This window comes from Schistosoma haematobium, chromosome 6 (genome assembly GCF_000699445.3).
Source record: "Schistosoma haematobium chromosome 6, whole genome shotgun sequence".
Taxonomy (NCBI): domain Eukaryota; kingdom Metazoa; phylum Platyhelminthes; class Trematoda; order Strigeidida; family Schistosomatidae; genus Schistosoma; species Schistosoma haematobium.
Genome location: NC_067201.1, coordinates 17932001 through 17988584, shown reverse-complemented (window position 1 = coordinate 17988584; position 56584 = coordinate 17932001). Strand labels below are relative to the sequence as shown.

General features: G+C 36.3%; 2 protein-coding genes across 5 annotated transcripts; one reads left to right on the top strand and one right to left on the bottom strand.

Annotated features, from left to right (window-relative positions):
- Nucleotides 1-1910: 1910 nt before the first annotated feature.
- UCKL1 (Uridine-cytidine kinase-like 1) lies at nt 1911-32110 on the bottom strand. The gene is made up of 11 exons (XM_051219468.1): nt 32013-32110; nt 28625-28682; nt 24166-24402; nt 22810-22980; nt 18030-18101; nt 16761-16950; nt 16465-16526; nt 8759-9121; nt 7097-7318; nt 5359-5523; nt 1911-2734 (listed from the first exon to the last, which is right to left on the bottom strand). The coding sequence occupies exons 1-11, from the start codon at nt 32045-32047 to the stop codon at nt 2615-2617; spliced, it is 1695 nt and encodes a 564-aa protein (XP_051065659.1). The 5' UTR covers nt 32048-32110; the 3' UTR covers nt 1911-2614.
- A 6983-nt stretch (nt 32111-39093) lies between these two features.
- MS3_00008689 (uncharacterized protein) lies at nt 39094-54802 on the top strand (the record flags this gene model as incomplete). 4 transcript variants are annotated; one of them, XM_035731877.1, is made up of 6 exons in its annotated part: nt 39094-39319; nt 42825-42955; nt 43000-43068; nt 43108-43501; nt 51154-51239; nt 53228-53335. In XM_035731877.1, 6 exons carry the CDS (start codon nt 39094-39096, stop codon nt 53333-53335), a joined length of 1014 nt encoding a protein of 337 aa, XP_035589634.1. The 4 variants fall into 4 exon arrangements, with proteins under 4 accessions (XP_035589634.1, XP_051065656.1, XP_051065657.1 ...); XM_051217026.1 differs by lacking the exon at nt 39094-39319 and adding an exon at nt 39468-39507 and having other exon boundaries at nt 53228-54802; XM_051217027.1 differs by lacking the exon at nt 39094-39319 and adding an exon at nt 39468-39694 and having other exon boundaries at nt 53228-53562.
- Nucleotides 54803-56584: the final 1782 nt, after the last annotated feature.

Below are 56584 nucleotides of genomic sequence, written 5' to 3'. Positions count from 1 at the left end.
CTGCTAACCTTGATACAGTAAAACAAGAATTCTAGTATATCTTTAGTATTGTAATTAGACGGAGACTACTTAAATGCTCAAACAGTTTAAAATCAAGAAATTCTATGGGCAAAACACAGAAATCCACAATTTCCGAAAATAAAGATTTTCTGGGTTTACATATACGGCAAAAACAGATTTATATTTTTATTCAAACAGGGAGTTTATTAAATTTCGTACTTTACACCACTGGTTAACTTTAGCTAAACAATCAGTAAAATTCAAAAAGCACTGGATGTCTATTCCATCCTGTTATGGGACTACTCAGTAGTATGTATCTGGGACTCTTAGGCCTTGGAGTGAGCACTTAACTTTCAAAACTGACAGAGCGCCGAACTAGAACGATATAACTGTCCAGTGCTTTCTGATTTTCAATGATTAACCAACTATAGTGAACTCGCACTGTAAACTACAAGATTTTAACATAACTATGAGCTTCCTATTATTGAGAGTAATAATTTTCTTTGTTATTTATTTGGACACATAAATATTGTAAAAAAGGCACTAAATACATATGCGCCACACAACAACAAATGAGGATGCGAAGAGAGAGAATGTGAAGCGTTTATAATAAGGAGAACAAAGAATAGACATTAGTGTATGAGAGTGAAATAATAATAATAATAACGACAATAATAATAGTAACGATAATAATATTACAATAATAATAACAGTAATAATAATGCCAATAATAACAATAGTAATGACAATACTAATCATAATGATAATAATAATAATAATAGCAACATAATAATAATATTAATAGGAGAAATAGTTCAGTTAGCAGAAATATAACCAAAAAGAATTCTTCCAGTTAAAGTTGCGTTCACTTTTATGAAGTAAAAGAAAATTATAGCGGAATAACCACTGGCTTCTATTCTGAGCCACGTCCCTAGTCAGTGTTGCACCATCTCTAGGAGCCCAACCAGGGAGTCGTGAAGGAACAACAGATGCCAGTTCTGTACAGCTTTCTTCCATACCACGATACCATAACATACATTGACCACCTCTCTGCTTTTCCAACCCTTCCCAGCGTTGGTAAGTAATGCATGACGTGGAATTCTCCGAAAAGACATTCGTAAGACACATTTAAGCCACCGAAGTCGATGTTTCAAGATAGTGATACCAATTGAATTATCGTCGCTCTGCCCAAACACACGATACCGAACCTCTGCATTACTAACATGGTGTTGCCACTGAATGTCGGCAATCCTTCGGTGACAACGACGACTAAACACAGAGTGGTCTAACATCCTCAATTCAGAGAGGTTAGATTTCATAGGCATAGACCAGAACTGTTCTTACAGACATGTTGTAGATCCGACCTTTTACAGCCAGACTAACATCACAAAGGCGCCAAAGATATGCTGGATTAGCATGAGTTACTCTGGCTCACTCACGCCACCAACAGCACTTATGCAGCTACCTAGATACACGAACTTCTTGACTACTTCTATCTGCTCACTACCTATTTCAAGAAGGAGAGTGACCTCTCCTCATCTTCGGTCGTCTCAAGACATTTAGGGGCTGATTGTGTTTCTTCCATGGTTATCGCTTTTTGATTGAAGTCACCTGATACGACGCCAATACATACGTTCCCCACCCAATCAAATCTAAATCATCATAAATGCATGCCACCACCTAATTATAGCTTCTTTACCAAGTACGGATTTATACACTTACCTCTGAGCGAAACTGATTGTATAGGGTCTAATATTGCTAGCAGCCAGCCCAAAACTCAAGTAAGCAATGAGTAGGGATTTGGAACCTTCAAACTATTTCGAGCATTCTAACAAGCAAGCTACCGCTTCATATATGCATATAGGACATAAAATGACATCTGAACACACTTTATATAGAAAAAGATGTTTCACATTAACTTTATCGTCATCGTCAACAGCAACAGTAGAAACTAAAATAGACGTATTTTTCTCTAAAGAAAAAAAGTGAAGTGGATGAATAAAGTAGGAAATTATCAGTGTATTAAAATAACAGAAATATTTGTAAAAGAAAATCAAGATTAAACAACAAAATATTGAAACCTTTAGTACACAATAAATAATTAGTATATTATTAAAGTAAATTCTCTGTAATACATACATATATTACAAAGAAAATAAACTTGCTTCTTCCTTGTCAATTGGGAAGAAAACAACTGTATAGTAAAAAAAAGACAAAAATAATCAATAAAGTACAAATATACATCAAAAAGATATCAGTGAATTCAATTAAATCGACACATATACATAAAGAAGAAAACACACTAACTATAAATCAATTTGTCAGACGGAATAACAAAACTACATGCAATAGAGTATAAGAAATTGCAATGAATGAAACAAGTTTAGAGATGCGGACTAGACAAGGATATCGAGCTAGTGTTGTAGATTTCCAGAAAAAATCTGTCAGAAAAAACAAAACAAAAACTCTTTAAAGAAAACAATTAATTAAAAATCAGACTAAAACCAACTAGAAAGGTTCCTGACTATATAAGTAGTAAACGACGAAAAGAAAGTTCACTCAAATTGGCAAAAGTGTTGCAGAATGTCATGAAGAAAAGAAACAATTAGATTCATTATCTTGTTTCTAGATCCAGAGTAGTACCAAAATAGCGATCACCGAAATTTCCAACACCTGGAACAATGTGATAACTATCATTCAAGCCTGAATCTACAGCAGTAGTTACAATGTGAGCCTAATATGAACAAAGAAACAATAAATAAAATGAAACAAGACAATGAAAAAGCACACAAAATTAATAACCCAGCATTTGTAGAACAAAAACAAATTTTGTATTATATATTACGTAATAACTGATCAGTTAGTAAGAATCAGTATTGATTTGACTGAAGTCTATCAGTCAGATTACAATGCAGCCAACAATTCATGTCGTTAAAGATTTCACTGTAGTCTAGAGGAAAATAATTCTCCAAACTTGAATTATTCCGCGTTAAATACAGAGACGTGAAGAATGATTTGTGAAAATAGACGCAACATATACACTACTACTTACTGGCGCTTTGATTTAAATATATGCCTCATGAGGTCAATATTGCCTCAAAAAATTCGGTAGTAATGTCTTTCGGTGGAATCACTAGATGACACAGATTCAGGTAACATGGTAAGCACGAGATTTTTAAAGACTGATGATATATCATGCTAACGACTGCTAATTAAAATGAAACCTAAATTCCAGATATTAATGTTGTTTTCTCACCACTACACAGCATTAAACTAACAGATTTTGACGATTTTATTCATATCGAATCTGCTTTTTAATCAGTGCAGAAATATGAGCCAACTGTATTTACATTACTCAGATTAGAGAGGCTACTTTACGAACCGATTGTTTGCTGGAACACACACGCTATAAATCACAGGTTTTATATGAATACTAGTAGTGTTACCACAGTTTGAACCGACTGCTCTAGACATACTTTAATTACGTCAGAACATCACTGGGAAACAAGTTATTAAACGTCATGAGTAACATCCTAACGATATGAAATCTAGTTGGAACGAGTCAAATGAAACAAGACTTGAATAAAAATAGGGAGAGTTCACTGACGAGAACTTTCTTTTTGAGGAAATCATTTGCTTAGGTTGTATATTCGTATTTATAGAATACGTATAGAGGATAGAAAAGACTGCATCATAAAGTGATTCGATCCGAAGGAGTTTTCCTTTAAACTAATCTACATAATTAAAGGAACTGGATCGAAGGAAGGTCGAATAAAAACGCTTTGTGACCCGTAATATGACTGCAATTCGATCTTTTATTGCTTGCTATCGAAATATACATGTTGCCAATCCTCGTACATTACCATCGACTTAAATCACGTTGGTGAACAACGGAACTAAGTAAGTCGAATACGAGAATGAATTAGGAATACGTATATTTCATACAATCGTTGATCCACACAAAAGATCGGAGAAGCGAAGAGAAAAGAGTGGAGCGAAATTACTCGCAATGGAGAAAGCGTGTGAACCGACTTAGTTTAATCAAGCGTTAATCGATATTTATAGTCACACAAAAAAGTTATAGACATGTGATGAGTGTGATAAGAAGTGCACACACATACACACATATAAAAACAGTCAAGGTTGATAAGTAATAATTAACAAGGTCGAAATGTGACTCAAGAAGAATGAGTAAATTGGCTTGTCCGGAAGCGAGAATAAGCTATATGCGTTGGCGATCCACCAATTTAAACCGGAACTTTGTGTGCAAAAACGATACGTCCAACCTCTTTTGTAATTTCAAATGCAATCAGTTATTAGTATCTATCACTAATTGTTCATGATAATTATTCAACTATTATTACGACCTTTATGTTTTTCGTTTTTCTTCACACCTGTCAAGCGGACAATTATCTTTCATAATTCTGACCCGTAAACTATTTCCATCCTTCTAAATAAGTAATTTTCAATTAGCCCCCTGATTGTTGCGTAACCTCATTTGATATTTAGACTATCGAATAACTTTATGACTCAATCTTTTACACCCTTCTATATACATATATTTACCATACAATTATAAACACGAATATATACAACCAAGTGATTACGTCGAAAAGCAAACTTCCTTCAGTGAATTCTCTTTATTTTTAGTCAATGACATAATGAGTTATTTTAATTATCCGAAACAAGACTTGATTTGAATTCGTAGACAAATTTTTAAAGACAAAACTATTGAAATACGTTGTGTAAATTAGTATATAGATGGTATACGTGACAATCCGACAAAAACAATTTCATGTTCAACGGGTTTGTTGTTGAATAATGAGTATCAATATGCTACATATATATTACATTAAAAACACCAATAATGCTACCTTAAATAACAGTGAAATATAAATATGAATTTTAATAAGGATTGTTTGGAGCTCATTTTCAACAAAATTTGACTATTACTAGCTTTGTAACCGTTTTGATACAAATACTCGTAAATTTGGAACTACAACGTGAGAACAATCATTCTCGCAGAGGAAGCTAATGAAACGATAAGATAGTGTCAAGTTGAACCAGGTATTACTTCTATCAGTTAAAACATAAGTGTCACTATCAATTTTCCTCGCCATACAAAACGTGTGACTTGAAGTTTAATGTAAAATTTGTGCTTCTATTTATAAATAAATAACTGTAGACTGATATCCAATAAATTAATAGCTTAACAGTTAAGTCCCACACAACAGTAGTAAATGATGTTAAGCTGAATGAAATCGAGCCCTATTAATTGAGTATGAAATGTTATGATGCCTATATAAATTTTGATAAATATTTAGTAAATATGTACAATATAAAGAAATAACAATTAACCTTTGGATATGTATAAGCAACGGAATGTACACCTTGACTAGCCATTATTAAGGAGATAAGGATAATTTTATCTTCTGGTACATCATGTTCCACTAATATACGCATAGCCATTATAGCAGCCGCTCCAGTAGCCACAGTGGCATCCATGAGTATAACAAAACAATCCTTTATAAAAAAAAGAACAGATTTAGATGAATACTACAAAAAAGGAACAATGAACTGCGAATTCACTGGTGAATTTTACTGAGTATGAGGTGAATGACAAGAATGAGATTAATTTTGTAATGCACATATGCCAATTCAATTTATAAGAAATTGAATGACGACAAAAAATAATACACACATAGAGATGATTTTCACTTTCAGCATTCTATACACACACGTATACAGGTCATTATATTTATAACTAAAATAAATTCTAGATGAAAGCACAGGGTTATTTCATTTACTTGACTGGTATTTATCAATACAAAATGTTTTAGTTTGTAGACAATGTTGTTGTTTTTCCTTTGAATAAATAGACGATGACGATCAATAATTAGCTTGAACATTTTTTTCATACACAAGCTTTTTTCGTTAGATAATGAAAGAATTATCTTTACGAATAAAAGTTAGACCGAATTGAATGAATTTGGTTGAAAATCACAATTTAATGGTCGGAACATGATTGCTATAATCACTTAGCCATTTTTCCAAACTACTGTGAATTCTGAAAATGTTTATAGCATTAGTATTGGAACACTATGAATTAATCACAGGCAAGTCCGATTACAAACTCTAAGGAATAATACTGATTCATATCACTGTAAATATTCAGCAATAATTATATGAGAGGTTTATATGCAAGTGAGTTATAAATGTATCTATAGTATATTTCTTATTTACAAACACAACACTAGCAGACCATGAAACTTGTTTTTGTCCCTTAATTTTGTGACAGAAGACTTGACTGCTTCTGGTATGGAAAGATCACAGTCACTTCCGCAAAAATAGGGTTAAACTCAGTTTACCAATCTTAAAAAAATTTATTCCTATGTAAAATAATACTCTGTAGAAACTACATTTTGCGTTTGAGAGAGACCATTTGAATAAAATCTTCAAATATATAAAATTATTTGAAGCGATGCAGTTTTTATGACAGACTAAAATTAGCTGAAGAACCAACAGTAGCCAACAAAAGACCAGACGGTTCTGTTTCTTGTTACTATGAGAATGATTCTTCAACAATACATGATGAAATTATCATCGAGGTACTCGAAATCTTTATATGACTCGTGTTTAAACAAAATAAATCGTATTACAAATGGCCAAAAAACAAAATAAGTGATCGTTTTTTTATTGAATACACAGGTCAGTTAGTTCAATTTATTCAGTAGTAGTAGTAGTGGTGATGGTGATAGTCCCAACCCCAATGTATATGATATACAACTTCATAACTATGATTACATAGATATTATACTCCCCTAGATTATATATTCATGGACCGAATTCCTACTTCAAACAAAATATCTTCAATAGTAAACATTTCAGGTTAGTATTAAATATTTAAAAATAGCCACAAGATACCTTCACAATCAATTAGTTAATTGTCCACTCTATTGAGCAGTTATTATTATTATTATTATTATTAATAAATATTTAAAAAAACTCAACGAAAAAATAGTGAACTGCATCTTACATAACTGAAATTAAGATAATTATATTTTAATGCACAAACAAAAAAGAAGTAAGCACTAACTTTAATGTCTCGAGGTAAACGAATGTAGTGTAATTCAGGTTCAGATGTGACTGGATTGGTTTGTATCAAAATTTTGCCCAAACGGATATCTTTACACACAGCGCATAAAGCCGGTTCAAGTACTTCACCTGCTCTTAGAATAGATACACCACATATTTGAGTACCAGTGGCTAATTTCCGACCACGATAAGTGATACCCTGAGGAGTCTCGATATCTATATCCTTGTGGAAAAAAAGTAAATAAATTTCGTAATATACATATGACTTGAAAATGAGATTATTTAGACGAGTGAACTGGAGGAATATAATTCAGCAGGTGAATAGCAAACTGCTTACTAGAAAACTCCAAGATCTCAGGATATCGTTCTATATAAAGCAAGTGGTGTACAAAAGAATACTGAGTTGTTCAGTGAACTTTGTTTTTGAATAATTCTCTAGATAATGCTTGTGAGGTCTTTTGAATTTATTTTCTAATCCATCGATTTCTCATAAATATAATTCCAAATAATAGGGATTACTAACTTCTTTCGTGAATGATGACGACACAACAGTATAATATTCAATTTCATGAGACAACAAATACACTATCAGTATCATAAGAATACAAGTAATCAATTAGGCATAAAATACGGTGGAGACGTAATTGCAAATGCACTCCGATCTAATTTGATACTCTCCATATTATATGAGAAAGGAAAGGTTAAAATGAGGAAATCTAAAAAATATTGACTCCATAAAGAGGTTAAAGAATACGGTGAGAAAGGGGAATTGAAAACAAAAAATAATACAATTTTTAACATTGAAAGAAGAATGAAAGCTGAATATATTTCTACGATCTACTCTTCAATTATTGATTACTGTTGCTTAAAACAGTATCCTGAAATAGGCAGCAGGTATATAGATGTGTAAAACGTAACAATTACCTCAATATAAACTAGTTCACAACAAAATTCATTAGATTGTCGCCGTTACCCTATATTTTATACTTAACATCATCATTGCTCTCCTACCTTAATGGTTTCATTCTACACGAGGAATGTTTTAAAAACACGTATGATCAAATATCTATGATGTACACCCTTCTAAGTGGTTATGATATGAACACATGAAGTTATGCAGCATAAAGTAAGGCATTCTTTATTAAACAATCAAATATTTTATCGATGCTATTAGTTGTATAGGATAAGGAAAAAGCCATGCAAAAAAAATCCAGCTTGCCATGATGAATCTTAGAAATTAACTAAAGTGTGAAACGTGCTACAACAGTTAGCTTTCTATCATTCGGATTGATATCGATGAGAACCAGCATTCCAAAATTGGAAAGCATGATATCCACGAAAGAATTCCCATACTTTCATTTACGCTGATCAGAAGCAGTTTTCGTCAAAGGTTTATGCTTTCATGGAACTCTGAACACTGTTCGTTATGACTGAATATATTGGAATAAAAACATCCAACATAAAAGTAATCGACAATTATTTATCCCAGTAGCCATCAAACACTGATCACAATTTTATGATTAAAAATATCTGGTCTCTAGGAATGAGCAAACCAAATATCAGCTCAAAAGTGCCTACTTAACAAATGGTATGGATATCCAAATATAGCTGTAAAACTTTATTAGAAATTCAGACATTTTATTTATCTATGAGCATTACTTACCATATGCGGAAGTAGATTCATTGCAGCTTCACATAAAGGACGCATCAAACGTTCGGCATAGAAAACAAATGCATCTTGATTGGTGCTCCGATCACGAATTAATGTATGCAGACCAAGTCTTTGAGGTGTGGAAGGTAATACATGAACTTGAGGTGGGAGACATACTTTATCAGATGTACCATTAGTAGTATATTGCTTGTTATGATACAGATGGTTGTTCATTGTAAAAACATCATCTACTGTATTATTTACACCAGTTGAATTATTGTTCTCCCAAGTTGTATCATTGGAATCTGTTGGTAATGCACCATTAGAAAGTATGAACGGGAATTTAGCGAATTCATGTCTGCTTCGTAGCCCACACTTGATATGAAAGATAAGCAATACCAAATTAATAATACAAACTACAAAGAGTTAATGCTACACTCATTTATTAAGTGCAAATTTACGTACTCATGGCTTTGAACCACATATCTGATGTGAGGGTTAACAATATTATCAAACAGAACAAAACAAAATAAATCGAACATGTGACCCTGTAATTTGTTATATCCGAGCGAAGATTAAATAACGAGTAACTGCTGAGACGTATTAATTGACTAATATTATCGATACATTCTTATGGTATAACTATTCAATAATTAGATTATGTATATTTATATTCCTCTTATTATAAGCTTCATTTTGACCTACAATTTATTATACGATTTACTGTCCCTAAATTATGCTCAGTTTATTAACTACTGCCTCCCACGTTCACAGCCACTTTTTGGCTTTATTGTGTGCAAATGTTATTTCCTGTTTTATGGTGCGTTGCGGTCTGTTTGTTTGATATATAAACGCAGTATGTTTGAAATACATGATTCGCATAGTGGGAGCTGGTATTGGTGTTCTGGACTCAATTGGATGGGCTAGGCGAACATAGGACCAATAAGGACGCTGGGCTGCTCATGCCGGTCGGACGTCATTGGTTTGGCACAGTGCTAAGATTGTATAAGTCGTATTTTGATTGGTGGATAAATCATGGGATAAAAAGTCGGACATAAAGTCACAGCAGAATTAAAGGTCGACTGATTTAACGATTAGAGTCAATAAGAAACAAAGAAATATTAAACGTTTCACTTAAACATGGTAAACAAGAATTGAGATGAATATTTGAGTTGAAATTAAGAGATTGCTAATAATTAATGAGATTCATTTGAAATTCCAAAAGAAAATAACAAAAAATCATCAGAATAAAGCACAAAGTACTATATATTTACACTATCAGACACTGGTGCTTATCTATATAAATAGATAATTCAATCTTATTAAGCAACTGACATAAATTTATAGCAATTGGCCTAATAAAATATCAATATTACAGGGTGACAGGTTAAGTGAAATTTTGTGTAATTCATAATGATATATGGTCTCAGTCAGTCAGCAATTCATTCACAGCGTAGAACGTTGTACGTGTGTACATCGGTTCAAGTTGCCATATCAATTTTTTCAGACGGCCGCCATTCTGCTCGTTGGGCAGCAATATCACAATATTTGTTTAAGTGCCTTTCGATTTGGTTTAGTCTACATACTTGAAAAGTAAAATCACCTGCCAATATTACTGAGTCAGAGCGTTTAGCTTTTTGAAGAAGGTTGAACAGCTCCCCATAAAATCCATCTTTGACTTCATTCAAATTGTAACCAGTGAGAACATAGGCAGAGATAACGCAGTGTGCCCTTACCTTTTTGAATTCTGATTGTCCTGTTTAGTCGGACAGTGCACAAGCAACTATATATTGGAATCAAGTCTAACAGAACCTGTTCTGCTTTAAAAATTAATGCTGTACATACACCACCGAGGCCACAGGACGTTGTAGTAAGGTCTTTAGAAGCTCGAAGGGTAAGTCGTCCCGGTTCTTTATGTTGACAAGGTGAGGTCAAATAAATGACCGTACTCACATCCTGTATGCACGTTTCGGAGAAAAAGATGTTGGGAAGATCCAGAAAATTCCTCAAAAAAGCCAAAAAGGCTCTAAAACGCTGATAAACATCCTGTTCGATCAGTATTCAATAGAAGTTTTGCCAGAAATACTAAGGAAGTCAAAAGTCACATGTCGCGTTTCTGATTGGGTAGTTACCTATACTGTTACTATATTTAGTAGCGTTCGAGAATTTTCCGGAAGCGCAAGGCCATCTAAAATGCTATAAATACCCTAGATTTTCTGTACATGAACGATCCACTAGAGTACAGCGTTTTCTTCCATATTTCGCGCCTTTTCTGTCGTATTCGAGTTGCTGTGTAGATTTAGCCCAGGGGTTACTAGAGAGTTTAGGAAACCGATTCTAGCTTTCAATAAGAAGACTTATCATCAACGCATTTATAGCGTAAGATTCTAGAGCCCTAGCAAAGAAGCCTGTTGTCCTATTTGACACAAGGTTTGAACATGTAGTTTAGAGAGTGGTCTCAGGAAAACAGGAATAATTTTCCGTGAACTCAAATTATTAGCATTAGTACCGCGTGGTGATAAATATATACCAGAAAGGTTAGTCGCACAGATATGAGAATTATTAAGGTGATGAAGGGATTTGATCGCCAAGAAGATAATCTCGGGTGCCAACACAGATAAGAGGGTGACTGTTACTTCCCAGTTGCTTATACTGTGGAAGGATATTTCTTCTTGAGGGAACTGGAAAACAAGCTGAATTGGTGGTGGTCTTGGAGATCTAGGAGCGTGACCGCAAAGACCAATGGACAACTGCTTGAGGCGAGTCGCGCACGACCTTTTTATGGGAATTTTTCAATGTATAAACTTCGCACTTCAAAAAGCCTTACCTCCGGAGACAGAAATCTGTGGGGGTAAGGTCAGGTGTGACATTTCTAGGATCAACCTTTTCAAACGCCTTCCTTCCGTTATGAGAAGACAGCATCACTGCAAATGCCGGTCGTCCGAAGGAAACACCTTACTACTTTCCTACCCCTCTACATTCAGCAGTACAACTTCGGGTCCTAAGTTGCTGCTTTTATTCTTACCGTTCTCCAAAAGACTTGGCTGGCATGGTGGTATTGTAAACGACAATATAGGTGGGGACAACCAAATGTATTTAAACACAAAATTACAGAGTTCTTTGATCAAATGTGAAAACCATACATTCAATACTTCATTTGCAAATCCTCCATCAATTGTTTCAAACTTCATCGTTCCTTCATTGCCATAACAATTACTCTTTGTTCCCGTTCTCTTCGATTCGATTTTCCCAACCTTCTGATGCCAGGCATTCCACTTCTGACTGGTGTTATATACTACTTATGTTGACATAAGCAGCATACACTCCAGTAGAAGTTAAAGGAAAGTATGTTCCAGCCAATATAGCCAGATTCAGTCATCAAAATATGCAAGTCAGACAACCAAGTTACGGCACTAGCTAAGGTTGGGTATATGTTCCAGATCCTACCGATAAAGTTATTATTTCGTTGGACGAATCAGCATAAATAGATTAACTTTTCGACAATTACAATCCTAAGTACATATGAACAGTTGTGTTTGTGTTAGACAATAATTGTTCGTAGTCATAAGTCAGGTGGTAATTTTCTTATATTGCTTCGATTCGATAAAACAACTAGGTACTGGCAGGGGATAATAACACGTCGTTAATCTGTTCAGTGCAAACCATCCCCAATTAATTGTATCGATATACTTGTCTCCGAAGAATATGCCTCAAATTGACTACAATGTTGCAAATGAATTCATCTTTTGTTTCTTAAATCTTGAAGATTGTTACGTTTTTTTGTTTAGTAAAATAACAATTTGAATAAGTGGAAACGTTTTAGAATACTGGATTACTTTAGACTACACAGCTTCAGTCAAGAGTTACGACAGTAAAACACCTAAGATATATTTTACGCGAACCTAAAACTAAGTAAACAGGAGTCGCTAAAAGACAAGTGAAGTCATGATATTATCAACTAATCATAAGACCGCTGGATCATATTTTTCGACTTTTACAAATCTAAAAAAATCATCTGTTTTTGTTAAAATATCGAAGAGACAATGAGAAGTTGAATTGTACAGGAAATTATTGTCTATATTTTCATTGTATGATTATCAGACACTTGCTTGGATTATGATATTTTATAATAAACTCCCATTCGTTAACTTTTTAATTCATGAACTACCTTTTGTCTGAGTTTCAGATTGGTCATTCACAAACTAATTAACTCCCAATTACTCCCATTTTGTAAAACTTATAACTGAGTTTTTTATACCTTGTAATTTCTTATTTTTGTTGTTGTATGGTTAGGTTATTCTGGTTGGTGTCTTTTAACAAGGTTGTTCTCTACGGGATGGGGTTGCTGACCCCATGCACAACTCTCCTCATTTGACTGAGCTTAAGACCAGAAGTAACCCTAGAAGAGCTAAAGGCGGAGTTGCTGTGATGCTGTCTAAATAAGCACGTAAAGCACTTGTACGATGGGAATCTCATAGACCCGGGATTATCAAAGCATCATTCAAAACAAGGAAGGATGGAATTACAGTGAATGTTATCCAGTGTTATGTACCAATCAATGATAGCAACGAAGACGATAAAGATCAGTTCTACTCGGGACTGTAATCGATCATAGCGAAATGTCCAGAAAAGGTCGTGAACGTCCTGACGGCAGACCTAAACGCCAAAGTCGGAATGGACAACACCGGATATGAAGATATCGTGGGACGACATGGACTAGGAGAAAGGAACGAGAATGATGAGAAATTTGCAAATCTGTGTGTCTTCAGAAAAAGTTATCAGTAGCTCAATATTCCCCCACAAATGTACAAACAAAGTCAGATGGGTCTCATTGGGGAACACTTTAGAGAACCAGATTGATCGAAATTTCTTCAACAAAAGATTTGGAAGGACAATGGAAGACGCGAGAACAAAGAGAGGAGCTGACATAGTTTCAAACTACTACCTGATAATGGCGTGTATCAAAGTGAAGCTAAAGAAACACTGGCAAATTGGAGAAGCAGCATTACAAAAGTTAAACACAGCCTTTCTTCGAGATACTGACAAACTCAACGAATTCAAGATGACTGTCAACAGGTTCCAAACCCTAAAAAATCTACTCAAAGAAGAAACTACTGTAGAGGATAACTAGAAAGGGATCAAAGAAGCACTAACTTCAACGTGTCTGGAGGTTCTGGCATGTAACAAGCATCATCATAATGAATGGATCTCCATTGCAACCCTGGACAGGATTCAAGAAAGGGTGGGCGAGAAGACAGCAATTAACAACAGTCGAACAAGAACAGAAAAAGTCAAGGCACATACCAAATACACTGAAGCAAACAAGCAAGTGAATAGGAGTATTAGAGCTGACAAGCAGAGATTTGTAGAAGACCTAGCAGCGATAGTGGAAAGAGCTGCAAGAGAAGGAAATCTAGGACAACTATATAATACAATGAAGAAACTGCTAAGAAGGTATGGGGAACCAGAATGACCAGCCAAGAAAAAAGGAGGCAAACCAATCACTAAGATTCAAGAATAAAGGAGGAAGTAGGTAGAGCACTTTGAAGAACTCTTGAATGGACCAGCTACACTGAATCTGCCGGACATCAAAACGGCACGCGACATCAAGAATCGAGGAGACCTGCGTGGCCGTCAGCTGAAAATTGGGAGAGTGATAAGACCAGACAATACGCCAGCCGAAGCACTGAAGTCAGACAGAGGTAACTGTAAACATGCTCAACGTTCTATTTAAAAGATTTGGGAGGAAGAACAAGTGTCGACTGACTGGAAAGAAGCTACCTCATCAATATACCAAAGGAAGGAGATCTGAGTAAATGTGAGAACATAAGAGGCATCACACTACTATCAGCACAAAGAAAACCTTTTAACTGTGTTGTTGGACCAAACGGAAGATTCAGTGGACACTCCACTTCAGAATCAACAGGCTGGACTCCGTAAGGACCGATCGTACACAGACCAAATCGCTACATTACGGATCATCGTTGAACAATCACTTGAATAGAACTCGTCACTATACATCAACTTTCTTGATTATGAGAAAGTATTTGACAGTGTGGATAGGAGAACATTATGGGAACTTCCTCGACACTATAGAGTACCTGATAAGATCGTAGACACCATCCGGAATTCATACGATGGACTACAGTCCAAAGTTGTGCATGGAGGACAGCTGACAGACGCATCCCATGTGAGGACCGGAGTCAGACAAGGCCGCCTACTCTCGTGTTTTCTCTTTCTTCTGATGGCTGACTGGATTATGAAGACCTCAACATCTGAGGGGAAGCACGGAATACAATTGATAGGCTGTATGTGGCTAGATGATTTCGACTTCGCAGATGACCTGGCCCTTCTATCCCATAACACGAGCAAATACATGTAAAGACGACTAGTGCAGCGGTAGTCTCTGCATCAGTAGGCCTCAACATACACAAGGGAAAAAGCAACATCCTCAAATACAACACAAAAAACACTAACCCAGTCACTCTTAGTGGGAAAGCTCTGGAAATTGTGAAAACTCACGTATCTGGATAGCATCATCGATGAACGTGGAGTATCGGATGCAGATGTAAGGGTGAGGATCGCCAGAGCAAGGACGACATTCCAACAGTTGAAGAGCATACGAAACTCAAAACAGCTGTCAACAAATATCAAAGTCACACTCTTCAATATGAGCATCAAGACAGTTCTACTGTACGGGGCTGAAACGTGGAGAGCTACTACAACAATCATCAAAAAGATACAAGTATTTATAAACAGTTGTTTACGCAAGATGTTCAATATCCGTCGGCCAGATACGACCAGCAACAGCCTACCGTGGGAAAGAACAAACCAGGTTCCAGCTGAGGAGGGAATTAGCAAAAGAAGTCTGAGGTGGATAGGATATACGTTGCGGAAATAACCAAACTGCACCATGAGGCAAGCCCCAACCTGGAATCCTGAAGAGAAAAGGAAGGCCAAAGAACACACTGTGCCGGGAATCTGAAGCAGACATTAAAAGGATGAATAGCAACTAGAAACAACTGGAAAGGGTTGCTCAGAACAGTGTTCGATAGAGAATGCTGGTGGGCGGCCTATGCTCCTCCATGGGGAGTGACAGGCGTAAGCAAGTAATGCTTAGGTATTTCAGATATATTACTTGATGAATTTTGAGTAATGACTGAATAGAGTACAAAAGATAATTAGTCTGCCTCCTATCCTCGTTTTCTGATTGGATACTGGATTGGAAGGATCTCGAGACCAAAAGGTGTTAGGGTCTTGGTTGTTGTCCGTTAGTCACTGTCATTTAGTAAATAGGTCGCCGGTCGTGTAAAGAATATAGAACGACTATTCGGCAATTGAGCTATATATTACAACTGCTCCCATAACAACACATTGAACACGCGAATTCCAGTACAATTTAAGAACCTGTTCTTTTTAGACAGCATAAGTCTTTACCGGAACTTTTCTATAAATCCAAAATGAAACTCATGTGATAATAAAGACAGATGATGATGCACGACTAAGAGCCACTAACGTAACTGAGCAACCTTTTCGACAGTAGAATTGTTTTGCTCAAATTATTCTACTCACTGTTCTCCTTTACATCTTTTCGTTCAACTTATCCCAACAGCGTGAATCTACGTATTACTGCCATATGATGAAACATTACCGTGTCAAAAATAGAAAACATCAACCATAAATGAGAAATATGCATGTTTTCCAATAATAGAAATTACCTGTCTTAAACGTTTATTGATGTGTTGAACGATAAGTTGCAGAGCGACAACATTTTGTCCACCTATATTTAGAAAAAATGATATGTAATGAATAAAAGTGATTCACTCGAAATGCTTTAGCATTAATTTTTAACTATGATTTCAGTCTTGTGAAGATAAATACATAAACAATTTTGATGAACATAATGACGGATACTTGAAAAATAAAATTGACAGTCATTTTATCGAATTCAAACTGAAAAATGGATGGCTAGGATATCCCTTACCAAAAATGTAAAATCCAGAAAAATACTTACCTCTTGGAACAATAATATCTGCTTGAGCCATACTTGGAGCAATAAATTGTTCATAGGAAGGTTTGACAAAACGCATATATTGTTCTAGTACGCTATTCAATTCTCTACCACGTTCACTAATATCACGACGAAGACGACGAGATAAGCGTTCATCTGCGTCTGTATCAACAAATACCTTCAAATCCATTAGCTAGTGAGATGTAGGAAAAATACCAGGGAAAAGACCTATTAAGTTAAATGGATCATGTAAACATTCGACTTAAATACTTAACAGTACTAATAAACTCGAAACGACAGAACTAAAGGTGGGTGCCATTTGTATGAAAAATTGTCTATCCCCCTTGCCTGTGCCCGTGCGGAGCACCCTACTACCGCAAGGATTTGGAATTCACAACCTAGTCATACCACTACTCAACCGACTATTCTGATACCTTAGGACCTAAAAAATAAGTTTTACAATCAGTATAACTCAGTTTGTTAAAAGAAACGAGCTCCATCCATTAGCTCCGATAGGGAAGGTATTTTATTTAATTAATTATTTATTTATTTAAACACATAAACATTGGTACAAGAAGGCACCAAAAAGATATACGCCACATAAATCATTCGATCTGTGTGAGGGCTGGGATAATGCCCGGGTCCCCAAGCCGAGGTAGGTGGTTTTCTTAGGGGGCCACACCCGGAGCCTTCGACCTGAAAGTCTGATCCACAAGGCAGTGGAGCAACGTCAGGAGATGCAGTCTCATGGTAGCCGGTGACAAACAATAGGTTTATACGCCATTTGTTTCCTTTAGGGTCCTGGAGCCCATGTACACCATTGGTTTTGAACCAGGGTTTTCCAACTCCCCTAGGTGGATCCTCCGTATCCACCAATCCGGTTAAAGCGCCGGACTTCCGCTTTTCGTCCTCTCAGTTTCGTAAAGAACGCCTCCGCCACGAGAAGGCAGTGAGTAGGACTTCGTTGGCAGTGGTTGTATGCATGTGGCCACTTGAGAGCATTTCGAGAGGGAGAGCTGGCTCTAACCACTCTCTGCCGTACCAGGGCGTTTGGGGGCGATAGGGAAGGTAAGATGAAACCAAATATAATCAGAATGAAAAGATGTAAAAGTACATTTTTGTGCTGTTAGGAGCACTAAATGATCATATCTTATAATTCTATACAAGATCTGAGGACAAAATAGTATTATAAGTATCAAAAAAAAAGAATAGGTGTTAATTTAGGCGCAAAAGAACCAACCAAGATCAACTTGGAAAATAGATTGAATTTACTTTGGCCACAGCTTGCGAATAGAATACCAAAATTCCTTCAATGATAATAATATTAGCTCCGTAGACAGTATTCTATTGAACACAAAGATAGAATAATATTGGAATTTAAAAGTAAAATGTACGTCAATTACCATATGATGATAAAATTCGATCATTTCAGAATTATTCTGTAAACTATTTGCTAGAATACTAGTGTTTACTTGTGTTTAAGTGTGTCGAGTTAAAAAAAAGCTACATTCATTATACTTTAAATTGGGTTCACCTTAAGTGCAACAAACGAAAGAATCCCGCTTACCAGATCTACAACATGAAAGATATTGAAAAACGACCATTACCTTCATTAATGCTACATAAGTCTCAACTATTTTACTTATCAATAAACTGCATTAACAAAAGTATTGGAATTGAAAGATAAAGAGCTTCAAGTAGAAAGAAGAAATGAGAGTTAAATTTGTGTTCTATATGCAGCATGATGTAATCTAACGAGTACATATGTCAATTTTCTGGATTTGGCTTGAAGCAAAACTTTTTGAGTAAGGACTGAGGGGAGGCAAACTTCTTCAGTTTCTGAGAGCGATAAACATCAGTATCAGGAATAAGAATTATTATGATTATTTGAATGCATAAACATCGATACAAGGGGGTATCAAATACGTATGCGCCACACAACAACAACGAGGATGAAAAGAGAGAGAATGTAAAGTGTTTATAATAAAAGAGAACAAAGAATAGAAATTAATGTGTGAGAGTGAAATAATAATAACAATAATAATAATAGAAATAGTTCAGTTAGCAGAAATATAGCCACAAAGAATTATTTCAGTTAAAGAAGTTACGTTCATTTTTATGAAGAAAGTAAAAAAATTATGGTTGAATAGCCACTGGCTTCGATTCTAAGCCACGTCCCTAATCACTGTGTTGCACCATCTTTGGGACCCCAATCAGAGGTCTTGGTCCGTCCTGTACAGCTTTCTTTCATACTACGATACCATGTCATACACTGACCAAATCTCCACTTTTTCCAACCCTTCCCAGCATCGGCAAATAATGCACGACGTGGAATTCTTTCAAACGACATTCGTAAGACATCTTTAAGCCACCAAAGTCGATGTTTCAAGATAGCGACACTAACTGAACTATCGTCGCCGTGGCCGAACACACGTTGCTCATATTCCAAGACCTAGGTAGATGTTATTGACTGGCATCCCGTCATCCTCACAGATTGTTTCACTCACATCAGACTTCTTACTGCCAGTGACTCGGATGAGTTGGAAGAGCTTCCGGCATTTACCAGATGCAGCTGCTGTTTCCAGCTCATTAGCACACTCCAACCACCAGGCTTCTCGATCCTTACGCAAGCTTTGCCCGATTTCATTACGTAATATCTTTCGTTTGTGGTCAAACTCACGGTCACCCGGAGTAGACCAACGAGCTTCGATGAGTTGTAAGAAGCCTGAAGAAACCCAGTGCTTATAAGCGGGACGTTTCACGAAGCCGCAAGCAGCTTTACCCGCCATTTTCATGGCGTCATACAGTTGCAACCAATGCTCATCTATGCTTTTCGGTGGAATGGTAGCTAGCCTAGAAGCTAGCTCGATTCGATACTTAGTTACAACAGAAGTTGCAACCAACTTGCTGGCATCAATCCTTTGGTGAAGATCACCTCGTTGGCCACTGAAAAGTAGAGTAAGATTGGCGCAGACCAGGACATGATCAGAGTCCAAATAGGTACTCCAAAAGGAGCGGCAATCTTGTACACAACCACACCAGCGGTAGCTAATCGCAATGTGATCAATCTGAATCCAGTCTTGAGATGAAGAGGGAGGACGCCAGGTGGCACATCGGCGATGACTGTGCTGAAAGTTAGTGCTAGCCAGAAACAGGTTGTTGTCTGTGCACAGTTTCAGTAGACGGTCTCCGTTATCTGTCCTGCGACCAACAAGTCCCCATCGACCACCTAAACAACTCTCTTTTGTGCCTAGACGCCCGCCCTGAGCATTCAAGTCTCCAGCTAGTACTACAATATCTGTCGAACGCACGTTCTGGAGAAGAACAGTTAACTGGTGGTAAAATTCATCCTTGATTGCATTCGGGCTGCAATCTGTCGGGGTATAGGCGGAGATGACGAAAAGACATCGTTTCTCACACCGATTTCTTCTCACTTTCATGGAACTTTCTAATCTAACAGCATATAACCAACTGTTAGTGATTTTTTATTTTAACACATAGATATTGGTACAAGGAGGCACCAAATACATATGCGCTACACAAATCTCATTCGATATGTGTGAGGGTTGTGATACTGCCCAAGTGCCCAAACCAAAGCAGGTGGTTTTCTTAGAGGGCCACACCCCGAGCCTTCGACATGAAGGTCTGATCCACAAGGCAGTGGAGCATCGTAAAGAGATGCAGTCCCGTGGAAGCCGGTGACCAACGATTGGTTCATACATCATTTGTTCCCTCAGGATACTGGAGCTCATATGCACCATTGGTTTGGGATCCGGTTGAAGCGCCCGACATTTGCTTTTCGTCCTCTTATTTTCATAAACAACACCCCGGTCACGAGAAGGCAGTGAGTTGGACTTCCCTGGCACAGGCTATATACGCGTTAGTGAGGACCCAGTCGATTAGTGTTGCCTCAGCTCTAGCACTTAGTGCGACACCAACGCCAGGAAAACCAGACAAAGATGCCACAGGGTCCTCGGATAAGCGCACGTAAAACAAGTCTTTTGAAGTAACAGATGAAGATCTAATTTGTAGTACTCCACTAGTTTTGAATACGGATCCCGGATAGACAACAGACATCGATGTTAAGACTTTCTAAAGACAAAGCCAACCCAATCTATTGTCCGACCCGAATTAGTGTGTGAACGTTGAAGGAAGCCAGTTTGAATGGTATATGTGGTTTCAGAAAAACTGGTCCAGTATCTGTAGTCGGTGGTAGCATTCAACATTCGACTAGTCAATGGCTCGAGATCGTTTAGATAGGACAGGGTTTTTACCATAGGCCAGCTGTTGTATAAGTTGAAAAATAAGAATACACTAAATGATAATAAAGGGAGTAGATAAGCGACGTAGTATAAAAATGAAAACGAATGTAATTAAATGATTGTGAATATGATTTGTCTGAATGAGAGTTAAGGCAAAAGTAATTTTTCCAGTAGTAATTATCATTTAATTTGTGTGTGGGCTGGAATACTGCTTAGGTGCCCAGATCGAAACAGGTGGTTTTCTTAGGGGGCCACACCCTAAAGTTTAATCCACAAAGCAGAGGAGCAACGTAAGGAGATGCAGTCTCATGGTAGCTGGTGGTTAACAATAGATTCATGTGCCATTTATCTCCTCAGGATTCCGGAACCCATGCGTACCATTGCTTTTGAATTAAGGTTTTCCAACTTCCCTACGTGGATCCTCCGTATCCACCAATCCGGTTAAAGCGCTGGACATTCAATTTTCATCCCCTCATTTTCGTAAACAACACCGCTGAGAGAAAGCAGTGAGTAGGACTTCAGGAAGAAAAAAACTGTAACTCGGTAATTTATCTTTGTTAATTAAGGGTTATTCTGTTGATACTGTAAATCTTATATATGCATTAAATTGTTGGTTAATTAATACCACATGCTTCCAGTTCGATGCATTCAGACTTGGTTGTTCACCAGTTAAATAGATCATATATAATGTTGTAATTTTGGTGAAGATTTTGGAATAAGTGGTTGGATCTGTAGAGGATTTGTGGTTGATGTGTAAATAAATCATCATGCGTGGTCTTGCCTTTCTTTTTACAGAGAGCTATCTGTCCTTTTTTAGGTATACAGTAGCAAGTAGCAGTTTTTTCGTAGTCATAACAAAACTCGATACCAAGATATTATTAAGATAAAACAATTAGTTACAAAAATAGTGTTCCTGACTCTATAAATTAATTCACAATCGATCTTCCAGTGTATAGCTATCAATTTGTCATCGATTTTTGTACACATACATATCAATTGTATACATTTACCTTGAATCATCAACAAACTAGATCTTCTGATTGGAAAAAGCTGAAGACATGAGCATATCAGTATTGCAAGTTTTGTTTACGTAAATTCAAACATTTCAATACGCGATTAGCAGAAACGTGATGTAAAATACTTTTAAATAGGTGATTCTAAAATACACGGATATACTTACAGTATCCATTTCTCTAAGAAAACAGTAAACTCTAACCGTGTCTAAAAATCGCTTCACATTTTTAATACATTCCTGTCTGAAGTACTTAGGTAGGTAAAAAGTTTTCAAACAATTAGAATAATGACAATAGACAAAAACATGTTCATTGTCTCTGAATAATTCATTCATTCGACAATAATTTTATTGGTTGTAGAGGCACATGTGTAAAATAACGCTACATAATCAATGACGTCATTCATTTTTAGTTATATCCGTAACTAATTAAATTAACTAGTCAAATTGCACATCCCGAAACTTTCGCTACACTAAATTAGCCTAAACTTGGCGCGACTTGTTATTACTCAAATACCGATCAACAAGCAACATTTCTATGAATATAACTATTATATACAGTTTATTCATTAAATATATCTGTCCGGTATGTTTTAATTTCCTTTCTAATGTGCATTTGCTTATTTCCTGTTCTTTACCAATAACAGGTATTAAATGTAACGTTTTACCTCCTTCAATGATAGATTCGCACACTTTGGGTTAGCTGTACTACAGGAAAATACTTGTAGGTAAAATAAATATTACATTTGTACTTGAAAATATCATCAATTCAATTTACCGTTTTAGAAGTACGAGAATGGGTTTTAAAATCATATTCAGGTACTTCAATAGTTTTACCGTCGCGTAACCTGCGTAAATGATTTTCCAATAAATCAAGATCAAAAGCGCTTGGATGATCGAAATTGTAATGACAAGCAATAGCTTGAAGTCTTTGCTCTGGTGTAAGAACCTAGAGTATATTAGCATGGGAAAAGAGAAAATAAAAAGAACAAATAATGGGGAAAAATATTTATCAAACAAAAGTACTTCATTTCTACACACAAATACCTGTACGTCACCAAGCAAAATGATAGATATTATGTAAAATTTTATATGAAAGCAAATCAAACTGAGACAGTAATTTGGTGGTTAAAGTACTTGACTTTCAACCACTAGGTTGTGGGATAAAACCTAGGTTCGTCTACTTCAGTGAGGGCTAATCACTAGTGTTACTAAACCTTACAAACCACAACTAAAAAGCCGACTACACGAATCTATACATAGCAAATGAGTTACATTAGTAAACTACAGGAAATCAAGGGAATAAAAACATATTCCGAGAGGTTGACATTCATATATTATTGATGTCCCTATAAAAGATTAAATCTGATAGTCAACTAACCCTTTTTGACTGTTAGTATGGTACAATAGCAATTCGACCTCATGAACAGTTATTAATCGACCACTTTGTGCTATTATCAAAATTATAAAAAAGCAATGATTACTGTTTCCCGTTTTCAAAGAAATAGTCAAATATGATTTTATAGAACGTCAACTCAACGAAAACGAGTTTAAATATAGTATCAGAGATAATGATTAGCTTTTATTGACTGGAACAAGTAACATAATATGAAAGATGACTTCAATTTACCTAATTAGCCTCCGCAACAACCAGAGTGGGACAACGCTATAACACAATTCAACATACCCAAACAGTCCTTGCTTATCAGGCCGATAAGCCTGGACAATCCAAAATTTCTGGGATGTAATCCTCAGAATAACATAACTTGCTGATTTGTGAAAGACAAACTTTCAACCTAAAAACTTGCTCATTATTTTCTGAATTTTATTAGTCTGTTACACTAATATGTAAAAGTTTACCCACTACAAACATTTTCAATTAATAAAATTATATTCTAACTTCTGATCCCTATGGTAAACAGAAATCTAGTGAGTTTGGGCAGCGTAGTGGTAAGAGCGTTCGACCTCTGGACACAAGGTCCCAGGTTCGAACCCCACCATAATCACTTTGGTTTGGGCAACCTAGTGATATCACCAGCCATTACAATTAGAATATGGCTCATTAGGAACTCCCTGTTAAATAAGTTAACCTAACTAATTACTGGAATTATGTAGAATTGAGGATTAGACTAACCTTGTAGTATGAGTCCAAACTTATTAAACTGACCCACTGTACATCCAAACTTTCAATAATTACGCGGGCAACAGATGTTTTACCGCTTGCACTACCTCCACATATGCCGATTACAAAAGGCTGTTGAGTTTGTCCTTCAGCATTATACCAAGGTGGACGTCCATGCGTAAAGATAGTACGATTTCCTACGCGAAGAACTGGTTCCGGCAATCCCCAAGCAGAAGAAACGGAAGCGACCTGGAATATGTTTTACATACAACCAACTTACAAACTACCAAAGATTAATTACGCCATTAAAAACAATAACTAAAAGCAACGAGCAATGTTACACTAAATATTTGTCAAATAAATAAGGGGTTTTACGGTGCCTGACAAATAGCACTGTTATTAAAAAATAAATGGTCGATTCAGTTTTGACAAAGGTTCGGCAGATAATTCGACGTGTTTCCTTTACGAGTTTCGAATAGAACTAAACGTGTATACTGGCGTTATTAATGGTCTACAAAAGCAACGCATATGGTACAACGAGTGGCCTTCATCTATATAACAAACATCTACATGTGATAAGTCAATAGTTGAGACGTTTTTGGAAACTGTAGAGTTTTTAGAAAACTAATACGGTGGTAATGAAGAAACGTATTACATATAAAAGACACCTAGTTTTATGGTGATAATATGATATGATATGGTGTTTAAGCTGAAGCATGCAGCGAGATAACGAACTAGTGAAACAAAGGGGATTGGAAGCTTAAAAAATATTGGTGAATGGGTAGAAGTTAGAGATTGTGATGTAACCTTGCGTGAAGAAAAGGAGCGGATGGGAGTGATTTTGTTAACCTCCTATAATATGAATCTTATTGTACCGCCCATTAATTTAATGGAGCCATGAGGTTCATGTCATGTATAAAAGCCCTTCTTAAAAATACGGATTGTGAAAATGTAAGCCGATACGTGGAAAAACCGCATCCGGATGGCATGGCTATGACTCAAAAGTTAAAGCAATTATACTTTAACGCTTAATCAAGAGTTAAAAGTTCATTTCCTTATTCTCTAATTTATTTATTTGAACACATAAATATTGATACAAGAGGGCACCAAATATATATGCGCCACACAAAACAATGAGAATTCGAATAGAGAAAAAAAGAACAATAACGAACAGATTAGTGTAAGGTAGTGTAACAATAATAATAATAGTAATAATGGGGGAAACGGAAAGGTACAACCAAAAGAATTCTTTCAGTTAAGGAAAATACAACCACTTTTTATGAAGAAAGTAAAAGAAGCCTACAACAGGATCGCCATTGGCTTCTATTCTGAGCCATATCTGATAACGTCTCTAGCCACTGTGTAGCACCATCTCTCGGACCCCAACCAGGGAGTCGTGAAGGATCGACAGAAGCCAGTCCTTTGCAGCTTTCTTTCACACCACGACACCATGTCATACACTGACCACCTCTCCGCGTTTTCCAACCAGTCCCGGCGTTGGCAAATAATGCATGACGTGGAATTCTCTGGGACGACATTCGTAGAACATGTCCAAGCCACCGAAGTCGGCGTTTCAAGATGGTGACACCGATTGCATTATCATCTCTGTGCCCGAACACGATGCCGAACCTCTGCATTACTGACATGGTGTTGCACTGGCTGTCAGCAATCCTTCGGAAACAGCGATGATCGAACACAGAGAGTCGTCTAACATCCTGAACTCGGAGAAGCCAGGTTTCACAAGCATAGAGCAAAACTGCTCTCACCGACGCGTTGTAGATCCGACCTCTTACAGCCAGACTAACATCACGAAGGCGCCAAAGGTGGCCCAGATTGGCATAAGCCGCTCTGGCTTTCGCTATACGTGCATTGATCTCATCACTCACGCCACCACCAGCACTTATACAGTTACCTAGATACACGGACTTCTCGACTATTTTTATCTGCTTACTACCCAGGTTGAGTGCAGGTTCAGGGTCCTGTCAGTCTTGTAAAAGTACTTTGCACTTCGAAGGTGCAAATCATATACCATGCCTACGAACACTAATTGCCAACCGACTTAGTGAGGGTTGTATGTCTCGAGTATCATTGCACAGTAAGACAATATCATCCGCATACTCAAGGTGGAAAAGTCTTTCTCCAGGCAACAAATCCACACTACCATTACTTACATCCATCAGAGCTGTTTCCAGAATTTCATCGATGGCAAAGTTCGAGAGGAATGATGAGATTGGGAAACCTTGTCCAACTCCAATACTTGAATGGAACAATGGAGAGAGGTGGTCGTATGCCCTCACTTTGCCTGAGGTGTTTGTATATAGGGCCTTTAGGATGTTAATAAACTTCTCAGGCACACCCTTCTTCAATAGACAATCAGAGAGAACAGTCCTGTCCAACGAATCGAAGGCAGCCCTGATGCCAAGAAACACTACGATTGTTGGCCTCTGATAAGTATGACGGTGTTCTAACATTTGGCGGAGGGTGAAGATATGATCAATACATCCTCGACCAGGGCGAAAACCAGCCTGCTCCTTGCGAACCAATCTTTCTCGGGTTTTGAACAACCTACGAAGTATGACGAAAGCCAATAGCTTGGACGCAATCGGAAGTAGACTTATCCCTCGATAGTTGTTACAGGAACGACGTGAACCCTTTTTAAAGATAGGGACAACTATCGACTCATTCCATGACGTTGGTACACTCTCTAGTTCCCAGACCTTTGTAGACAACGTTGTCAGTTCCTTAGCCAGAAAGTCACCACCATGTTTAAAAAGAGCCGGAGGTAAGTCATCTGGGCCCAGTGATTTGTTACGCTTCAAGAGTTGGAGTTCCTTGCGGACTTTCCACTCATTTGGTGGATCAGCCGTCACCGGCCATGAAGGGCAGGACAGTCTGACCGATGTTGCCGGAGCAGCAGGCCAGTTGAACTACTCTTCGAAGAATTCTGCCCATCGTCCAAGACGTCAAGGGATGTTATTGACTGGCATCCCGTCATCCTCACAGATTGTTTCACTCACATCAGACTTCTTACTGCCAGTGACTCGGATGAGTTGGAAGAGCTTCCGGCATTTACCAGATGCAGCTGCTGTTTCCAGCTCATTAGCACACTCCAACCACCAGGCTTCTCGATCCTTACGCAAGCTTTGCCCGATTTCATTACGTAATATCTTTCGTTTGTGGTCAAACTCACGGTCACCCGGAGTAGACCAACGAGCTTCGATGAGTTGTAAGAAGCCTGAAGAAACCCAGTGCTTATAAGCGGGACGTTTCACGAAGCCGCAAGCAGCTTTACCCGCCATTTTCATGGCGTCATACAGTTGCAACCAATGCTCATCTATGCTTTTCGGTGGAATGGTAGCTAGCCTAGAAGCTAGCTCGATTCGATACTTAGTTACAACAGAAGTTGCAACCAACTTGCTGGCATCAATCCTTTGGTGAAGATCACCTCGTTGGCCACTGAAAAGTAGAGTAAGATTGGCGCAGACCAGGACATGATCAGAGTCCAAATAGGTACTCCAAAAGGAGCGGCAATCTTGTACACAACCACACCAGCGGTAGCTAATCGCAATGTGATACTGCCCGGGTGCCCAAACCAAAGCAGGTGGTTTTCTTAGAGGGCCACACCCCGAGCCTTCGACCTGAAAGTCTGATCCACAAGGCAGTGGAGCATCGTAAGGAGATGCAGTCCCATGGTAGCCGGTGACCGAAAATCGGTTCATACATCATTTGTTCCCGCAGGATACTGGAGTTCATATGCACCATTGGTTTGGGATCTGGTTGAAGCGCCCGACATTCGTTTCTCGTCCTCATATTTTCGTAAACAACACCCGAGCCACGAGAAGGCAGTGAGTTGGACTTCCCTAGCATAGGCTGTATACGCGTGGTCGTATGAGAGCATTTCGAGAGGGAGGTGAGCCCACCCCATTCTCAGCCATACCAGGGCATTTGGGGGCTCTAATTTAGTGGCTGAGAAGTAACTACAACAACTAAACCATGTACAGTTGTCCAGAACTGTATTACCTAACACAGTGAACACATTGGTCTTTGATCACAACAGTTGCTATCACACGTAGATTGAATTACGTACATGGTTCTATGATGGATCATTCCCAGGACGAAATAAGTTAGTGATATTTTCGATGTTATCGTCAAAAAAAGCCGGTGAGTCCCAACGAGAAGGTGTATTCTGTTGACGAGTACTAACCAGTATGAAACCCTCGTTTGATCCTGGGTTGACTAAATACGAACACTAAACAAATATTTTCCTCAAACTTTTATGCTTAAGTTCAATTTTAAAATGCTAATCTAATTTGGACAGAAATATGCGCATCATTATTACATAGGATTATTGTCTTCATTTCACAACCCGAGATTAGAGAACAGAAGAATGTCCAACACCAAGCTTTCAAAACTGTTAGCTGACAGCATTAAAGTAAAAGAATTTCTAAGATAAACAATTAAAATCTTCTACCTTTGGACCCTTGTTAATCTTCGGTGTATCTGTGTGTGTAACTTCTTGATCACAGCAGCTGTAAAGGATAAAAGTAGTTAGATAAGTAAATAGTACTTTTAACTCATCCAAGACATTTCGGTAACCATCAATTCAACCATGTAATCTATTATTCCTTCCTGGACTAGTTCAACTGGTTGGACAACACTAGACTTAGCCAAAATAACAATATAAGCACCTTATTGGTATTTTCATAGCATATAGGTAAAGAACATAAGGTAGGTTAGTTGACGAGAAATGAAGTTCTCGACTGTCGTTTAAGGAGGATAGGTGAATAAGTGCATCTAAAGTTGGTCCAGTAATAACATTAGATTCTAGATACATGGATAATGAAAATCTAGTGAACTCATTAGAAGGCGAAAAAATTTCAATTCAAATCGAAATAGGGTTTGGATTTTCTTTACACTAGTAGTCTGTTTTTACAGACGAAAGATCGAAATAAAAACTCAGTAAGGAATAGTTACCGCAATAAAAAGTGTAAACCTTGGAAATACTCCGTTTATAATTTACGTACAGTTGTGTGGGCTGTACGGGTAAAAGCAGCCTATCCCTCAAAAGATTCCGAAAAAGTCAAGTATGACTCCTTGCTTTTAACTGAGAATGAAGTTATTTCTTTACAGACAGGTATGATAGGTAAGTCAAACCACTAATTCAACGTTTTTTACACATGACCCGCAAAAATTTGAATTGATCTACTGATTTTCCATAAATTCAAGCGTAATATATTTATGAATCATTTTCAGACTCAAATTAAAAACCCTGAAGCAATCTAGAGAGTTCAGTCGAGTAGTAAGGGTTATAAAAATTCCGAACGACTAAAGGACCTGAACATGATTATGTGTTTGAATACCCATCCAACAAAGGAAACATGTGCAACTTGTGAAAAGAAAAATAAGCTGGAAACGCTCGGGCAGAGAGTTAGTAAGTCTTCAGTTTGAAGTTAGTTGTTATGGTACATCAAACAAACCCGACTGGTTAAGCAGGTAAGATTTCCAGAATGCTTATATATATATATATATATATATATATATATATATATATGTAGATAGATAGATAGATAGATAGATAGATAGATAGATAGATAGATTAGATAGATAGATAGATAGATAGATAGATAGATAGATAGATAGATAGATAGATAGATAGATAGATAGATAGATAGATAGATAGATAGATAGATAGATAGATAGATAGATAGATAGATAGATAGATAGATAGATAGATAGATAGATAGATAGATAGATAGATAGATAGATAGATAGATAGATAGATAGATAGATAGATAGATAGATAGATAGATAGATAGATAGATAGATAGATAGATAGATAGATAGATAGATAGATAGATAGATAGATAGATAGATAGATAGATAGATAGATAGATAGATAGATAGATAGATAGATAGATAGATAGATAGATAGATAGATAGATAGATAGATAGATAGATAGATAGATAGATAGATAGATAGATAGATAGATAGATAGATAGATAGATAGATAGATAGATAGATAGATAGATAGATAGATAGATAGATAGATAGATAGATAGATAGATAGATAGATAGATAGATAGATAGATAGATAGATAGATAGATAGATAGATAGATAGATAGATAGATAGATAGATAGATAGATAGATAGATAGATAGATAGATAGATAGATAGATAGATAGATAGATAGATAGATAGATAGATAGATAGATAGATAGATAGATAGATAGATAGATAGATAGATAGATAGATAGATAGATAGATAGATAGATAGATAGATAGATAGATAGATAGATAGATAGATAGATAGATAGATAGATAGATAGATAGATAGATAGATAGATAGATAGATAGATAGATAGATAGATAGATAGATAGATAGATAGATAGATAGATAGATAGATAGATAGATAGATAGATAGATAGATAGATAGATAGATAGATAGATAGATAGATAGATAGATAGATAGATAGATAGATAGATAGATAGATAGATAGATAGATAGATAGATAGATAGATAGATAGATAGATAGATAGATAGATAGATAGATAGATAGATAGATAGATAGATAGATAGATAGATAGATAGATAGATAGATAGATAGATAGATAGATAGATAGATAGATAGATAGATAGATAGATAGATAGATAGATAGATAGATAGATAGATAGATAGATAGATAGATAGATAGATAGATAGATAGATAGATAGATAGATAGATAGATAGATAGATAGATAGATAGATAGATAGATAGATAGATAGATAGATAGATAGATAGATAGATAGATAGATAGATAGATAGATAGATAGATAGATAGATAGATAGATAGATAGATAGATAGATAGATAGATAGATAGATAGATAGATAGATAGATAGATAGATAGATAGATAGATAGATAGATAGATAGATAGATAGATAGATAGATAGATAGATAGATAGATAGATAGATAGATAGATAGATAGATAGATAGATAGATAGATAGATAGATAGATAGATAGATAGATAGATAGATAGATAGATAGATAGATAGATAGATAGATAGATAGATAGATAGATAGATAGATAGATAGATAGATAGATAGATAGATAGATAGATAGATAGATAGATAGATAGATAGATAGATAGATAGATAGATAGATAGATAGATAGATAGATAGATAGATAGATAGATAGATAGATAGATAGATAGATAGATAGATAGATAGATAGATAGATAGATAGATAGATAGATAGATAGATAGATAGATAGATAGATAGATAGATAGATAGATAGATAGATAGATAGATAGATAGATAGATAGATAGATAGATAGATAGATAGATAGATAGATAGATAGATAGATAGATAGATAGATAGATAGATAGATAGATAGATAGATAGATAGATAGATAGATAGATAGATAGATAGATAGATAGATAGATAGATAGATAGATAGATAGATAGATAGATAGATAGATAGATAGATAGATAGATAGATAGATAGATAGATAGATAGATAGATAGATAGATAGATAGATAGATAGATAGATAGATAGATAGATAGATAGATAGATAGATAGATAGATAGATAGATAGATAGATAGATAGATAGATAGATAGATAGATAGATAGATAGATAGATAGATAGATAGATAGATAGATAGATAGATAGATAGATAGATAGATAGATAGATAGATAGATAGATAGATAGATAGATAGATAGATAGATAGATAGATAGATAGATAGATAGATAGATAGATAGATAGATAGATAGATAGATAGATAGATAGATATAGATATATAGATATATTAATAGCCCCAACAAAAAGCCTTATTATGGTATTTAATACGCAACAAGAACTCGCCTTGCGCTAATGTCTGACTCAGAGCTGGAGGCCATCTGTCCACAGAAAGTTGACGCTGGCTGTCAGCTACGCGCGATAGCTCAAGTCAACCACGCGATGCGAAGCGCACTAATGGAATTCCCCACAATAGCTGCTCAATACCTCAAGTGCCGTTTTCTCCAGTATATAAGTCCTCAACACCTTTACCACGAACTTGTAGAAACCGATTGACTTCTTTGTGCTCACTCCTTGTTGTTTTACTACAACCTTACTTAGCCTACATATTTACAACATTCATATTTATTACTGATTTCTGACAACAGACAACTAGCATGTTGTATTCGGTGAGTTCTCCCGATCTAGCAGAACGTAGGAGGGATGATTTATAGGGTCCGAGTCATTTCTTCGAATCAAATATGTCATGGATATTTGGTGCATGACAACTCTACTGTCCTCAAAGCCTTTCTCAAAACCAGTCAAATCGGAAGTCAGGAATGATGGTTTTTGAAGATATATTTGGAATGTAGTCGATATGTCCAGAAATATGTGGTTTAAGCTGACTGGTTGTTGTGAGTGATCCACAGCACGGCGTACCCAAACGTAATCTAGTTCTGTTTAACTGATTACCTTCACTTAAGGGCGTTTCTGATAAAACTAGTGAGGTCAGCATCACTTTCGATGACTTAGAACTATTTTTGGAATTTATTTACTGCTACAGTATCCTTTACATCGTAACCCGCCAACCTAACTTGCGGTAGGAATGATTAATGAGGTCTAATTCTCCAAGCCATACTGTGTACTCTAAGCCACAGAATTCTGGGATTGAACGACCAGCTATCCTCTGTACTTTGACAAGATATTCGAGCGACATTCTAAACAGGGCCTTGTAGACTGAATATGATTTTCAAGCTTCGGTCTCACCAAAGTTATATATACTGTGGTGAACATAGGATTTCGAGTCTCTCGGATACAACTATACCTCAATGAGCCCAAGTTTCGAGGTTGCGACTGCTTCTTGCCCTTAGTTTCCCGCCAGACAGGATTGGAAACACAAACTCTTCCTCTATACTGTGGTTAATTCCATTAATATCTTCAGCATTCATGCGGATATCCTTCGCTGTACTGATGGGCGTTAATCGCTATTTGAATAAAGTAGGCATGCCGTCTAAGTTGGCCGCCACTTCACGTCTATTCGCAACCTCTTTCACAATCTTGATGTCATCTGTTTAAAGTAGCATTGAGGATCTAAAGATGTGTGGAAATGAATTAGGATAAAATGAAAAACTAAAGAATCTATGTCGAAACCATTTGGTACTCCACTAACGGAAGATTTCCCCGCGGAACACTTGGAATTCATGGTCGATAGAATTCAATCTGCACTGGACACACATGACATTGATCACCACTCAGTGATCAATCAATTGTGATTACACCTCAGTTTTACAAGAGGGCGGTCACGGCCCGGATAGCCCAGTGGCAACGTCTCTGACTGTGAAACTGGGTGACACGGGATCGAATCCGCCAGAGAGCACCAGTTCCCTTAAGATTACAAGTACACCTTGCTGACGAGTGCTAAGTAGCACGAAACCCGGGTCCAGGGCTTCCTGTCTACTACCTCCAACCACCATCTAACACTTGGAATTCATTCCTACTTTTTGCTAACGACCTAACAGACAGTTTCTTAGAGAGGCCCTGCTTTCCTTGCATTTTTAAACTCCAAAAACAGTCTGCTACGAGGCATGTTATTGCTTGTTTGACTGAAGCAAACATGGACAACATCAACTTGTTTTCCGATATCAGATAACTAAATCCATGTTTGCTGCTATAAAGAGGCTAGCTTCTTGCTTTGTATTGTGGTTCATTATTTAACAAGTTATTGCGTTGCACTTAGGTCACATTGGCACTTCATATTCCTTCTTTTGAGGTATTAACTAGAGATGAGGCTGACGGCTTTGTAGTTTGGTGAAATTTGTCTTAAGTCCGCATCCGACTAACAGTTGAATCCTTCCAATACACTGGTAGCTAACTCTGACTGGGTCAAGTCATCAATATCGTAGTAAAGATTCGACAGATGTCTTATGTTCCATATGTTCTACAATTGTCGAAATACTATCCTTGCTTTGTCACTCCATGACTTCAAATGCGCATCAGATCCCCCTTGCTTATCAACGTTACGACCCACGTACGTGAAAGACTCCACCTCTTTCGAAGCCTCTACATCAAATGTGATCCAGTTTGTGCTCGTCGTGTTGCATTTGAGGATCTTGCTTTTTCTCTTTCATATGTTGGGGCATATTGCTGCAGTGGTTGCTGCAACACCAACCGTCGTCACCTGAATTTATTGCCGCGGATGGGACAGAAGTGTTAGGTCTCCTGAGAAGTTAAAATCATCCTAGCTGTCCATTGTATTCTGCGCCTCTCCTGAAATTTAGAGTTGCCCATAATCCATTTGACCACAAGATAAAGAAAAAAATAGATAAAATAAGCAGCCTTATCTGATAACGGTTGCAGGAAGTAATTTCCAGAGGATGTTCTGAATTATTTTTCAGACTGTTGAACAGAGAGTCTCGGTATAGCCGATTTCAGAACAAGTAAGGTATTTAGCTTGATAAAATTTGTCTGATTCCAAGACATAAATTAAAACCGTTAGATTCCAAGAAACAATTGTCTATGATGTCACAATTTGGTCCATCGCTTGTGTGTTTAAAAGCCCCTGGAGCATTTTTGAGCAGGTCTCTGAAACTCGGTATATGATAATTCTACTATCTGGATCTCTTCTGATGAAATGATTCCAAAGCCACCAAAAGCCAAGATTAACAAAATACAAGATGTTCTTGGATTGTTCGCAAAAGTATCTTTATGTATAATATCTTACCTGGCCACTTACTAGACGAGTTGCGTCACATAGTATACTTATGCTCAACAGACCTTTAAATAATCATGTACTCAATACAACTAACATTGGTCAGAACCAAAACTATATATCTCAAAGATTCATTTACCTCTACAACTTCCATATAATGATACTCTTCGTTTCACCATACACGCAAACGTAGTACCCCTAATGTACTATTTTTTAGTCCAGACCTAATTAATAATGTTTCTCTATTTATATTAATGGTCCTCCAGTTATAACTCTGTTATTGTATTATATCCCTCTAATCGCCTGAGGTTTTGGTAACTAAGGAAATACCTTAACAATGTCGGTCATCCACAATATGACCCAAAGCTTCTCTGACAGGATTAGGCACTGTACAACAAAAGGTGGTTATTATTTATAGCTATTAAGTGCCTGAAAATTGGCATCTTAGGATCTTACTGTTATTGATTCGGCCTAATGTGGAGGAAATTCTATGTAGTTATTTCTATCATGCAACACATTTCTGTTGCAACGAGTCCCCCGAAACATTTGGATGGCTATGTACTTGACAGTATTGAGATATTTGTATGTTTCATATTTAGAGTTGTTTTAATAGCACCTTGAACATTACTAAACGATTACTATCTTCTGATGGAACTGTATATTATTCACAAAACCGTTTGCAAGATTCTTTTCGTAAGCTTTAGTGTGGATACACATGTATATAGGTGAAATCCCTCCACATACATGTCTATGTAACAACAGCCATATGTTCGACTTTTTGGTGTAATGTTTTCCTTCTAGTTACCTTCAGTTTTACATTTTCTTTATGTCAGGCTCTAGATGAAAACTGTCATTATTTACTTTAACCACAGTGTCTTCACATCTTAACATGCAACATCATTTGTGTAATTTTGACGATGCTGCTGACTTCGTTTTAATTGATCTTTAAACTTGGCGGTTCTCATACTGCTCCTTTCTGGTCCCATTGTTGCTCCTTAAATCAGTTAAGTTGAGCTACCATTTAAATCTGGGATAAAGTCTCTGGATTTTGTGAGGTTTTTCTCCTACTGACAAGCATTTAGACTATATTCTTTGTAGGTTCGATTATTAGATGTTTACTACAGCTTGACTGCATAGATTTTGTACAAATCGTTCAGCTACCTGCACTCTGACAACTTAATTATTCGGCTGTTAACCGATTTGTAGGAGATACCTTCACAATTTGCCAGGTGACTAGCTTTAAGGTGTTCAGTAATTTATCTACCTGATGTATTTTAGAGTAGACTGTACAAGTTCTGTCGAGCAATCTGATGGGCTTTATAGCCTAGGGGATCCTTTCGCCTGGGTAATACCGCGTAATTCATACTTGCAATTTTTCTGATTAGAACCATACCCCGTCTAATTCTGTGTTCTGAGTTTATTTATGGAAAAGACAAGTTTTTAACGCTTAACTGAAGAACAAAGAAAACCTAAGCTATAATGGTTTGAATATAACGCTGTCGATTTTCTACAGGAGTGGCATAGAAGTAAATGGACTCAATACTACTCGACGCCGCTGTCATTACTCTCCACAGTCATGAACTGTACGATTAAATTATTTAGATTAATGAATACAACTAATTTTTTTATGTTCCATCGGATAGTTTGATCACGTTTTGGTTCTTTCTCTTTCTCTTTTTCACATCACATTGTCCTTTTTACACGGCCTGTGTCAAAGAAGTGTAACTTGAATGTCCAACACCTATTTGTATGTATTGTGCTATAAACTTGAATATTGCAGTTTGAATGCCGAATGTAAGATCCATTTTGAAGGTTTTGTGTGTTGGTGAAAATCCCTCCATGTATATACTTGTACTTTGTTACTATTGATCCCCTTAGTTGTACATTGTTGTCTTTTGATTACATTTGAATTGTTAATACTTGTATTTTTATTATAGTTTTTCTTACGCATTCACTAAGTTTGTGTTTCTTCCTGAACTGCATCTGTGTTGTTTTACTTGACACTTGTTCTTGGCGGTAGCCATATTGATTTTCTCCTCCTTTTGTGTGTGTTCTATCCAGTCAGGATAGAATAACGCTCATTTGTTGTGACTGGTAATTTTCCCCCATCTTTTATCAACTTATTTATTTATTTAATTCAGATTTGATTGATTGAACAATTATTGGTTGAATAGCCGGGTGGTAATATTTGTTCAGGTAACGATTTACATTTGAATTTATGATGAATTATAGAACGGCTATTTACCCGATTACTTGTTTTGATTTCGACGGGAAAGGGTGCATGTCTAAAGTCCCCGGTCGGCTAGTCTTCAGTCCAAACCGTAGTTTGGATTCTACACCGAAAACAATTTAACAAAGCAAATTTTATTCGATTAGACCAAACTGCTGCGTACCTCTCTAGAGAGTACTGAACTTCCCTGATTCTCTTACAGTCAACTCTTATAATGGCTGAGGCTGCATAGCAGTCATTTCAGCACGTAACAATAGGAGTAGGTAACAATGGTGAACGCCGGAGGAATCAGTCGAAATGCAATGGTTCAGTCATGGAGGTGCGGTCACTACAAACTCTTGCTTTTCGTACTGAATATGTTACTCCCTTCCCAGCTCAAATGTGCTTTTCATAAATGCTGGACGTCATCTTGCTGATCGCCACGTAGGACGAGTCATTGTGGACAAGGATGTTACTTTCACGTAAGATCTTATAGATTAAGCGGTTATATCATTACAAGTCTAAGACTTTATGATTACGTCAGTTAAATTGGCAGTACTAATACCGAACGAAATCATAATTCTACAAGACTGCTCCTTCAAGATATAAAAGAACTGAATGATAAACTACCAACTAACTGAATAGATGAACGAATCAAGAGCATAATCAACGCTTATGATGAGTACCACGCCGAAATAATAGGAACATGACAACTTACTCATATCTACCAAGAAAAAAAATGTAACTGAATATTTGCAACAGTAAAACAAAAGGATTGACACCATAAAGACGATCATCACTCAATAACTTCAATTATAAATACATCAGACAACTGTCGGTGTCTTCTTATCTATCGTAATCAAGACATATAATACTGTAGTAAGGCTAAAATTAATGTAAAAACCAGCCACCCCAACATACACAATTTATAACTAATAAAAACACATCAACCAAATCCTAATGTTACCTACATACTCAAGAAGCAAGTGTTTTAAACGGTTCACACCAACGTCCTTATCAGGGATGTAAAAAATCTATCAACTAAAAATAGGAATGATCATTCTCGGTTGAGGCACATCTATGGACAGCAATCACTGGATAGGAAATGAAAGAAAATATAGAAGAATTCGTAGAGACAACCAATGCAACACGGCAGTTGTACCGTGATTCCATGTGACCTCTTCTCCAGAAGATCCTACAGGCTTCACCAACCATGTTTAGTAGGAAGAGGTACGTCAAGGGTACTGTTTTGTTAATCTCCTGAATCAGATATACAGTGGAATCTAGTTTATTAGCTGCTTTGCCATGAGACCGAACAAGGACTAACATAAGGGTCTGTAATAACTCACAAATTCATAACGCTGCTATGGGACGACCTAAGTTCTCAAGTGTCCCGGTAGATATATTAGGATCACGCCCATTGACTAGAGATCAGTCCACTCCTTAGATTAACTGACAAATTAAGAAGGATCACGGTAGTTGGGACTGCGATCCAACTGCTCATCAAGACGGGTCGCAACCTCAGCGTACCCAAAAGTCTGGGGAAACTATGACACCCCAGTAACCACGGCCCTCAGAGATAGATCTGACCTTCCTCTCAGCTTGCGGGATACAAACGAATTGATGCTTTGAGAAGGGTACACAGGAAGTTAAAACATCCCAGAATCGAGTCACTGGTGGTTAAATTGGTCTATCCGTGGGAAAGGATAACAGCACATTATGTAGCGTAAACTAACACCCCTGACGTAAATGTTCTGCTGGACAGTCGCTTACTGTAATCAGAAAGGGATGTAAATATGTTGAATAATACACCATATTCTGGTCCGAACCTCATTAGTAAAATTCCGAGGGTGTTTTTTTGTGAAAGAAACATTACTGTGCAAGGTATCCCAGAAAACACGGACCCTGATCATGCAGACTGCGATATTCTGGAGTGAAAAATTGTAAAGTGGTCCTTAAAGCTTATAAACATATTGACTCAACAAGTGATGAGACTAACCAAAAAGGAAAAGGACTGAAGACGATGGTCAATGAAGATTACGCCCTCAGCGTCTCGCGTAGCGTCTGCCGCTGTCGAAGCATTTCGTGTCAACAGACGCCGGCTGCTTACTGGAATCCATACGCATCCGGACAGGCCACTTGATGCCAGGATCAAACACAAAAGCAAGTTGGAGCTAACTGGTCCAATTGTAGACTGTATAGATCATAAAGAACGTGGAAAATATATGAGCTACAAACTCGGAAAACTTTGTGTTGGTAGGTTACCTGACTATTCACACAAGGCTCATACAGATAAACAGGATGAGGAGGCTCACACGTTTATGAGGGGAGTTATTAGTGATTCAATGCTGCTAGATATGGAAGCTCGTTAAGCTCGGTCCAAAATAAGTTGAATTATTTGAACTTTCAAAGCGCGATGTATAAGTCCTGTGTTACTTTTGCGAGTAAGTGTCGCATGTGATAGAAATTATTTACCAAGTACTTGAGAGGTCTTGCGAAACAAGCGTTTTGTCAGCGTGATACAGCTCAACGACGTGTTAGAGCCAGAACACACCTGACGACACGCTATTTCTCATTCCCTTCAAGATGATATTGCCACATACCGTCTGGAGTTATGAGTGGATGTATTTCGTAAGTAATTTTTGCAATTGCTCTCAGATGTCCCTAATGAGTTCCACGAAACTCATGTCCTGTCGGTGACGAAATTTCTGATTCCTGAGTCTCAGTAAATTTAATTGTTCTGATGAGTTGAAGATCGCCCATGTCTTGGTTTTGTAACAATCTGTTTGAGACTCTTTAATCTCATTGACATTCACAAAAATCCTTGTCACGCAAAATGACGTAAAAGTGTCCCATGGGAGCTTCTAGGGGCTCGGGTGCTGTTAGCAGAATGGATGAGGAATAACTATCTGCACTTCGACGCGTTAAAACCTCAGGCTGCTTTTCCTTACTCATGAAAATCAACGGATTTTTTATATTTATAGACGCTGCCTATGGTGATTTGACGGTGTGTTTCCCAGAATTCCTGCTAGCACAAGACATCCATACTGTCGGAAACTCGAAGTGATCCACCTGGTCAATGGCTCATAGCAACTAGGTGGTGTCTCACTAAAAGATATGTCATCATGTTTCTGATTATACTGAGTAGTTCAAACCACCTCAACTGATTATTTAAAAGTGATTGTCACCGCAGCGACCTATGGTTCATGTAACGAAAGGTCACTCAGCGAGAATCGGATACAACTCTTATTTATTTGAACACATAAATCTTGGTACAAGAGGGTACCAAATATATATGTGCCACACAAAACAATGAGAATTCAAATAGAAGAAGGGAACAAAAAATGAAAGGTGAGGAGCGTTAAAAAAAAGAACAACAGCGAACAGATTGGTGTAAGGTAGTGTAATTATAATAATAATGGGGGAAACAGAAACGTACAATCAGAAGAGATCTTGCAGTTAAGGAAGAAGCAACCAGCATTGGACACAACCCTAACCCCACATTTCCCCATTAGTGTATGTGGTGCATGTAAAGCCTTCGCTACTGACGTGACACAAGCAGCCTCCGTAGAGGGTGTTGAAAGAAGACCGGATTGTAATATACAGACTCACTGAATACCGTCTTTAATACGTTCTGAATTTTCTGTGTATATTGCAGTAGGGATTGCTCAACTAACCACACTATGCCATCAGTGGTCTGGAAAAGTCGCCTAATACCAATACACAAGCACAGAATCAGTTAGTTTGCGTCAACTAGTTGCTAAGTTAGTATGGTAATAAATCTATCAGTTGTTTGAAGTGCTGTTGATAGATTTCAGAACCAGCTAATAATTTTGCAATGTCAATTGAATGTGACATGTGAATCCTAAATTACAAGTATTTGGGATTGATACTAAACTTCTTTATCTCCAATAGACGGACGCTTGTGATCGATATTTTTCAGTGGTATATATCCCTCTGTGCTACTAACTTAAGTCTTATATAAACTTGTGTTCTTATTTTATTTGTCCCTGTTTCCACTGTAATTCTGACTTTTGTCATTAGTTCGTCACTGTTAGTACTCACAAGCTGTCTGTTACTAACCGGTTCCTTACCAGAGCGTTATTCTCAATGAAATGTTCCGTTGAAACTTATCACGGTGAGACTATAATTTGTGGACGACCTTTGTGTGACACCAGGCTGACCTTGAGAGTGTCCACCTAATAACCAGGAGCAAATAAGGGCTATAAACCTGTGTGAGGAAGTAGAATTATAACTTACAGTTGATGATTAGGGTTAGAAATTAGATTTAGGGTTTTAGTCACGAACTGATATTAGTTATAATGCCAAAACTCTATTTATCCGAATGAATGAGTGGATTTCGCGCCAAAACCCGAGACCTGTTATCTTATACGTGATTGGTTCGTTCATAAATTATAGTCTCGCCCTTATCACTTTCAACGTTTGCAGTTTAGTCTCATCCAGTCAGTCAATCATACGAGAAGTAGAACCCGGCACATGCTTTTTAGTTCACGTTGCTACACCATATTATCACAGTGAGACGCCAGAGTAGTTTAGGTTGTAACAGTATTAGTGGTATTAGAAAAGATTCTTAATAGAAAATATGGATTCTAGGAATAAGAACAAAATTTTTGAAATTAAAAAAATTATATCTGAGGAAAGACAAAGAGCGGATGCAACTGCAATATCGGGAAAGACTGAACTATCTCACCCAAGTCTCACCATTCATTACAGCAATCTCCCAGGTAGTCTGCATCTACCCACACAACCCAGTTCAGCAGTCAGTGACTAGATAGAGTAGTGCAACATTCTAGTTTTGGCGCCCCTGTCTGTCTTCTAACTTATTCATACATCAACTATCACCGCACTTCGAGGAAGGCAGTGGTTGAATGTACGTAGTACACGTTCCAAACAGAAGATAAAAATTCTCGAGCTCACTAATGAATTTTCTGGAATTACTTTGTGTCTCAACTTAATATTCTCCACTCAGTGGTCCCAGAATGCATGAGAAACGCTTAGAAGGCGTCTGTAATAGAGTACTAGTAACTTACAAATACCCCCTACTTCTGAAGAACATATTGCGCAACCACAAAGTAAAACAGATAATACTGTTGCGTGTTGTATTCCTCCTTTAGCTGACGAAAACCAACTAGACTTTCTGAATCTTTCCCGGAATTTTGTCAGATATCGACCCATCAGGGCTAATGAAACTTCCAGAATAAGTGAGGTACTTGACACGCTCAATTACTTCGCTCCCTGTTTAAGGCATATTGAATAGATTCCATCACCTAAACCAAGAAGTCTGTTCCATGTATGCTTATCTGAGAGCAATGGATGTAGGGATTTAGTTGGTTTAGCGACTACAATACTTGGCTTTCAATTAGTTAGCTGGGGGGGGCGAACCCTATTCTACATATCGTGGTTTCAGAAGTCAAGAGGTATCAATAGCCTTCTTACTAGGTTATGAAATTATGCAGAATACGTAAAAAAGTATGTAGGAAACGTCACATTAACATTATTCACGAGTCCTATGCTATTGTTAACCAACCTTTGTTAGTTATTCGACGCTAAGTATTATTGAAGTGCTTCTAAAAATCCACTTGTCTGTTATACTATACATAGTATAGTAGGGGAGAATCAAACTCAGAGTAGTTTAATCTTAATATCCATCTATTTGCTTTTGTCTCTGACTGATTCCCGTCTTTTTGTACCATAAAATTAATAGAAGTTCGATGAAGTAATATTTTGTTTTCCCTAATAGTGAATTATTGTTTGGCATTCAAATTAACTTGGATACTATTCTATCATGTATATGCTCTGAAAGATGAATCTAGCAATCTACTCAACGGTTCTTCAGTTAGTATCGGGAGAACTACTAACAGCCATGTTAATGTAAGTAGTATCAAACTCTAAATATTAAGCGACAAAATTATTAGTTGTCAATCCTTAAATCCAATTTACCTACATTGGATTATGTTTTCACATCTGTTAATGTTACACCGAAAGTAAGTAGTAGAAAAGTAAATATAAATTTGATTTGTCAGTCAAAGCTTACAACATCAAACGTCACCGTTATTTCCGAAGATATGTCGACTACCAAACTTTCGAATTCTACTAAGCAGTTGGATAAATTTTTATCAGAGAAAACTACAGAGGTTAGACGTATAACAACTGGAACGCATACTATCCAAGAGGAAGAAGTTGCTGAAATCGATGAGTTTGAAAAAAACAAATTAGGCGAAAGCTCCATCCATTCAGGCGATTCACATGCTGATCTAATACAAGAGCCACGAAGAAAAGATTCCGAGGATAGTGGGCCACAGATAGATCCCGGACAGTCTATATTTGACAGAAAGCATTCTACCGAATCTGAGTCTAAAAAATCCAATGGATTCATATATCAAGGCGACTCTGGTACTGTAGTTCACGATAAATTATGTAAGTCCATGTTTTTGTGTGTAAAATGAGGTAATAATGTATGAAACGTGAAATGTGTTATTATTTGATTTTGAAACTATCAACATTTATATGAGAATAACAGTGAACGTGGCTCACCGTTAGTCAGTTATTGCTTCGTGACATAATTTTGCAAGTATCGAAAATATTTGGCAAATGCATCATATAAATAGTCTGCTTTCACTGGTTTATATTGACCAACTGAGGTTGCAGTTTTTTGTCTTGAGTATTATTCAAAAAGTTATGAGACCTTAGCAAACTCTTCCAGTATTTAACATTTTGTATGTTTTACTTTTGAAAATTTCAGCTAACTGTTCTCTTGCCGAAAGTTCTAGCTTGTTTTTCTCTATTGTCAAAAACAGAAAGTGCCGTGATAAAATAGTCATATTATTTTAACGCTTATGAGTTACATATTTCCTTAATATGGTTTGTAACTTAAAGTAAAAAACTCAGTGACATTCACTCAGGACGTTGATTTTATGTTAAATAGGTGCATGGACTATATATAATAACAGGCATGATCAGCTTGATATATATAGTAACATTAAATACATAGGACATATGAGATATTAGATTATTTGTAGTGTTATAGTTCAAAATTGTTTAGGTAGTACGTTTTTCACACGTATTAGAGCAATAATTTATATATTCTGAAAATAATAATTACACAATTCACGCCAGTTTAGAGGCATGATGTACAGAACAAACATGTGGTAGAAGAAAGTTTTAAGTATACTAGTTCAGTAATTGTTTAGGTAGTACATGTATTAAAGCGATCCGATGCATCAGCCGGGAATTTTTAATATATCTTAAATGGACAGCCTGTTGATTTATGAACGGAGTAATTAAGGTCAATCCGTGTGCTAGATCGAATTAATGATAATTATCTACAACTAAAGAAATTAAAACGAAAACACAAAGCACGGGAAATCAAAGTAGTAATTACGTAAATATATGAATCAGGTCTACCTAAATGCGTGTGTCATGTGACACAGTGATATACTGTTTATGTTATTCGAATTAGTTAAACTTGCTAGGGACGGTGTTAACATATTGACAGCAAGTGGGTGGTTTTACTTAGGGAATGCACTAATAAAGATGGCTAAACATTTATAGTTCCTATAATATCACTTGTGGAATGAGATACATTTACAGGTGCTAGAACATTCAATGCATTTTCAGAGGAGCAGTATGCATCAATGCACCGATCAAATAATGGGAGTGATTTTATCGTACAGATAGATTGTAGTAGATTATTCCAGAGTCTAGAAAATTTACAGGTAAAGAAATTCATATAGGGAAATGATTTGGAATAAGTTTGTTTCACTAGTAACAAGGAATTACGGATGTCATAATGAGAAGTTTCTGCATATTGAATCACGTGATTGGATGTAAGGGATAGTTTATTAAGTATTTTGAAAAGATAAGATTTAGTTTGAGTCTCCTCTTCCACAAAGGGTCTAGCCCAGGTTTATTACATCTAGAATTATAAGTCAAGGTACAGTCAGCTCCAAGAATACGGTGTAAATCGTCTCTTTACTGATTCCAGCCTTAATTTATCCTTTATGTGCGCAGTATTAAGAATTAACACTCAGTATTCTAGGAATGGTCGAACATAAACTTTGTACATTAAAATACGTAACTCAATGTTATAAAGGTCTCGAGTTATGTAACGTACTAGACGTTGAGACTTAGAGGTCTGTTTCAATATCTGTTCTGTAAACGACAAGTCTTGGGAGTATCCAAGTCCCAAGTCTACTACTGTATGTAACCTAGATAACACTTCTCCATTTATGGTAAGGTCTAGGTTGAGTGATGTATCTCCGAAGCATATCCATCTACATTTAGCCGTATTAAGTTCCAGCTGCTATTTTAAGCACTACTGTGCTACCTTGTTAAGCTCCATGCTGATGCAATTTTGCATATTTTTCAGCTCATATGGAGAAAATGAATATACTATTTTAAGATCATCTGCATATAGAAGGGGCTTACCCACACAAAAACTTTCACAAATATCATTGATAAACACTAAAAAGAGCAAAGGACCTAAGACACTACCTTGTATTACACTACTTCTAACAGGGACAACGTTAAACAATGAAGAGTTAATTTTAACTATTTGATGTCGATTGCTTAGAAAGGAATCAAACCAATCTAACAAAGGATTTTGAACCCCATAAGATGCGAGTTTACCTATAAGAAGTTGATGGCTAACCATGTCAAAGGCTTTAAAAATGTCCAGATATAGCACTAAGACTAGATATCCTTGACTGCGTAGAGAATAGACTAAATTAAAGAAATCAAAATGACATGTCATGCAAGATCAACTTTTAAGAAATCTATGTTGAGTATCACTGATAAATTTTCCAGCGAGTAAATAGTTGGAAAGTTCATCACTTATGATTTTTTCCATAATCCTAGAGATAACTGGAGTAATATTTATTGGCCGGTAATTGTTCATGTCAGTCTTATCTCCAGATTTGTAACGTTGTATGGTGTACGCGGTTTTCCAACAGTAAGGGTAAGAACCGGTTTCCATAAAGAGAGAGTAAACAGCTTTAGAAGAAGTGGAGTATCTGGACCACCATATTTGTAGAGAAAGGATGAAATTCCGTCTGCTCCATGACCTCTCGAAAGCTTAAGGGTATTTATAGCCTTATTAATTTTCATGGATGTGAAGGAGATAGATTTTATTGAGTTGCTAGTCACGCACATAACTCTTGAAGCAGAGCCACTTATGATTCCTACACAATTCGCAAAAATACCACTGAAAAGGTTTGCTATAGTTTTAGAGTTATATATAAAAGTGCCATTATGCTGGATGCATGGTATATCAACATTTTGAGTTGCTTTAGCGCGTTTATTGAAAAGGAGAGTTAAGTTTTGTACCTTTGAGTTAGTATTAAGTGTTAGTATCTCCTCATTAATGACTTTTAACCTATGTTTCTCTTTAATTTGATTAAAAATTATTGTTATTTGTGCAACTGTTGTTAAGTCGTTTGACTTAAAATAACGATTCTGTAGGCGTCTTAGTTTATTACGATATTTAGCTGGTATATATAGTTCGTAAGGTTTACTAAACCTGTACGTTTTAAGAGGTACACAGGAATCTAAACAAGAGTTAACGATCAGATAGAATTCGTTGATAGCATCCATGAGACTATAACATGAAAAAAAGTTATCCCAGTCTGAAAGTTTAATCAGTGAATGCGGGAGGTCCCAGTCAGCATGCTTATGGTCTCTATATTGACAGGTTTTTTGAATGGGTCGGTTATAAGAGGGATAGATAGGGAGAGCGCAAACTACTATCTTATGGTCACTGCTTTCAAATTCTTCGTATACTTTTACAGATAGTGGGGTAACATCTCTACTAAATATTAGATCGAGTATACTATCACCTCTAGTTGGGGTATGAACCCACTGTGACCAGCAGTGCATATTAATGGTTGCCGAGAACTCATCTTTACATGACTGACAACTACCGGTACTCCAGTTAATCCCAGGATAATTGAAACCCCCAGTGATAGCCTTAGCGTTAAAGTCTAGAGCAGATGCATGTATAAATGCATTGATTACAAGATCATCCACACTACTCGAACTATCAGGAGCTCTGTATATACATTCAAGGAGTAGACTATGACTCAGGCTGTTGACTGATTCTGGTAAACTATTCAGGACACTATCTTCAACTTTATTAGTTGTTATCGTATCCAAAACATATATAATGCAATCACCTCCTCGCTTATTTTCTCTGTCACAGCGATAGAGTCGATAGTTCGGGATATTTAATTGTGAATCTGATACTGCTTGAGAGCACCATGTTTCAGTGATAAGTATAAAGGAAGGCTTGGCCAGAAAAGCTAATGTTCTCAAGGCTAAAATTTTGTTCAGAAGTGAACGTGCATTGATAAGTAATAAGTTTAAAAATGGAGTATGGAGTGTAAAAAAGCCGAGAGCTTCCCTATTGATGTTGTGTATCTTGGATTTGCGTAGACTGCGGTTTATTACGTTTGACTGATCATATGGGCTATAGCTTGAACAAACTGTATTGCTAGTGGGACCAGAGATTTCTGAAGGCAAAAAATCATTATTTTGATAAAGTGGATTAACTTGTTGAACTTGACTAGGCGGACAGTTAAGACAAACACCTGCTAGTTGGGGTTGGGTTGATGGTGAGTAACCTAGTAGTTCATCTTGCCCAATGGGAAAGTGTTGAGAAAAGTTACGTCTTACAGGTTTATTATTTAAAACGTTTGAGGGTAACCGTGGGGCACGTTGGTCCACTGTGGTCTGCACAATATTAGGCCTGCTTACATAATGATTGCAGTGGCCGTCTTGTGAGACATTTGAATCAAGTCTGCCCTTATAACCTCCCCTACGATGCGTAGGGTAAAGCATGGTGTCGGGAAGTATAGTCTTATTTTTATTTGGTAGGGCCATCGTAATATTTTTGTTATTGGGTCTAGAACCAGAAGGTTCTGTACATACATTCTTCTTACGTGGCATAGACTTTTTAATCTTGACAGTGTTTTTAAGAGCTGTCGCATTAGAACAAATTATTTGCTTATAGGCTTCTAATGGTAAACTGGATAATATCAGATTAGTGTCGTCATTAGATGTACATTGGCTATCAGATGTCACTACAGACATAACAGGCAAATTAGCATTCTTTGTTGGTATATCAGAGTACTGGAGAACATGAGATAGGGTAGCTGCATCAGTGGATCCAGCAGCTGATGCATCGTGGTTTGTTGTGATCTCAACACCTTTATTTTCGTTCAAGGTACGTTTTTTCGTAAGCCTTTGGTTGGTGGTCTTATCTGAGACTATACGAGCGTTTCTAAATTTCGTAAACGCGCAGATTAGCCGCCCGGATTCTTTCAACTGTTCAGCTAATATATGAGAATCGAATCTGAACAAAACCGGGCGCGAGTATTTCTGGTGCTTTTTATTAAGTCGAATGCATTGGCATGGATTGTCTTGAAGGTTAGATGCTTTTAATATCGAATTCCTTACAGTTTTAATGGGGATTTTGTCAAGTATATTATAGACAACCACGTTATTTCGAGAGACTATTCGCTTGGTAACTTCATTAGCGATAAATTGGATAACAGATTCTGCTCTTATAATGTCATCAAGTTCCGCAGGAACGATATCTTTTGACAAAAGCAGTTTAAGGGATGATAGTGTCTTTATTTCTTGTTTCAGATCATCATGCTTTGATAAAGAGCTAGCAAGTGACTCAACTTTAGAACGCATGTTGTTTAGTTGCCTAAAGATATTGTTTAATTCACTCTTAATGTTATCGATACTTTTTGATCTTGAGGTGGAACTCATTGTTAAATTAGAGACAGAGTCATCCAGCATCAGGCGTAGTGTAAGATCACTCCCAAGATTATCAGCTTCATAAAGAGTAGCAGAGCATGGGAATAGGTAACAACAGAATTGTTATTATCTGAAGTATTAGGGCTTCTCTGGGCTCGTTTTTTTGACAGTCGACCCATATCGCTTTAAGTATAAATTCTAAAGCTATTTATGAGTTATAAACTAGGATTCAACAGTATTCAAACAATATATATTAGATACCGTGTTATCGTAACGCAAATTTCAAACGTACCGCAAAGGCGTCGTTTGGGGACTTGTGCGTCTTTTTATGTGTACATCCTTTTGATTCATGAACAGAAAATTCAACGTTATTTCCTGAGCCGTGACAAACTATTATCACTCATTCATTAACAACTCGTTCTTATCCATCGTCTCTTTACTATCACCTATAGATTTACTTCCTATCCTTTTTATGATTTCATCTTCAACATATAGATACTAATCAGTCTTAACTATTATGCTAAATATGTTGTTTTCTCTTGTTTCCTAATTCGTTTTGAATTGAACTTCGTTGACTGCGGCCATTTGCAGCTGATGAGAAGCCGTGAAATATAATGAATTCATTACGTTTCGCGAATATTTCTCCCCTTGCGTTATATGAATTTATCAAGGGATCAGGATGTATGAGATAATAAGTTACTTCAGACTTTACAAACGATTTTAATTAATACTGCATAACCGTTAGGAAAACAATACGATCTTTTCTCCTACAATGTTCTCTCTAATGACCTCTTACTTCAAACCAGTTTGTTCATGTTTCAATGCTTTAAGTGATTTTATTTCAGATTTACCTTACCATTTCATGCAATCCATTTCCGTCAATCCATTAATCTATGAATAATCCCTATGAAAATCGTGACCAATGCCGTTTTGAAGATTCTACGGAAGATTTGAAGATAGTTTATGATGTAGCAGCCTCATATTATTCACTTGAACCATATTCCTATGCGAGCATGTGGTAATTTAAACAGGTATAAGACACGAAATTAATCTGGCAATCATATACGTTATGTATTTAAATTCCATTAATTATCTCGTACTTATTCACATGATCAATTATGGGCTTTTATCCGTGTACTATCTCCAAGAATTAGGCTTATCAATAAGGTTTTAACCAACCTAATAACCAACTTTCTCCAATCGTTTATGACATCATATCGTGTTTATTTTATGATAACATTTTGTGTATAAATATGTCATTTTAGTACATAAAAAGTCTATTATTCTGGCTAGCTGTCCTATCTTTGATTTCAAATGACATTATAGATTATGTTAATTATTCGGTCTCTTAGACAGCCACATCGCATCACTGATTATCATCGATCGATCAGCATTCTTTTTCTTTCACTTTGATAATCTTATATTTGCTTGTCATAAAATTTTAATTCATAACAAGTTTTTCTACATGTGTGATTGTATGTTTGCCACTTAACTATCTGGATTATATAAACATACAACAATTCACTCAACGACTGGTCGCTGCGTCAATTTACACACCAAACTGTTGACTGATATATCAATTCATACACTACACAATGCACCACACCTCTTATACCTTTTGGACCTTATACTTTTTGTCTTCTGTTTCTAGTGTGTCCGAAGTACGTCAATTCCCTAAACGTTTCGTATTAAGCTTTTATTATCACATTGTCGAGGAAATTTTGTTGTTCAATAAGATTAGTCTAAGAAGCATACGAAATTAACCGAGATACAGAACAGCTGAAAACGGACTTATTTACGTTCTCGTGGCCTGGCGTCAGCTGGGGAACTAAGGAAAAACATGGAGCAATAGACCTCTTTTATGTCCTAGTTTAAGGCTCATTCCGGAATCAAACAGATCTCCCAGTTACTCAGGAAATTCCATTACCTTTAAACCACTGAGCTGTAATCCGATGACCCACACTTGTGATTTTAGTCAGCTCGAATTATGGATCCACAGTCACTCGACATCATCGGTAGAAAAATACCTCCGATCCGACTTGGTTAAGCTCCACCAGCTATGACTTCAGCTTTTGGTTTAACGATACAAATAATATGACGCTATCACTTATCTATATTCATTTGTTACTATTTTCTGTAGCTTATTATTGTGGAAATGTTTGTGTTTGTGATTATACAGATTCTATAGTAAAATCCTTTAAAATATCTACCTTATATTCTAATCAGTGTTTTATATTTCGATTCAGCAAGTGTACAGTCAAATATATCAAGCACATGCTGTTTTTCCACCTTGTTATTTTTTATTCTAGATACTCCCGATATATCCGTGAGTTACGTCCTCGTACTATGCTGCATTCTAGTTGTGCTTATTCTGTGCATTTGGAAACCTCTTTGTGTAAGTTCTTAAGTTCAGTTATTTAGCCATTTCTATTGGTTGTATGTCGACTGTATTATGTTCCTCCACTTCATTAACGATAAATTCGTTAACTTACTCTATTTGTCTCATGTGGTCAATAGGTTACACCTTTTCCCATTTTTTCAAAACAATTAACAAAAGAAATACTAAGACAAATTGTCACAACTCGGTGCTATTGCATTTGGAATCCACATGAGTACATCTATATTGTACCAAACTATAATATTGAATAAAGCCATTAATAATAAAAAGTAAAATATTGGATCAAAACATAGAACGGAGTATAAATTTCAACGTCCACATTATCCGAATATTTTATTTACAAAGTTCAGTGAAATCTATGGGGTGTGGCCCCCTAAGAAAACCACCTGCTTCGGTTTGGGCACCCGGGCAGTATCACAGCCCACACACACACAAATATAGTGTGGCGCATATATATTTGGTGCCCTCTTGTACCGATATTTATGTGTTGAAATAAATGGTTAACCGGCTGTTATTTCTGACCTGTTAAAAAATCGGAACAATAATCAGTGAATCAAAAGACAGCTTATAATTACGACCATATTAAGATACCATAAAACCATTCTTTTATAGTTATCGAATAAAGATACCTAAACTAAAGCTTTAACCCGTAGTTAAATGCCTCATTATATAAAAGTCTAGGGAATATATCTAGAATTCTTCACATCTCTAAGTATTTTCACTTGTGTTGTTTTATGAAGAAATTTGTACAAAGAAACTTTGTTCTTGGTATCTCAGGAATTTTTCAGTTCCAATAATTGAATTAACTTTTATCAGGCATCTGCAGTGAAGCACTGTTAATAATCTATATGCAATTAGGCGCATATGTATTTGGTGCCTCTTTGTACCATTATCTATGTGTTGAAATAAATAAATAAATAAATAATAAAGCTGAGTACGTAGAATTTATAACTTATAACTGGTTTGCCAGACACCTGTTTATTTACATAGTATTTAATCTCATCATAAGAGTTAGAGATACTTCCAGGTTATTGGGACCGAAGTATATGAAATGGGGCGTACACGTCCAATCAGCTGCTGGATATTCGAGTGCTTTAGTCATTAGACAATTACCCCATATCCATCTCCCAGATGATCACACACGAAACGAACTTCATAGATCAAGTTACGGAAAAATTACTCAATATTTCACCGATATTTAGAGTGTCGACTCTCGAGATATAGCATGCATCAACAGAACTACTTTTCAGAGTTTTAAGCAACAATACCTTTTATTCAACCTGTATTAAATTGCTAACATTGGAAGCTGTAAGCTCAAAGGGCCACCAAACTATATTGTGAATGAAATCGGCATACCATTCAAATTACGTCGACTATTGCAAGCTAAATGTGACACAATTATGTATTAAAGATAAATAATTAAGTAGTAGAGAAAGCATTGATACATTCGTTTGGTTTCAGTCTGCGATAACTTCAAGTAAGCAGCACTCTACACTCATCACTTCCCGAGGAATCGAGTCAAAATTTTTCAGGTCTTACTCAATGAAGCGTTATCACTGAGTCCCAACCCATCTTTGTAACTTAAATCACGTCGCTAATGAAGTAGTTATCCACTGATAACAGCGGATATTTTTCGCGCTACATAATAATTTGGCCAAATTTGGAGAGATAAACCTCTGAATGTCAACTCAGCAGCCTAAAATGACTGTATTTGCAGCTGAATTTGATACTCCTGAGTTGGATTTCGTATGGAGTGGTTAATGAGCACGACATGAGGCTGTTAATCAACCTAGGAAAAAATAGTTGTCTAACCCTCGATGGTTTTTTAAATGATATCCTTCGTAATGCAAGTGACATTATTAGACCTAATTCATATTTATAGAGATAATTTTTGTTTCTTTATTATTGTAATAATTACTCTGCCAACTGGATAAATAATAGTGTTTATTTGTTCATTCTTGAACTGTGTATTTTACATGTTTCAGCATATATTGTACAATATATACGGTGGGTGTTGTTCACGTTCTCGTGTTAGTAGAATTGATCTGAATAGCAAAGTGGCATATCGTCATTTAAATACAGAGGAGTTTTAAATCCGTTGATACTATCATTGGACATATCATATTACTTGTTGCATTGGATATTTATTCGTATATACACGAACAATTTGTTTTTTTTTTACATGTATGCATCACACTTGTTCTTTTTCTCACTGTTCACAAACATCTCTCACTTAGTTGTTGTTTAGAATTCTTTTGTATTCCTCTAAATTATTTTGTATTTGAGTAATGATAAATATATCGTAGGTCAAATTTGATAATTTTAATCTTTAATCTTCTTCATCATCAGTGTGTTTTCGATTGTATGCTATTTGAGGTGAATAGCTCTTTTTTATTGGAGAATTTTCATATGACGGATAAATGAAAGCACTAGGTTCACTATCATATTTGAAGTTTTGTTCTAAAGATTCAGTTTGCCTGTCGGTTACACGTTGATCATCTACTTATCTGACTATACAAGCCAGAAAAGAATTGACCGACCGGAAAAACCTGTTATTCGTAATGATAATTTCGTCAACACATATTAGACAAATTTTGAGTAAATGTGACTGTCTGTTTGAGCTTTTTTGTGAACCAGATCGATTCAGTTCTACTCATCAAATTCTTGTTAGTCGTGTAGATTTTCTATTAAAACTATTTCAGTGTTGTATATTTCACTGGATAAAAAATGATATAGTATGGTTCTGGTGCTTTCATAATAACCTGTCCTCTATCTATCAGCAATCTTTCACATACTGATGCATAGAATGTATTCGTTAAATAAATTTCATACATTATTCGTCATCATCTTAAAACTATCCTAATTTATTCCGAATAATCTCAGAACTGAATCATATGATTATAAAAATCCGAATACATTGTATAATTTATGTAGTGTTCGTAAGTTGTCAAGTGACGCTTGATCTACTAATGTGATTTTACTAAAAACGGAGAAATTCAATGTTGTCTTAAATTTCTATATTAATACTTGAGTGATAATTGTACGAACAAGTGTTAATAAGTTTTTTTTTATTTGCAAAGCTGATGAAACGCTACTACATCGTGAACTTTCAGCAATCTTAAAATATTTATGTTGCCTACTGGTAAATGAGTTAATTTAGAGGTATGGTCAACAAAATTCCTCTTAAAAAAGTAATAAAGAGTTTATTTCTACATTGCTAACAAATTTGTCAATGTTTTTGATCAGTTTTTAACTTTAAAATCAAGATTTTCAGCGCTTGAGTCTAGGTTAGTTTCTTCATTAACTCTTTATAAAGCCGTAAGTAGTTTTCCAGATGACTACACATTGACTTCAATATATTTGCAAAATTACTCGAAAATTGGGACAACTATCTGAAGGATATATGAGTAGTTTAACACTACAAAAATGCTAACTAATAATATGATTTATTTGAGACTCCTTTATCACCACTTTGCATCAGTACTGTTGAGCGTTTCGTGCTTTGGATTTGTATTTCCATTTCTATTCCATCATAACAGCAAACAAAGTCTTATCAATCCTAAGCTTCCCAACCACTCTACTTAGATATTCTCTACATATTTACTCAAATTGTCAGTCATCATGAATAAAATTCATCATTTGTATCTTGATTGGTTCAGCTATGTAGCATTGTTAAATCATATTAATACGTAATAGCCAGAAACTGTGCAAGGTGATATTAAGGGAGTAAAACTAAAGATTTTTTTTATCGAATACTCTAAATAATAAAATGTTAGCTCGAATCATTTTATATAGTATTCATCATAAGTCGATCTTCATCTATTACATATTAGGTATGGTTTGATCATCTGTTCAAATAACTGAACATTATTTTCAATTTATTTAGCGTTCAATAATTTGATTTCTGATTCAGTAAGGACCTCTCATCATCATAATTGTTACGTACTTCTGAACTCGTACATAATTCAACCGAACATCCTAATGAGTATATTGAACAACATACTGGGTTTATACTACCTGGATTATTTCCTACCCCTGGACACAAAAAAATCAAGAATACAACGTGATGTATTTCTTGCTATCACTAACTCGAATGAGTAATCCATAAGTCCATATTGAGTAACTTAGTGTACGTTCAAGAAGTGGTCATTAACAGTGCTAGTCGAATGGGACGAAACTTCATCAATCATGTGTACTTTAGAACTGTCATAGTATTTGCCTCAAAGCCCTTTCACTATACGACTGTAGCTGAGTTTTTATAAATAGACTTTCTAACACTGATGGAATATATACATTACAAATCAACATAAGCTCATAAAAAGTCCGACCAAGAGTTACTAAGACAACAATTCTTTTTGATAAAATTTCCATTATCACCATACATTTATTCCCTATTTATCTAGACAACTAATCCTAAATTGTGAATGAAATATTTTGGAGTCTCTAAGTACAGCAATTTTCTGATTTCTGACTAATTTACAAGCAAATAGAAACGTCAGTGATGGGAGGGGGGAATCAATTTACCGAGTCAAATCTTATCATCAATTTATTAGACTTATAAACACTGTTAAAATGTGCAAGAGGTAATAGAATGATTTTCATGAAACTATTATTTAAAAGTATAATTCTTAATGCAGTTGAAAAATTATTAATAACTAGACAGTATTAATAAATATATTAATGGGGAAAGGATTTACAAAGTGACTACATGGTGTCTACTTCAGCTCTATTTCTGACATGTTATAGCCATGGTTTACGATAACAGTAATAATAATAAAGTATATTGCATTACGAGTTGATCTAGTTTGATAGGGTCAATCACAAAAACCGATGCCAGTGTTAAAATTATATTTGAACTAATCTTAACCATTTTAATTCCAACATTTTGTCCAGCAAACTTATTTGGACTTCTTCAGTGTAATGATCAAAATCGAAGTTATCAAAGAACATACAATGTTTAATAATTAAATGAAATCTATTCCCTCTTTATCCAATCATGTTCAGATGTTAATTTTATTAAGTAGGACATGTGAATTATGCAAAAATAGATAAATATGTAAATATATGCGTGTGTATATGTAAGTTTACGTTATAACTAGTTGATATTAGTTGTTAATTTGTTTAATAGTTGAAGTCGTGAGTCGATTAAAGCTAGATAACCATGGAAAATCTGGAAGCACTGAACGGCCGTTCCGCCCTAGTACCGGGATTCCTCAGCAGTGCGCATCCACAACCCGGCCCACAGGATTCGAAACAGGACCTATCGGTCTCTCGCGCGAACACTTAACCTCTAGACCACTGAGCCGGCATTCAACACTGGTAATGTATAACTCCAACTAATC

Excerpts from the sequence above, each read along its gene's own strand:
- UCKL1 (XM_051219468.1), bottom strand. The coding sequence starts at position 32,047 with ATGGCCTCCAGCTCTGAGTCAGACATTAGCGCAAG. Across the intron at positions 16,951-18,029 it reads ATTCGCAAGCTGTGGCCAAA|CTAATGGATTTGAAGGTATT; the intron begins GTAAATTCAATC and ends ACATCTCACTAG. Across the intron at positions 5,524-7,096 it reads GTTTACCTCGAGACATTAAA|GATTGTTTTGTTATACTCAT; the intron begins GTTAGTGCTTAC and ends TTTTTTATAAAG.